This window comes from Seriola dumerili, unplaced genomic scaffold, assembly GCF_002260705.1.
Source record: "Seriola dumerili isolate Sdu_G_001 unplaced genomic scaffold, Sdu_1.0 BDQW01000149.1, whole genome shotgun sequence".
Lineage (NCBI taxonomy): Eukaryota > Metazoa > Chordata > Actinopteri > Carangiformes > Carangidae > Seriola > Seriola dumerili.
In genome coordinates, this window is record NW_019174404.1 from 20481598 (window position 1) to 20544709 (window position 63112).

At 41.2% G+C, this 63112-nt stretch overlaps 3 protein-coding genes across 8 annotated transcripts; 2 read left to right on the forward strand and 1 right to left on the reverse strand.

Annotated features, from left to right (window-relative positions):
* The first annotated feature begins 9071 nt into the window (after positions 1-9071).
* kcnk5 (potassium two pore domain channel subfamily K member 5) lies at positions 9072-19569 on the forward strand. Its single transcript, XM_022751332.1, has 5 exons — positions 9072-9534; positions 16744-16855; positions 17219-17385; positions 17510-17678; positions 17783-19569. Exons 1-5 carry the CDS (start codon positions 9349-9351, stop codon positions 18730-18732), a joined length of 1584 nt encoding a protein of 527 aa, XP_022607053.1. The 5' UTR covers positions 9072-9348; the 3' UTR covers positions 18733-19569.
* Positions 19570-27423: 7854 nt separating this feature from the next.
* Positions 27424-45523, forward strand: rab3gap2 (RAB3 GTPase activating non-catalytic protein subunit 2). 5 transcript variants are annotated; one of them, XM_022750090.1, is made up of 35 exons: positions 27424-27802; positions 29075-29166; positions 29556-29673; positions 29763-29844; positions 30135-30182; positions 30305-30380; positions 30558-30659; positions 31082-31181; positions 31825-31923; positions 32286-32434; positions 32572-32651; positions 33137-33229; positions 33311-33450; positions 33728-33923; positions 34037-34180; positions 34842-34924; positions 35003-35067; positions 35165-35255; positions 36170-36291; positions 36488-36701; positions 37553-37650; positions 38856-38964; positions 39105-39265; positions 39451-39625; positions 40705-40884; positions 41001-41107; positions 41402-41468; positions 41732-41802; positions 41908-41943; positions 42123-42197; positions 42908-43123; positions 43420-43509; positions 43606-43830; positions 43970-44134; positions 44526-45523. In XM_022750090.1, exons 1-35 carry the CDS (start codon positions 27694-27696, stop codon positions 44682-44684), a joined length of 4137 nt encoding a protein of 1378 aa, XP_022605811.1. In that variant the 5' UTR covers positions 27424-27693; the 3' UTR covers positions 44685-45523. The 5 variants fall into 5 exon arrangements, with proteins under 5 accessions (XP_022605811.1, XP_022605815.1, XP_022605812.1 ...); XM_022750094.1 differs by having other exon boundaries at positions 44532-45523; XM_022750091.1 differs by having other exon boundaries at positions 36491-36701.
* Positions 45523-60623, reverse strand: iars2 (isoleucyl-tRNA synthetase 2, mitochondrial). 2 transcript variants are annotated; one of them, XM_022750096.1, is made up of 24 exons: positions 60220-60623; positions 59832-59954; positions 59476-59629; positions 59245-59393; positions 59005-59054; positions 58805-58914; positions 58625-58715; positions 57490-57605; positions 57219-57388; positions 56626-56716; positions 55859-56010; positions 55498-55658; positions 55214-55316; positions 54214-54307; positions 51775-51855; positions 50817-50925; positions 49622-49724; positions 49286-49408; positions 49063-49194; positions 48839-48945; positions 48614-48759; positions 48310-48500; positions 47550-47694; positions 45523-46245 (listed from the first exon to the last, which is right to left on the reverse strand). In XM_022750096.1, exons 1-24 carry the CDS (start codon positions 60484-60486, stop codon positions 46100-46102), a joined length of 3114 nt encoding a protein of 1037 aa, XP_022605817.1. In that variant the 5' UTR covers positions 60487-60623; the 3' UTR covers positions 45523-46099. The 2 variants fall into 2 exon arrangements, with proteins under 2 accessions (XP_022605817.1, XP_022605818.1); XM_022750097.1 differs by lacking the exon at positions 51775-51855 and having other exon boundaries at positions 57490-57602; positions 58622-58715.
* Positions 60624-63112: the final 2489 nt, after the last annotated feature.

Consider the following 63112-nt stretch of genomic DNA (forward strand, 5'->3'; position numbering starts at 1 on the left):
GATGTGTGTGAAATTCTAATTTTATCTTATTTATATGTTAGCACTAATTGTTGTGTCGGTGCTCACCAAAACTGTCTGTTAGATTTGGTCGGTAACTAGCTCATTAGCAAATGAATTAGCCTTAGATTAGTCTTCAAGCAAGACGCCCCGTTGTGCTAACACGAGCATATGCTTGCAACAGTTATTAAACCAGCACACACCAAGGTCTTGGCTCCACACACGCCCCACCTCTTTTAACTATTACCACTTGCCTTTCATAGAGTAGCTAACAAAAGACAAAACAAGCAGAGGCTTGTCTGTTTGATGAGCAGAGTTGGAGCTGTAGGCGACCGGCTGAGAGGTGATTGAGACAGGGCCAATTTGCATATTCATAGTTCTGAAAATATTAAATATAGCATAGGTGTAGAGTAACAAAATCACCATTTTAAGGCCATGAAGGGGTTTTTTTTATGGAAAAACTTGTGATTAAAAATCACATGGATGTGTCTGAAGTCAGATCTTAATTGCTACTACATTTAATAGACGTGAAAATTAGTTGTGCAACACTTCACCCAATTTACTGCTCACTATCGAGTAAATTGAGAGTAAGTGAATAAGTGAACATTGGATTGATTTTAGACAAAGCAATGGTCTCATCAAGTGATATCAAAACTGCAATGAATACTTATGTATTTCTTCATTTCTTAATCAGTTATCTACATGCTTGCTATTATTGTCATTCAGGTTAATGGGTCTTGCATTGATTTAGTGTTGCCATTACATAAAGTTTGGGGTCTCTAAAGAGACAGATTCAAAAATAAAGAATGATCAAAATGGCTGTAGCTGAAGCCAAGAGTTTTAAACCATAGCATAGGTCAAGCAACAAAAACATTCAAAATCCCACACTTCCCATAATTCAACTCTAAAGTGGGTCTTGCTTAGATCTTCAGTGGCTGGTAAATGGCCATGTCTTTCAATCTCCACTCCCCCGGTTTGTACGGCAGGCGAGTCTATGAAGCAAAACTGAGATAAACCTGATGGGAACAATGAGATTACTCTCTCAGACAGAAGCTCCTCCAGAGCCACAAAAGACATTTGTTACAGGTTTGTCAGTACTCCTTTTGACAAGTAAATGAATATTGATGTGTTGGTGGAGTGCTCCTTTAAGATCTGCTAAACACCTATTATTTTTGGTAGACTGGGAGACCATGAATATCTATAGGCCTCAAGCATCCGTCTCCTCTCTTGTGCACCACCTAGTACTCTCATGCTGATTATCCAGTGTGATGCCAGAACACAGGTCTACAAAAAAAAAAACACAGCCCCATCTTAAAGTAAATGAGCTGCACGCTGAGACTCTACACTTCTCAGTCAGAATGAATTGGTCTCATACTATTATTAGCATTAACACAGTGAGCTTATAAAGTCTCATATTAAGTGTGGGATCTTTTACAGGATTCAGGATTTGCTACCTGAATCCAGGTTCTGTGGTTTTATCCTCAACAGTGCAATAACTCACAGAAACCGAGCATCAACAGTACAATCAGTACAGCACCTTCCCCTGAGGCTGTCTATTAATCAGGTTTTACTTAATACTTGCTAAAAGCTAAAATATGCCTATTTAGCTGGTAACACAGGTTTTTAAAAGCAATTGTTAGTTCTGCACTGGAGTATGCGCAGGAGTGAGTAAGAAGTAGGGAAAAACAATCATCTTCAAATGTCAATGTCAATGGATAACATGCTTGAATGAGAAACACAATGCACATAAAAGATATATATATTTCCCGTTGAACCATAAAAATCAGGTACGTGTGTGCTTAAATAAACCCAGGCCATCAGATTTTTGAAAATACATTTTTGACAAAGAGTAAAAAACAATAAAAGCATTTATTATCAACCTGATTCTCTCGTCATGTCCTCTGATTTTAATGTTTGGGAACACATACAGATTCAAAGAAACACACACTGACCAGAAGCACATTAGTTGGGCTGATTGTGCAGGTTTCCTTCCCCCAGAAAGGCTCGGAAAAAAAACACAACACAAACATAAAACAATGGGACTAGGAAGCAGTTCTTCAGTCGTTCCACATGGTCAAATCACTGTACACATTAAAATGTGCTAAAAATAACCTTTACAAAGGGATGGCATACAGTATTACTTAACAAACAGGAAGAGCAGTGTATAAACACTCAGATGTTTCAGTGATTGGCAGAAAAATCAATGGCTATTTAAACTGCATTATCATTGAAATCAGAGGCTTCTTTTTTTTATTCCAACTTACTATACCATCAATTATTGACAATAATGATGATGCGAATGTGAAACTGCACTGCTACCTGCGGTAAGGTCAGAGGTCAGTGCCTCAGCACTACCTCAGCTGTCTTGCATGAGGACGCTTCAGCAGGGCAGATGCTTGCCAACGTGATGAAGGTCAATCACCTGGTTGAGTAATAGTCTGTTAGACAAACAGAAATGTTGTAGATAAACTGATGCAAACAACAACTGCAAGAGTCTGATTTAGTTTCTCCACTCACCAAACCACCTCTATATCAACATCACTGTGTAATCTAACCAAATAATATGGACTGTTCAATTTTTCTGCATTGTGAACTAGATATTATTGTTTATTTATTGTTGTTTATGTGGAAATAAACTTTGTAGACTAAAGAACGGCCAGCTCGTACAGCATGTCTATAGCTTTTTCCTGTTATTTCGTAGCTACTTTCATTTCCTCTATTCAGAGAATGTTCCGTACAAACAAATATCATGCAGTACCAAGAAAAAAGGTACGTGAACCCCTTTGGAATGACCTGGCGTTCTGCATTAATTGGTCATAAAATGTGATCTGATCCGATCTTCATCTAAGTCACAGCTATAGACAAACACAATGTGCTTAAGCTGATATCATACAGGCAATTATAATTTTCCCTGCCTTTATTGAACACAGTCATTAAACATTCACAGTGCCGGTGGAAAAAGTGAGTGAATCCTTGGGTTTAATAACCTGTTGAACCTCTTTTGGCACCAATACCCTCAAACAAGCTCTTCTAGTTGCTGCTGAGCAGACCTGCACAGCGTTCAGGAGGAATTTTGGATGATTCTTCCTCGTAGAGCTGCTTCAGCTCAGTCATATTGTCAGGATCTTGAGGTCCAGCCACAGTATCTCTACTGGATTAATGTCTGGGCTCTGACTGGGCCACTCCAACAGGTGGATTTTCTTTGTTTGAAGTTCTTCTGTAGTAGATGTACTTTGATGTTTATGGTCATTATCCTGCTGCATCGCCCAACTTTTACTGAGCTTCAGCAGGTGGACAGCCTCCCCCACGTTTCCCCCTTGGTGATGTTGAGCTATCCGGAGGCAGCAAAGCCCCAAATCATGATGCTCCCACCACCATACTTCACCTTTAGCATGTTTTCATGTTGGGGATGCAGTTCACTTTTACACCACACATAAGAGCTGCATGTTCCTCCCAAACAATTCAACCTTAGTTTGATCAGTCCACAAAACATTTTCCTCGTTGTAGAGTGTCAGTGTGCTCTTTGGCAAACTTCAGGCACGTTTGTGATGTTTTTTTGGAGAGCAGCAGCTTCCTCTGTAATGTCTTGCCAAGTACACCATGCTCCATGATTTACATATGGTAGACTCAACAGAGATCCAATTATTCCTTTAAGCCTACCGCTGTAACTCTGAGGTTCTTTGTGACATTACTGATCATCTGTGTTGTGCCTTTGGAGTCAGCTGGGCGCCGACTTCTAGTGAGCGTAGCCACAGAGCTAATGTCTGACTGTGGACTGATCAAGATCTAAACTCTTTGAGACGGCTTTGTAACCCTTTCAGCTTTATACAACTCATTAATTCTTGGTTGTAAATCTTCTGAAATGGTTCACATCAGCAGATGTTTCTTGTGAATAGCAAACTCTAAATTTTTAAGTGTTTTTTATAAGTCAAAGCAGCTCTAACCTACTGTCAGTCAATGAAACATCTTGTGTCACTGACTGACTCCTGATAACCTGATAACTTTGATAACTCCTGACGCCAATTAGTTTGTGTTCATGCCATTAGGGTTCGTATACCTTTTCCAATTTACACTGTGAATATTTGATTGATGTTTTCAATATGGACAATAACAACACAGTGATTTCTGTGTTACTAGTTAAATTAGATTGTGTTTGTTCATTATTGTAATTTAGATGAAGATATGGCTGTATTTAATTAATGCATAAATCAAGATCATTCTAAAGGGTTCACTAACCTTTTCTTGTCACTGTACATCCAAAGTAGGTTTGACCACTTGTTGTTTGAGGTCAGTCTTTAAAAGTATCTTATAACTTGCTCTCCTACATCCTGACTTTTACATGTTTTGCTTCCGCAGCAGAAGCAGCAGTGTATCAATGCTTATAATCTTGTCTACTATGACTGTTGTGTGTGTGATAACTGAGAAATATGATACTAACTCAAATGAATGAGTCACACCTTCCTGCTGAAAATCTACATGTGACAGAAGACTGTGATAACCCTGAAAGACACTGAAAATGAGCAAAGTATTTTTCTGGATATTTATAAAAAATTGTACAACTGCAACATTTTCCTGTTCGAATCACTTCTGTCTGTAAATGCAGTATTTTAAGGTTAAAGTGGCAGAAACTGAGGTTTTCCAAAATCTCTAAAAAAGTTTCTGTCCTCATTTGAGACTTTTGGTCACCAATTAAAACATGTGTTAATGCATCCAAAGAGAATAGTGAGTTATCTGATGTGGCTCTTCCAGTTGTCTTATCTGGCCTGCCTGAAACTCCGGAAGTCCCCTTGTATCCCTAAGGGCCTTTCACCAGACCACCATGATGGCCTTCACCAGCTCTACAGTACAATATATAGTACCTTTGAACATTTTCTGATGTTTTGCCTTAGATTGCATATACTGACCACCCAAAGGACAAATGGGACAACAAAACATTCATCTCCTCAGTTTTTATGGAAAAATACTGATGTCAAAATCTGTGGGCTGCTCTTTCACTTCACTTTTATTGCAACATATGAAAACACCAAACTTACTACATCTGATTCATAGGGCAAAAACTTCGGAACAGAAGTTTGATGTTTTAAAAAACATGATGAAATGATTTTAAATTGACCCAAACTTGGACAATGGGATTTTTTTCATTATTTCCAGTGATTTCTGGTATGCATTCTGGTGTGAATTTATCCCATACGGAAGGTAAGAAGGTCAAGTTTTCCATTGGGTGTTGATGCAACAAAGGAAGAATGAATGTTATGTAAGAACTTTTGTATGTCAGGACATTAAAATGTTGAGCCGTCTCAGTTCATCTCTGATCTCTGTCTCTACCACAAACATACCAGCAGACCAGGCTGCCAGCGCTCCTGAGACCAGCACACAGCTGAGCTAGCTGATTTAAAAAGTGCATGATTTTGCATTTCTCTGGAAGAGATTCATTTTATCTGTTTATGCATATTGGTGTTGAAAAAGCCACGGTCATTTGTTAAATTTTAAAGGAATAGTTGGTCATTTTGGGAAATACCCTCATTTGCTTTCTTGCCAGTAGTGAGATGATCAGATCAATGCTGTTTTGTTTGGTTTCTCTGAGTGTTTTACCTGAAATCAACTATTTTTACTGGATCACTCAGAAAACAGTCAGCCAATCAGAAGAGAGGCTCAGAGCCTCCTCTCTTCTGAGTGGCTCACCGACCTGTTGTTACTAAAGCTCCAGAGAGAAGCCTGAGAGAGGAGATGTAAAACTACACTGAGATGGTTTTTGGCTCTTAAAACTACAAATATATCTTCTTATGGATATCAAAAATTCAAATAAAACACGGGACAAGTGTAAAATATGGGCCCTTTAAAGTTTACTAATTAATCTAATTAAATTTAGTCTAATTTAATTAATCTCTTGCCTGTAAGCTGGTCCCAGCCAGGAAATACTCCGCCACATATCCCCATGTACAATGGCAAATTGTCATCCTCACGATTTTTTAGACATGTTTATCATGCAGATTATTGGAGCGCTAAGGTTGAAATGAACTTTATAAAACTTTAGAGTAAATAGGCAGAAATACACATCAAGGACCTGGAGTCAAAAAAATAAAAATCCACAAAGCAAAAGGGATCTCAGTGAGGTAGGGTAAGGCATCTTCTTTGTGCTTATAAAGTGTGTTACAAAATGCTTAGTTTCCATCCAAGTCTTTTCTGATGAACCTGTGTGTCAAACTAGATTATGACAGATGAAGTCATTGATCTTTGCTTAGGGAGATGTCCAGGAGTTGAACAGTCAGAACAGTCAGGAGAGCCAGTGCAAGGAGGTTCTAGTCAGCTGTGCTGGTATGTTAAAGTAGGCTACCCCAGACTCCTAAAAAAAAATAACATGTCAACGGTGTTCTTTGACAAAATGATTGTGTTTCCTTTGCTTTGAGATATCCAATAAAACGTGAGATACTCTTTCATGATAATGCTTTTACATCTTTAACTCCACTGGCCTGTTCATAGAACAGGTTAATACTTGCACTAACAAAACTTGCACAGAGCTGTAAGTGTACTCTGTGTCATGCATCATGTAATTCTGTGAATGAGATCCTGGCTTTTGTGCCCTTCCACATACATTTTAAACAATAGCACACAGTGATTTGCCTTTGATGTAATGCCATTGTGTGAAAGAAAAGGCATCATTATGTCAGCAATTTATTGTGACAGCGAGTACATTAAAATAATTTTCTTTTTTTTACTGAGGGAAGCAAAGCACTGCAGAAATATGTGGGAGTGTAACTGTTTCAAAACAAACCACTTGATCACCAAACATAATGTGTGCGCATGCGCATGCGCACGCACACACACACACACACACACACACACACACACACACACACACACACACACACACACACACACACACACACACACACACACTGAAGAGAAAAAGGCCTAGGGCAAATAGTGCTCATGATGCAGTATTTTATTGCCTTACATGCCATGAATTCTCACACAGCCACAAACTCACACTGTTAGACCACAGAGCATTAATTCTGTGACAGCGTTGATTTTGGAAGTGTAAAACAGTATGATTTTTTCCTCTCTTCACACCTTTAATGCAAACTAATGCAAATTACGGGCAGCGTCCACCCCTGTACTTTGATTGACCATAATGCTAAATGTAATGTCTGTCTGAGGATCTGCAGCTCTACTTAAACAATAATCAATATATTTGTTCCTTTGTTTGATCTTTGCTCCTTGCAGGCAGCTTCGACAAAGAAAACACAGCGCATCACTTGAGCAAACATTTGAGCAGTTTGATATCTTCTGGATGTTGACACAGGTTTACTGTAGGTGCATCATGTCCTTCTACAAACTGATCACCACCTTTCAGCTCCGCTTCTTCATTTGCAAGATTGCTGCATATTGATGAGCGCTATCTTTCCAAACACCCCGGAGAGATACTTAGGCCACACCTGGTTCTTGACATGTCAAACAGGTTCATGTGTGGCATGAATTTCTTTAAAAAACTGCTGTGATGTTTGCAGCACATCACAGTCTTTTACTTTCTGTTGTGGCAATTCTTCGAAGTAATGAGCGTAAAAAAATCTCATCATGTCTTTGCAGGCAGGTTGATTCATATGAACATATGAAGACACAGACACAGATGCACTCAAATGTACAAGTCAGCGTTTTTCAAGTCTTTCCTGTTGTAAACAATAAACCACATTAAGAAAAATCTATTAAAAGTCAATCAGGCTGGAGTTTCAAGGCTGGAATCCAATGGATTAATCAATGGAGTTTGTGCCACAAAAACCTGATATCTGCTCTCTACTGAATATGGGACTTTAATGCATGAGTCCAGATCATCAACTGCTGAAGTTACAGCTGGCCTTATAGATGCTTTAGAGAGTAATAGAAGCTATTTCTAAATGTGCAGCCAGTAGGAGAGGATAATTGCAATGGTCTCCTCACTATTTATCAGATAAGACCATTAGATAGCTATGACTTATTCAGATGCTGCTGCTCAGGTTCTTACTAAAAATAAGAAAAGAGAGCATATTACTCCAGTTCTCAGGTCTTTGCTCTGGCTTCCAGTCAGATACAGAGTTCAATTCAAAGTTTTACTTATTGTGTTTTCATCACTAGATGGACTGGGCCCTGAATATATTTCAGAAATGTTTGATGTATATGAGCCCGATATAGGTCTCTAAGATCTGCAGGAGCTGGTCAGTTTGTGGAGCCTGGAGTTAAAACTAAACAGGGTGAAGTGAGTTTCAGCAATTATGCTGCCCACTGCTGGAACCAGCTCCCACTGAAGATCAAATATGCTCGAACTGTAACTGGGTTTAATAAGCTTGAAAACTGATCTATTCTCTGCCGTCTTCATTTAATCTTTTAACCTTGCACTTAATAAGTTATTATCTATTTTAAAATCTGTGTTTTATACTGTTTTTTATTATACTTTATACTTCCATTTTTAAGCTTCTTTTATTTCTCTTAAGCACATTGAATGACCTCTGTGTACGATAATGTGCAATACAAATAACCTGAAGACAAATTTTAAAAAGAAAACTCACCAGTGAAAAAGAATATTATAGTAACAGCCTTAAATTTAATGGTTTACTCTGTATAGCCTAAATATATATATATATATTCATAACATTGTTTTGCATGTCTTCACTTCACTTGTCTCTAATATAAATGTACTCATTATGATTCATGAATTTCCTTGGGGTCATTTCATTAGCTAGGCTATATATTTATTTAGTTTAATTAAACCACTTTCGTCTGTAGCAAATTCCTGAAAGTGAACATTATATCAGCTTTGATGAAATATATTCAGTTTGTCTTAGGCTATATTTTCAGAAAAGAAAAAAAAGTGGAACTTTTGAAGCCATGATAGTTTATTGAGACTCTGTTAAACTTAGTGCTGAATGTCACTGTATGTCGGCAGCTGCTCACCTGTGGAGAAACAAACAAAAAACGGTCAAACTGAAGAGGTGGGACCATCCTTGCTGTATTTTTTTTTCTGGGCGGATCTTCGCTGCTCCTCTCCACTCCCCTGCTCAGAGTTCACTACTTCAGCAGCCACTATTTCTCCGGCTGTGCACGTGGAGAGAGTACTAAGCTGCAGTAGCACGCGCGCTCAGCTCGCGCTTTATGACTTAACTTTTCGTGCTGTTATGTCTCGAGCCCGATGCCATCAGCAACGGCACGTTTCTGTCATTTCTCTGAGCCCATCGTGCGGAAGAAGAAACATTTTTGTTTAAGCCAAAAGACCTGCTGAGAATGAGTCCCGCATAACTTCGGGTATTGTTATCTACCCCCTCCTTCTCTCATTCTCCCCCTATCCCGCGCTCTCTCCAAGTTGAGTCATTGTACATAAGTATGGTAGATAAAGGCCCCTTGTTGACTTCTGCCATTATTTTTTACCTGTCCATTGGGGCAGCAATTTTTCAAGTCCTGGAGGAGCCCAATTGGAAGCTGGCTGCAAAGCAGTATAGTGCCAAGAAGGATAAAATACTTGAGGACCATCCCTGTCTGACGCAAGATGATTTGGACAGAATATTAGAGGTATGGACATGTTCTTAAATTTAACATTTTTCCTTTTTGAATTTCTGAAACAAGCTACTCTAAACCACGTCGAGTGCAGCAGGCATATTTGAGTCCACATGAAGATGATTTCAAAGTGAATCACCTCCTCCGTGTTGAATACTGGCTGTAGCTTTCTCTAACTTGAAAGGGGTGACACATGAGGGCTTAATGAGCCTCAGCTGGTGTGTTAGCTTTCACCAAACACTAACAAAACTCCTGAGGAATGACAAGTTGTCAGTCCATGGTTCAGCCTTCTGGCTCAACACACCCACACTTGAAGGCCTGAACTTTAATTTTCCATAATGGCACCAAACGTCATGAATTGTCATTAAATTCGCTGACTTATCACAATTTTTTTTAAGTATCTATCACAGATATTATCGTTATATTATCATTATCTTTGGTGGGTGCATTGTATCCATATTTAATGAGGATAATTATTTTATTACCCTGTGCATATATGTTTCTCCTGTAAACTGGGCAGGCTATCAGTCTGGGACAATGATAATGGTAATAGATGTGGAGGGCCAATCTATAAGCTCAGCTGCAGTACATAGTGTTCTATTGCCGGCTTCTTGCCAGAATTGCAGTTTTTTAACCAGTAGTAAAGCTGGTGCCATTGACCCCTGTGCTTTTACTGTGAGCACTGACTGAGCACAGTAAGTCAACACTCGTGATTTCACAGGTGTTTGTCCACAAGTGTGGAGCCTTTATGACCTTGGATTTTTTTTTTTTTTTTTTTTATATTTGTCTGAGTGTGACAAGAAGATGTGAGTATAGGTCTAATGTGTAAGACTTGATTTGCAGTGGTAAATGCAACATACCAGTAAGGTAAATTTATGAAAAGACACAGATACAAATATGTTTTTCTGCTTGGTTAGTTGGTTGTTTTTTGCACTTGCAAGTGTTACCAGAAACATGTCTCAACCTGTTTCCCTTTTTGGGCCCACATTAGTATTGGGGGAGATTTACTACTCCCCCCTTGTTCCCCCCTTCTGCTTCCCTCTGCGTCTCCTTTTTGTGTTGAGAGGGCTGAAAGGGATATGCCCCTGAACCTCCCCCCACTCATGGCACCTCCTTAACAGCCAAAATCCCTGCAATGGCCAACTCTGCTTCAGGAATATTATGGTTGAGAGATTTTGGAACAACAGCTGAAAGACTTCAGCTTTCAAGACTTTGCTTGAAATCTTAGAGGCCACTGAACTGAAACTGAAAGACAACTTAATACCACGTGTGGGATTTTAAGGCATGGTCGAAATATAATATTAAATCATGTTTGACGTCTTAACCCCAACCCCACTTACAGTTCATTTCTAGACACGCAGTCTACCAGTATCTTTCCTCTGTTGGTGTTTGCCAAGACACCTGCTGCAGCAGCTCTGGAGTCAGTAAATTAAACAGAGAAACGTGCAGTGTGTCACCTCAGCCTCATTTGTTTCAGAAGCCGAGATTCTATTAGGTTTCCATTGTGGAAACTATGCTCAGCTTGTTAACAATTAAAATATATTAGCAGGCTTAACGTGAGACGGCGACACTCCTGTAAAAGTTAGTCTCCTCTGTTTTTATTAACAAGGAGTTTACTATTAACTTTAGGTCTCTTGAAGTGGTCACAGTTTATAGATTGGATTTTATGGCCCATCAATGTTGGCTCTTGAGAAGCGGTAAAAGCGGTGATAAAAGCTTGCAGGGGAGGAGGGGAGGGTGGGTGTGTGTAGATTTGGGGGGGGGGGCATCAGTTCTTGTTGCAACTGTGTTAGATGTGTTGACTCAGCTGGATGATCATTTTGGAGGCTGCAGTGCGTCTGTTATTCAGCCTATCCTCATTGATTTGAATGGGGTGGGCAAAATAATAGGAACACCTGTTGATATAACACAGTTTCTGTTCAACAGCACCACAACTGATCATAACTATGAGAGGATGTAGAGGATTTATTGCAGGATTGTTGGACACTATTAGTGTATAAGCAAAAGTAATTTAATACTAACATTGAAGGTGAGCAATTTCCTTTATCAGTGTTATAATGTATTATAGAACCTTGAACTTTTACTGAAGGCATTAGTTGTACACACCTTACACCTTGAGTAGATATTCAGGTCAAATTCTGTAAAGAACACAACGGCCATGTGTCCTAGTTTTCTGCTGAAGGAGTAGCCCAGAATATTGGTGTAAAAAGTTACGTGTAAAGAGTTGAACTGTAACCAGTGATGTAACATTTGAGTTTCCTTAGTGCAGCTTCTCTTTGCACTTGTTGGCTTGTGGCTTTTCTGAGGAGTGTTATTTTGATTTCACTTGCGTGACTGCAAAAAAGTTTCTCCTGTTAGTCCCGCTGCATATGACCTAAAGATCACGTTTGTGTGGTCAAATAAGACGTTTGCAAACATGTATCAACACCCTGCTGTCACATGCTTAAAGTGAAACAAGGCCTCTGGTTAGAATGAAAGCACAAATGAATGAAGCAGCACACTGTTTGGGGATAGCTAACTTTGTCATGTGCTTATATTTCTGTGTAGAGGCTTTTACTCTGACATAGCTGGGTCTGTCTTCCTCTTTCAGAAAGTGTTAAAAAAAAAAACAATGAAATAATTGAAGGTAGCAGTTAAATTTAATGTCATGAGTTTAGGTTTAGGCAATTACCTGGCAAGACAGCAATGCCTTTATTACCTTGTGTGCCTAATGTGACTTTACTGCAGACCCTGATTGACTGTACAATGTTAGTACAGTTTTAGAATGTCAGCATCCCAATAGCAACCACTGTACACTGTTCACCAATCAATCAATGAACAACAATAATCCCAAAGAAGTTTTAAATTGGATTAAATGTTAATCAACTTGGCAAAGAAATTTGAGAATTAAGAGAAAAAAAACATGGGTGATATTAATGAAGCAAGTTTCACAATTTCATGCAATATCATCAGCAAACATGAAAGCAGCACACAAATCAGTTAATGGTATAATATGCTCTGTTAACCAGATGTAAGATAACAATTCTTTTGCTGTCTAGGGACTTCACAGCTTGGCCCCTTATGTCTTTACCAAATTCCAGAAAAAGCTGCAGCTTTGGAATAAGTCACGCGAACAGTATCCCACACCTTTCCAGATTTTCCATCTCTTGCGAAGTTCCTTTCCCCCCACGCTCTGTGTTGGATTTTTGACTTGGTGCACACAGTGAAATCTCAGCATTGTTTCCTGGAGGCATTGTTTGCAAGTCATCCACCTCTGTATCAGAAATCAATACATAATGACATGGAAGAAAGAGCTTGAGTGACTTCATTGTTTGTGTGTCGGTCAATCCTGCCCACCAGCAGCTGTTGCTTGTATGCTGGAAGTGGAAAACTACCTAGGAGCTTGAGCGGTAAGCTGGATCGCCAGCTGTCCTGATAACAGTTGGAGTTTGTCATTGTGGTTTTTACTGTTGTTCGGTTATCAGAGTGTGGCAGTGGCAAAGTGCTAAGCCTGCAGTTTGGAAATAGTTTCAGTTCTATAAAAGTAAAGGAATCCTTTACTTGACTGTGGCACAGACTATGTTTTGGTCATGGGCTTAGTTTCGGTTTGGCATCTTTTTTTTTTTTCTTGTTGTTGTTGTTGTTGTTGTTGTTGTTTTCAGCCTGAATGGAAGTCAATATAATGGATTTCATATCATGCCTTTTCACATCTTTGTGCGATCCTTTTTATTATAGATGTCTAGCTTAAAACTGTTCAGTTGATTTCTGTTTCAACAAAACCATATCCCAGAATATGTATATCCAGTCAGTTAATTATTATTGTTGTAATTATCTGTTTCAGAAAATATTGCAAACATCCAATTGAAAAATTCCAAATGTCTTTAGAGGTCTTACAGAAATTCAACAGTTTTTGTTTCCATCTTGTTGTGTCTCTGCGAAGTCTTCCTCCGTTCACAGCAACTTGCAACTCACATTATCAAATGTTTAGCATAAAATGTGTTTTTAAAGCACTGGTAGCATTCTGTTGTGCCTTAACTGATACTTTTGGACATGTTTTGTGTCAATTTTTGTCAACTTATTTTTATAGTTTGCTCTAGTGGTGAACGTCTGGAGACTATGATTTGTAGGTCGGGGGATCTCTGTAGCACCACAATGCTTCATTTATGTTGGTTTGTTGTGACATATTTTACCTTTTTATCAAATAAATTGCAGCCCCTGTAACTCGTAATGTACAGTGTAATAATCCTGACACAAAATGAGTCATATTTGAGGCTGCAGCTGTAAGACAGAGACAGTTTTTATGCACGAAAGCATTGCTAAGCATAGCTAAAACACCTTAACCTTAACCATTTGTGTGACATTTTCCCTAAAAGGCAGCAGGCCTTCTACAAAATTATTTCATTATCAATTAATGTGCAGACTTTTGTTTTTTGATTAATGAATAATAGTGAAAAAATGTCCATTGGAACTCCTAAACTCTTAAGTGACGTCTTCAGATGTAGAATGAGTCAACCACAAATGGCTGCTGTTGTTTAATACTAATAAGAGGTTAACTTTTGTAAAAGCAAGGATATCTTGTTACCATTACTGTTCTACTACTTCAGTAATGAGTCTCAGTATGAGGTTCATCATAAATAAAGCTTTCTTTTTTCATGTCTGTGGTTTCCTCTTATTTAGCACACTTTCAGATATTTTGCCTCTTTGTTCCATTTGTCAGACACTGGTTACGCCATTTTGCACAATTCAGTTTTATAACTGCAAAATTTATTTACCAAGACTGCTCTTTATTTTATGTTTTTCCTTTTTATTTATATTCTGTAACTAACTTGGACGTTAACAGAAGAAAAACGCGTCTGATGAAAATGTTTTTTTTTCCTAAGGTCATGTTAGTTTTTTCCAGTGCTGTGTTTGAGGCTAGTGGCTCTTCTTTAACACTTTACTTCATCTAGCCTTTCTAATGAATTGTCAGCAGAAGTATGTCTGTGTTGGCAGCTGTGGTTTGACATCCAGTTGTCCAGAGGTCAGACTTGTGAAGAAGCCAGTGTAACAACTTCCTCCTAAGCTGCTTCGGGCTCACTCTGACACAAAAGTGTCTTATCTTCCTCCCCCAGTGCTTGTGCTTTTTGCCTTGTTCTCAGGATCATTTGTGCCCTGAGGCGACCATTAGTTGACCAGTCAGTGACCCTTTTATATTTAAAGACCTTGTGCATTGCCAAGCCTGTTAGGTCAGTTACTGCTTTGTGGCTGGTTAATACCTCTTCTTCCTGGTAGGTGAAAGTCAAGATAGTTCAACTGTAGCAACACAGGATATTTAAAGATTTGCATTAACACGTGAACATGTGAACCTCTATCGTCAGCCTTCGTTTTAAAGGTCATATTCCTTTGTCCTCCACTGACATACATTGAGGGGATGGTGTTCGCTCCCATGATTTTAGCTTGCACTCTGCTCTTATTCCTGTGAATCAGCAGTTTGCATGTCTCAGACTTCAGCACTTTTTATCAGGCAGACAGACTGAACATGTGCAAATCACCCTCATTAGGCGGGGGTAAGGTGCAGAGCTGAACACACACACACACAAACACACACACACCGCAGACATGACACACATAGCACTGTCACTTTTTCTGTTTCACACATAGCAAACAAACCTCAAACACCTTTTTAAATTGTGTGTGGGTTAGAATTTTCAAATATGTGGTTTCATTTCATAAAACTGGTGCAGCTGTGTCATTGTAAATGCCTTCATGCTTAACCACACCTAATTCTACAGGGCAAAAGAAAAAATGTACCATTTTGGTGGCTAGATGTAAGAGGTGAACACATGTTCTGTTCTTTAGAAGTGTCTCGCTTTTGATTTGATACAGTCTGCTGTGGTGTATCTCTGTGTTTCCACTATTTGTGCATCAAAGGAACATTTTTATGCCAAAAAATACATTGCACAGTTTACTCGGCACAGAGATGTATTTCCTGTGTATATGAGATGTAGTGAACTCTACACAGTTGGAGGGTAAATGGAGGCTGTTTATATCTTTGTGACTGCAGTGTTAATTGGCTCATCAGGTCAGCAAGTGATATGCAGCTGCTGCGTACAAAGGTTCCTGTAATCAGTTTAAGCCAAACAAGATTTTATCCTGAGCATGGCCAATAACTAGTTTACCCCATGCATATAAATGTATGCAGTCATTACAGATGCTGTGAGCTGTCAGGAGGACTCACTCCAGTGAGGTTTTTCCTCTTTAATTTCTAGTCATAGATTGAACACAAACTCGGTGGTTACTGCTGTCATCCTAAAGCCCAACGGAAGAGCTGTGTTGTTTCAGCAGACAAAAGAACGGCCTCCACTTGTGCCGGTAATTACACTGCAGAGCTGTCACAGACCTGTTATTATTAAACAACGAAGCATCTTCTAGTACTTTAGGGCTTATGCGAATTTTGCCAACCCCTGCACATTTCCCCTCCTGCCAGCACATTTGGAGAAAGAAGAACTTTAGTGTGTGTGTGTGTGTGTGTGTGTGTGTGTGTGTGTGTGTGTGTGTGTGTGTGTGTGTGTGTGTGTGTGTGTGTGTGTGTGTGTGTGTGTGTGTGTGTGGGCAGTGGGAATGCATTGTCCCGGCACACATGGCCGAGTGTTTGTGGATACCCAAGAGGGGCAGTTCAAGTTACTGTTGTGGCTGTTGGAGCACACATTTGGTTGGGAATGATTTTCTGTCTCCTTTTTGGATTTCAACACTAAAACCTCCTCACAAGAGTGAGCTGACGTATGCCATGCTAAAAGTAGTTAGACCTTTTTCTTTGTATTGTACATATTCAGTACAACTGTGTATCTTGGAAAAAGAAAAACAAACATAAGAGAGCAGCCACTGAATAAGCACCTGGTGCATTTTAATCCACATATCATGTGATTACGAAATGACTGTTTAGGGATGTAGCACTTGCCTTCCTGTTTCCTTACCAAAGTAAGCAGTGGTTGGAACTACTGAGCCCTCGGGTTAGAGGCGACTCTCCTGGGTGCCTGAGTGTCGTTTCAGCTCATCAGTACTACTCAAGATACCATCAACGTATCGCAGGAAGGATGTGGTGGAAGAAATGGAGCTTGCACACAACAAACTTCCTTCAGCTTAGCCAGGCTGGACTCTTCTATAACAGCCAATTGATAAAAGTCAAAAGTTCTTTATTAATTCCTCTTTTAAATTGAATTCCCTCTTTGTCTCAGTTGTGGTCTTTTTATTTTTTGGTGGTTTCAGGTGGTGTCTGATGCTGCAGGCCAAGGGGTCACCATAACTGGCAGTAAGACCTTCAACAACTGGAACTGGCCAAATGCTGTTATCTTTGCAGCCACGGTTATCACTACTATCGGTAAGTGCTTTTGGAGTTCTGTTGGGAAAAGAAACTTTTTTTTCCACTTGTTTTTGTCAAACTTTTTTCCAAAATGTTCAAGGGAAAATGAGATTTAGTAATGCTGCTGTAGTCAGCAAAAACATGCTCTGGGCTGACACGCAGCCTTAACACTGTCTTACAGTGACAGTCAAATGTTTTGCTTTTTACTTTGTGTAAATCAAATGTACAGGACATTACAGATGATTTGGATTAAGAAAATCCATATTACTGGCGTGGTTTTGTAATTTCCTGCCATTTTGTTTGCATGAAAGTGTTGTTTCATCTGTACATAGATGCAACAAAATAACCTTAACCATTTTTTTTTTTTTTTTTTTTTTTAAGGATATGGTAACATTGCCCCCAAAACATCAGCAGGCCGTGTATTTTGCATCTTCTATGGGCTGTTTGGTGTGCCGTTGTGTCTCACCTGGATCAGTGAGCTTGGAAAGTTCTTCGGTGGCAGAGCCAAGCACCTGGGCCAGTATCTAACCAAGAAAGGCTTTTCACTGGTAATCTGATATGGGCTTTTTTTTTCCCATCCATTTTTGGCAAACATTCATTTTCATCTCTCTGTGGTATTGCAAATTCTTCACCTGAACTAATAGTTCCTTTTTTCTCTTTTTTCTTTTCCAGAGAAAGGCTCAGTTCACCTGCACAGCTATTTTTCTCCTCTGGGGTGTGCTGATCCATTTAGTACTCCCACCTTTTGTGTTTATGTCCCAGGAGGGTTGGACATACATCGAAGGCTTGTACTTCTCATTTGTCACCTTGACCACAATTGGCTTTGGGGACTTGGTAGCAGGTGAGATGAGACTGGCAATTCTTGAATCATTGAAGCTGTACACAGATAACCATTCTTTTGATTGAGCAAATGAGATGACACCATGCCCTTTCTTTGCCCTGCAGGTGTTGAACCAAACAAAGAATACCCGACTCTGTACCGTTACTTTGTGGAGGTGTGGATTTATCTGGGGTTGGCCTGGCTTTCTTTGTTCTTCAACTGGAAAGTGCGGATGGTGATAGAAGCTCACAAGGCCTTGAAGAAACGCCGTAAGCTGCGCAAGCTATCTCTGGATGAGCTCCGGCACTACAAAGAGTCTCACAAGGCTGCCCTCCGTCTGCCACCCACTCCCAATGATGTCAACATCTTCAGCTTCCTGTCCAAGAAGCAGGAAGGCTACAATGACTTGATAAAGCAGATTGGCACCAAAAAAGATGACAGGACCAGTGGAAGCGCTGGCGGCAACATCAATAAATCCAAAGACATTGGTCGTTCAAAGAGCTGCAATGATGCTCCCATGTTTAATGCGCACACAATCCTCAGTCTGGACCGCTCGCCACGCCAGAAGAGACGCTACAGTTTCAGTGACCGCGTCACTGTTGCTTTTTCAAAGTCCAAGAACTACCTCCTGGGCTCAGACAATGGTTTGCTGCTGACAGAAGATCACATAGAGGGCGACCTAGACCTAAACCAGGACCAAATGTATGAGAACCAACTTGACAAGGACGTGGACCTCGAGAGCCGAGGAGTGGGAGACTGTGGACCAGGTGGTCGCAGGACATGGGACTCTAAAGAGTACCATCCCCTAACCTTCCAAAATGCAAACATTACTTTTATTGACGAGGAAAACTTTCTCAGCAACAACTTGGAGGAAGATGACGATGATGACGATGATGATGATTCTAAAGCAAAAATATCTATTACCACATGTGATGAAAACATTGAAACAAACTCCAAGGAGGAGCCGAGCTCTGAATCTGAAGGCTCCGTGTTCACGAGTGACGGTTCAGAACACAGCCACTCGTATGAGAAACTGGTAGAGGAATATGCAAAGGAAGAAAACACCGAATCTTGAGATACTAGAGTCTGTAACTGTGTTAAGTCAATACATCTTCCTGGTCACCTGTTGTTGACTTGGTTGGCATTGAAGTATATGTATTCTAATGTGAACCATTTGAAAGGATATCAGATGTCCCGCTGCACATTCGGAGTCTGATAATGAGACTGCAAAGATCAAATGTAAAATCGGCGTCTTCTTGATAATACACATCATGTTGACTGATTTCAAAAGTTCTTGAACGCTGTCCAGAATCTTAATGACTATGGACCACAGAGCATAACTTGTAACCCCATGAGTATCAAACATCTGCTCTACTTCTGTCTTTTACACGGTTTCAGAAACTATTGTAATGTCCAAACCAAGAACTATTTTCCATGGTTGCATGGAAATGTAATTGATTTTTCCCATAGTTTCTTCTATGCATATTCACCATATTGGTGTTTTATTAGTATTTATTAAAATGAAGGACGTAGTAGCTTTTTATTTAAAAAAAACAAAAACTACATGGGTTTATATGTCTCTCATTGCACAATTCCACCAAATGAGGACAGATCAAAGTCCACTCCATTGCAGATTGTCTTTTTAAAACCTGAGCCAAACATTTGTCCTTGAAGAAAAATGTTGTTAAAGAAAGGGTTACGGGCCAATTCTAACTCTTTCTTTCTTTTTTTTTCTTTGATATTTCATTTCTTTGTTTTGTGAAGTCGTTGATAACTTGTGTCTGAGATTGCTGTTTATTATGACTGTATGTGACAGAGTTGTGACTGCACAACAAGGTCATCAGTGATGCATAGGCAACATCTGAGTCCTGGAACCAACTGAGAGTGAACTTACAAAGGAAAATCTTTTTTTTTTTTTTTTTTTTTTTAAAAAAAAAAATTTTTTTTTTTTTTTTTTTTTTTTTTTTTTTATAAACAGAGAAACATTTATGACAAAATCTGAAAATCCAGCCAGAAACAGTTTAAACAGATTTTTTTTTTTTGGCAGCTGTAAAAAGTCAGCTTTGCCAATGATCTTCCCACTGTGACACAGCAGACGCCTCTCAGAGTGCACTGAAACTGGTTTTGTCAACACATACTTTTGCAGTTGTGTTTTGCTGATGACAGCATGACAAATGTCAAATCTGTGGCTTCTGGGCCCTCTACCATGGCAGCGCATAATGGGACTGAAACCTTCACAGCAGCAATATTCTCACTCTGTGTTTCTTTAGCACCCTTTCATTTCATTGTATTTGCCATGTAAATGTTGGCTGAAGGCCCATCAGTAGCCACAAACACAGCTCTGCTCAGGACACGGCCTTGCTACTTGTGTTTGCCTATTGGTGGGGGGGGGGGGCTTACGCTGGAATGAATGACTGAAGTGCCGCTTATGACAGGCAACCGAGGTTAATCTGTAACAGATCAATAATCTCTTGATGTGAGTTTTCGTCATGAGACAAAGTCAGCAGTATTGGTGCGCTCCATTATTGTACAGTATTTCCATTTCATTTCATGTGAATCCAACTGGACTCGAGGGACCAAAATATAATGTCCATTGTTTTGCAGTCTTTTGTAATAACCATTAGCTATCCTGCTAACCCACTGCCTTTTGCACATGTTAACTTGCACACAAAAACTTTAACCAGTGTTACTTTGAATGGTAAAATGGCAGCGATGCAGAGTCACACAGGGATACCTTGTATTTCAAACCAGTCATTCATGCCAGATTCAGTTAAACTGAACAAAGTACTTGTAGTTTTTTGTGAATAAGTGGGCCTGACCATCCTAACTCTGCCTTACTGCTTGAATGCCGTTAAGTGAAAGTGTCTTAAATCCACTGTTGTACAATGTGACATCTATTGAATGTACTTTTCAGTGACTCAAAAGGTGTACTCTTACACACTGGGTGTTTCCTCCTTTGTATTTCCCGACAGGGCCGTACTTTTGCGTATTCTGTTCCTCTTTCTCTCACTTTTCACTGGTTGTCCTGGACTGTCTCAGTGCAGCATTGTTATGCAGCCATGGTACTTGTCAGGACTGAATTTCAAGCATGTCTCTAGATCATTAACTAAAAACACGTTAGGCTGGTTTAACCCATTGTCCTTAGTTTTCTTCTTTTTGTTGCTCCACTGTGTAAAAACTCCAGTATAGTTGTGTTGTGTTGTGCAGTTGTCTGTTTTTTTTTATCATTAAATTATTCATGTTTGTATATAAATTCCAAACAAAACTGTATATTTCATGTAAAATAAACATTTATTAAAACCAGATTTTTTTTTTTTTTTGTGATCATTTACTGGTATTCCATACTAGCAGTAATATCAGCTGGTCGGTCCACCACAATAATCCCGTTACAAACATCTCAAATTGAAGGATTCTCTGACATTTCCTCTTGTGTCATCATGTCAGAAATTCAATTTGTCTAAATCTATTCCATGAACAAATGCTTGTGACATTACCATCAGCCTCAGCCATTTTCCAAGGTTTGTCTCAGGGGAGGCCCACAGTCTGAGACTTTGAAAACCCCTGAATTAACGTGATCATGGTGAAGAATCAAACCAGCTAACATCTGCATCTTAGCATTGTCTGTCATTGTCTGCATAGGGATGTTAGCATTTAGCTCAAAACACCAATGGGTCTGTGTCTGAGGTCATCAATTAGATTTTTCGAATGCTTTCATATGCGTTGTCCCACTGCGTCCTACAGCTGATGAAATTCTACAACAACGGCTACCGGATCATATTCTGTGGTAATTACTTGCTTTCCTTTGTCAGATGCAGTTCTCCTGTGTCCTATCATGTCCACAAAGTGAATGTTTCATAGGCTGAGATACCAGAATAACCATTTACCTGGGGGAAAAAAAGACAGTTCAGTCCTTTTAAATAAGTGTTTTTTTTCCCCAAATACTCTAATTAGATGAGTTTTTTTGTTGTTGTTGTAAAATTTGGGTTTATTGTTTAGTATTAAATATGTATTCTTGGATATTGTTGCACACTCAGTCAAGCTCTTCTGTGTTGAATTAAACTTAATGAATAGAATAACATCTAAACTCTAAATTTAACTGAGATTGCAAATGTACCATAATAAATACACCTGCTGTTTTCCTGTAGATAAACTGTAGTCCTCTTTCAATGTCAACAAGTTCATGTGTAAAATTTGCACGGTGTATTAACTTGTTATCATAGTGACACCTGGCATTGCTCATTATGCGCACACACTTCAAGGTCATGCCGTCAGCCGAGTGAACCGACACTGCAAAAGGAGCAGAAAGCCGACATGCAAGCGGAGCCATAATAACAACACTGAAGACTGAACCAGGAGAAGTGTCCTGTACATGCACAGGGTGAATTCCTGCACATTATCTGAGCTTGAAATTTCGCTCAGCAGTTTACGTAAGATTGTCAGTTGACTGGAATGTGGGTGAATTTTAATAAGCATGGAGCCAATAGAGCCAGGCTGTTGACATTTCCTGATCTGCCAAAAAAGACATGAGATTAGCATGTGCACAACAGTCAGTTGTTGTTGGCACAGGCTGGTTCAGCAGAAGCATTCCCTCCGGAGACCTGTGCATGTGAAGATTTAACATGCGTTTGGGGGGAAAAGGGCAACACATTGATATCTTTATTACTTTCTGTAATACCTATATGGTGTTATTGCGTCTCAAGTCTGATGGCGTGTGATTCACAGTTTATCTGTCACAGAGACATTTTACGTAGCATTTCTACCATCTATGCTTCACTGGGATGGGTGGCATTATAGAACTTTGCCCTTATAAATGTTCAACGCTGACATCTTAACTGATGATGGTTACTGAACCAAACCAAAGACAGGGCTCACTTCGAAAATCTGCTGAGCCTGGTGGAAACCACACTGTGTCCTGTTTCTGTGGGATTCCAGGCGCAACATAAATCCATCCTCTTTATGTCTCCAAGTTCCTCATTCTGAACTTTGAGATGGTTTACTATTGACGCTGAAGCCACTGTTGTTTAATTCTATCATTCTTGTATGGATATTATGAATCGTGGTGGGCTTCTTAACCCCTGCGCTACAGGGGCACCTCCCAAAATAAACATCCAAACTGGAAATTTCAGTTTAACTGTATCAGGAGGGGACTTAAACTTTTATTGTCATGAGCAAAACAAAAGAAGAAAAGTGAGATGTGGCGATTAGACCCCATTGTGATGTCATCACATGTGAAAAGGGGGTGAGGCTGTGCAAAGTATAGGAAACCCCGGTGATTAGATCAGGGCAAATTCAAGTCCACACTTAAAGCTCCTGAAAACTTGATTTCACGTTTCTTAATAAAATTTGAAATCCACAACAACATAAAAAGCAGAAATCAAAGTTAAAGTAAAAAAAAAAAAAAACATAGTGTTAAACAAAGTAAGTGTGGTTCGATCAGACTTCATTGACAAGAGACTACAGAAGCAAATTACCTACCAACTGTTATCAGCTCTGATTGGTCCTTGGGAATACATGACATCACCTTTTCCAAGAGAAGCCCACCCTCTTCAAACCAGTGAGAAGGGCACAGACAAAAACACATAATTCTTTCAGTTGAACCAATCATGACCACTTGAACTCTGGCAGATAATTTTGTGTTCATGTACGAGCCCATAACTCATAATAAGAATCTGATTGAGAAAATTGCTTTTCATGACCATTGAATTATGAGGACAGTAAAATATTCTGCTCCTTTTTGGACTGTTACTGTAGCTTTACTTACACAGCGAGTTTGATTTGAAACATATTATGATATTCCTTTGAAAGTTTTAATTAACCGTAAAATGTGTCTGAAATAACAGCTTCACTGAGAGCTGGTCAAAAAAATAAGAAATCAGAGTACAACTCAACTGCACTGTGAACTTTGAAGCGATCATAAAGTGGCATCTATGTAAGGAACAGTTTATATCCTGCTTGTCCTGTAAGTCTCATCATCAAAGACAAATTACTATATGAATGTCTCTTTTTATCATCAAAATAATTGCAATTTGAGAGACGCCTCAGGACAGTGAATTTGGCGTTTGGTCTTTGACTAGTCTCCCTCTGTGATGAGCATCAAAGGGATGATTCAGAGTGTTGTCTGGTGGTCAGCTCAAACAGGGAGCTACAGTATATATAATGTTACATGGTCCTGAATGCCCTCATACACATTTTGTGATAACTGTAGGTAAAAGAGGATCAGAGAGTCTCATGTGTTTAGTGGTGATGATTTTGTGTGGTCGGGTGATTTTAAGAGCAAGATTAGATGAGGATAGGGGATCAGGAGATGTTTGCCCTACTGAGATAACATGCCTCCTCTGAGTTTGTTGACATCTACCCTACTGATAAGATCCGGTAACTTGCACCAAAACTGCACTAAATGCTGGAAACTATAGAGCTGAATTTAATGGTTACGTCTTATTGTTGACCCAGAAACTTGTTTTGCAGAGTTCAGAGAACAGATTTTATTTGTCATAAAAGAGTTAAGACTGTTTGACCTTTGGAGCTGTTTTAAAGCTATTTATAAAGTTTATAGAAGTTCAAAAATGCACTTATGCAGGTTGCAAAAGATAAAAAATAGAGAAGAAAACTAACTTCATGTTTATACATGTTCATGCAAGCCTTTCACGTTCAAAGAATCACAACATGAATTCCAGGGAAGTTCTCTTCAGAACTTGATTCTATTTTATGGTATGCAACAATGAACAGCAGAACTGATGATTACCTAACCCCATTTATAGAGAATTTCAGAATAAATTAACAATGTAAAAATGCAGTAGGTCAATGATTTCCACTACATCTAAAAGGCAGATTGGAAAATGAACCCTTGGTGTGATGAGCTGCTGAAATTTTTACACAGATATGTTGAATGACATAACACAACAAGCCATCATGGGCTTCCATCTTGCCTTTTGAAGTGAGAAAAGTCAAAAACATCTTTTTTGTCCATATGAAATATAATTTCTCACACTTGAGCATCTAATCTCCTCCTTCCTTCCTCTAATCTTTACATAAGTTTAAGACAAGAATCTTAATATGTACTCCAGGTGACCTGCAGGGTTTTCAGTCTGCGTGGGCGTGTGTCTGAACACTTTTCATCTGGAGATTATGCAAGGAGTCCTGAAAGCAACCTACCTACCTCTTTCACACTGCACTACTTCCTTCAAAGTTTGTGTTTCCCAGACGTAGAGTGTACTTGTGAAGAGATTACAGCAGGGCAGTGTTTGAGACTGGTTGGCAAATACACTTAAACTCAAAACAAAGAGCAACCGAATCACTTAAATATTGGTCTTCACTGTGCCTTACATGCCAATAAAAAATATTTTAAAGGTCCCATCTAGTATAAAGGTAGATGGCTCAGAGCCTCCTCTCTTCTGATTGGCTCACCGACCTGTTGTTACTAGAGCTCCAGAGGGAAGCCTGAGAGAGGAGAGGTAAAACTACATTGAGATGGTTTTTGGTTCTAATAACCACAAATATATCTTCTCATGGATCAACACTTCAAATAAAACACAGGAGAAGAGGAAAATATGGAACCTTTAAAAATTCTCTTCTTGATGTAATTTATTCTAGTTCTACCACATGTATCCCAGTGGTATCCTGTGGCACCACACATCACTGAATTGTTTTCTTGAATGGCTATCAAGATGAACATCTTTGTCCAAAAACCTGCAACACAAAACAATCCTCAAAATGCCCAAGGTCTTAAAACGGTGACTAACACTCGGTGTGTATGAATAAATCACTGCCATCTCCCTTTGTGTATCAACAACACTTCTATCCTGGGACAGAATGATGCCAGTTCACTTCCTTGTCAACAAAGGAAGAGGGGGAACCAGATGGAGAGTTGTTTCTGTGGCCTGTAAAACAGCCGACGCAACAACAGCTCAATAAGCAATGGCCCAGGATGGGGAAATGTGACTGAGACTGGCCCAAGGACCTCTCTGACACCCAATTGTTTCCTGAGTTTCTGTGTCCGGCCTTCCGGACCGGAAACTTTTGGGCACCCCCTAAAGGTGAATTTGTATTTGTGTGTCTATGTGTGCACGCACTGTACTGTAAGTCTCAGTGTGTGTGTGTGTTTTGGATGTGAGAGCGAGGTGGGATTGTTAGTGAAGACGCAGGAAGTACACTGGCAGAATGCCCATTGCTTTTTAAAGAGCATGTAGGAAGGGATGGGAACGAAAGACACTGAGCTCTGCTGAACAATGCTGCTAACAGCTGGTCAAGTTTGTTCACAGAGGAAAGAAAGTGGTAACCCTGACCTTTGACCTCACAAGACTCCACCCATACGATACTTTCTTTGGGGTCGAGAGAGTTGAGGAATCACTAAATACTTAGAAAGAGCTGTTATTTTGGCCCTGGGAACATTCAGACTGAAGTTTCTATTTATTATTTGTTTAATGTAGCCAGTTATCCAGAGGGTAAGATCACATCATTTAAAGGAAAAATCACCCTAAATACCTTCTGTTGGTAATATAGCTGTGGTTTTACTATATAATGGCATATGTTTTGTTTTTGATGTGGATAACTGACCAAACATGACAATACATTCAGATAGGTCTGACACTAACAATATCATTCATGCACCCATTTACTTGAATATGAAAGTGGTCTCAGGCCCTTTGGACCCCACTGAAGTATCATAGTATCAGTGTCATATATCAACGTTAATCCTTAGAAAACAGAAGGTGAAAATGCAAAAAAAGCCACAAGACTCAAAACACAACAAGGACCAAACTCCAGGGCAAATACCACAAACTAGTTTACAGTAAACTGTTGAACTTCCACGAAAGGAAGATATGTAGGGTCATTATGTAACCCTCTTTTAGTTTACATGTGTGAGAAGTGCTGGCATATGTAGTGTATTTGTGTAATGAGTACATGAAATCAGCTGTTAAAAAATAATCCCAACCTACATCAACATACCCAACATGCCCAGTTGTCTTATAGCAATACATAAAGAAACAACAACAAACATGCCATAATGTTCTGGTATGAGTACATTATACATGAACTGAAGGTGAGCAGTTTTGTAAAAATAAAACATATATGTTAGAGCTGGGAGGAACAACAGTTCACCTGAAAAATGTTCCTCTACCCCCCTCTGGTGGAAAATCACTCAAATACACTTTTGCAAATACCTCTTCTAGGGCCAAACGACAAGTCAGTATAAAGTATTAAATTGTATAAAGTCATAGGACTCAACCGAAGTAATATGTCTGATTTTTTTTTTTTTACACCAAGATCCATACATTATTTAGTGTCGAAGATGCCCTATCTCGTAATGTTAAGGAAAGTGATAAAACAAAATTCATGGATCCGGCCCTTTAACCGTATCAGCGCCAAAACTTAAAGCGATAAACAAACAAACAAACAGGTGAAAACATAAACTCTTTGAAGAAGTTAGTTAAAAAATGCACGTTTCACATTTGGAATTTATATAATGATTACATGTCTACTATATTTTTCTGTATTATATATTATCGTGTCATAGAATTATTATTTGTAAAATAGCATAGAGCGCAAACCTCTGCCTTGGTCAAACAATAATCTAATGTTACAGTACAGTAACATTACAGTTACAGTAATGTTAAAAAACTTTTTTTTTTTTTGCGTAATCCTGCTCACAAACAAACAAACAAACAATCAAACAGTGTACTTAGCGGATGTAACAAATGCATCTCACGCTTTTATTTTGAAAATGTATAAGTCAGCTTTAACCCGGAAGCAGACAAGTGTTATTATGCTAACGATGTGTCATCAGCACATCAGATCCAGGGTGGGAACTGCAAATATTGGGAAAAATAAGAGTAACAGAGTTGTATTATTATTTCTGTAGAGGACCGTTTGAGACGAGTAAGTGATATTGTGTTTGTAAATAAGCTGTCACAAAGTTAACACGATAGCGGGACTTGCAAACAGACTCGCTACGCTGATCTTCCACAACTGCACCATTAGCAAAGAGGCTAACTGGCTGATTCCCAGTACGCTCGGGTGCTGACGGGACGGGAGAGAGATGTCCTGCAGCTTATTGGAGTTTTGTCGGCTCCAAGAGCTCAGAACGGTCCGGGACTACTTGTTCCACAACCAGAAAACCGAGCCAGCGGAGGAGAAGGATCAAACAGGTACCAAGGCTTGATGAACAAAACAAATGCATATCAGAATCATGCTATAGCATACTGTATAACTTAACTAAAGTCACTGCACGTCAGTTAGCTACCTCTGGATCTACTTAGCTTTAGCACTAATAAAATAAAATAAAAAGAAAAGCCATTGCTAACTTACTTAAGGACTATGCATTATATTACATTATACCAAGGGTGGCTAATGGTAGCAAGAATTGGATTAGGGTGGGGGGTCGCTCGTCGGGAACTAATCTTAAATAACTAGTTACAGGTTATAGTAAATTAACCGTCCGTTAAATTAATAGCAGTTATTTTTTCAGTGCGATACAAAGTAAATTCATGTATACCTAAAATGCATCTTATGATTACATAATATATGATATACAATATATAATGTAAAATCGGTTTTTGGTGATGTAATAAAGGTAAATAATTTAATAGTAAGGGTTTGTAAAGTGGATGAAGGAGCTGCAGCTGTGCTCTCCAACACCAGCAAGGCACAGAAAGGGTGAAGGGAATAATCTGCCTGCCCTTTATGCTATGAGTCATCCCACATGAGGCGCATGAACCAGTCACTCTCCTGAACACATTACTGCAGGATGCTCAACTGAGGAGAACAGACATGCACAGAAAGGACACTTGAACTTGAACACATCATTTAATACTGATGCCTGTAGATAAACAGAATGTGTCATCACCTCAGTCTTTTAGCACAGTGACATTGACCGAGGCATTGTGGTTAATGCGTTATAAATGTCCATGGCAACAGGATTTTGTCCTGGATTTTGCTACTTGTTCTGTCACTCAGTCTTCCACCCACTCTTGAATATTTTTAGGTTATCTCCCTGTAGCGCAACCTTCGTCAGTGTTTCCCTTCTAGTCCTATCTCATTTTGTTTTTATGGCTTGCATCTACAGTATCTGTTCAGGTAATATTTTTAGCAGCTGGTTTTAGCACTTCCATCTCCTCAACTGCTGTGACTTTAATTTCACTCTCCTCTGTAACAATTAAATCTGTAACTTTGGTCTCATCTTGGAATTTATTGTCACTGAAGTCTACTGTAGTCTGACACTGTAGCCTCACCGAAGACTTAACCTAGAGTTTTCACAATGATTGACTTCATGCAGTGACACAATCCCTAGGAAACCAAGACTTGAGCAAAGGGAGATGGACCACCACCAAGACCTAACCACTGCACAAGCACTGTCAGCATGGCTTCACAAACTAAAACCAATTTAAATTGGACCTCCTGTTTGTTCACTTTGTCTTCAGCAGATAATCAGCTGTCTTGGGACACATCTGACTGGGAGTCAGCATGGGATAGTGGTGACAACAAAGAGGAGGAAGCCACTTCTTCCTCAACGGTCTGTGTTGTTTTTTTTTCTGTATTTCATTCTGTGTTGTCTTATTCTCATCTTCGACTACAATATTCAGTAGCAATCATTTAGTTTTACAAAGTTGTCTTGGTTGCTAGGAAAGACAAGTATTTAATTATTGTTTGCTTAAACTATAGAAATATTGGACAGTTATCCCATTATAACCCTGTATTTTGTAAGCAATTGCATTTGTTTAATCCACTATAACTTGCTTAATTAATGAAATCATACTGAATAAATTGACAAAAACAAAAACCACAAGTTACTTTCTCCAATATTTGATACTTACCTGACATTTTGTAAAGGGCTCATCACCAACATTTTCCCAGATTTAAAGCAAAGACCCTTTCCCACTGACCTAGCTCTTTGCTCCGCAGGTGGAGGAAGAGGCCGTGGGGCAGAGTGCACCCTGGCTGCAGGACTGTGTTGTGTCCCTGTCGCCCTGCTCTGATCTGTTAGTGGTGGCCCGTGAACACAAGGCAGTCTTTCTTTCAGGTCAGATACTCAGACACACACACACACACACACACACACAGTACACAGTGGTGTCAAATATTGCTGTTAATGCTTATTGATCTTTACAGCTAAATGGCGTACAGATGACAGTGGCAGAGAGGAGATGACTCTGGCTGTGTCTTGGACTGGAACCCTCAGTACTGAAGAAGGGTGAGAGAAAATTCAGTTAATATGAGAGGGGATGAGAATGGTAAAAAAAAAACACAACAGAAGAGTTGATGATGGTAAGACCTGTACCTAAGCTAGATGACAACTCATGGGAAGAGAAAATAAAAAGAATCATAGAGACAGGAATGAGGATGAAGTTTAGGATGAAAATGAAAACAAACAGTTGTTTGACAGTGGGGAAACAATGAAAGCATTCTTCACCAATATACAGAATTGAGCTCAGTCACGCACACATTACACCTTGCTTTGTTTGTGCTTCCCTCTCCCTCCAGAGAGTGTGTAAGCAGCTCCGTCTGTATCCCCCTGGCAAGCCAAAAGAGGTAAGAAACACTCGTTTGGGTGATGCATGAGATGTGTGTGGAAGTGCTAAATGTGTGCATGTATATAAAACACGTGATTTTATTCATTTTAACAGTGTATGTGTGTGTGTGTGCATTCCTAGGAGCTCCACAGGGCGGCCTGACTGGACCTGTGTAGTAGTGGGTTTCACCTCTGGCTATGTCCGTTTCTACACAGAGGTACAGTCTATAGTCAAATCTTATCTCTCCGTCTTTGTTCTTCACTGGTACTGTAGCCTGTGTAACGAGTGTCTTATTCAGTTGGTCAGCAGTAAAAGGAAACAGGAAGCCATTCAGTACAGTCTTGAAATAGTAACTGAAAAAGTATCAAATGTTAAACCGATTGTGTCTCGTCAGAATGGGGTTCTGCTCCTGGCCCAGCTGCTACATGAGGACCCTGTATTGAGACTCAAGTGTCGCACATATGAGATTCCTCGTCATCCTGGAGTAACAGAGCAGGTGATGTACACACTGGACACTGTGTATGAGAAAATAGGCCGCCCACTGATCAACTGTGCGATTACAAATACATTTTTGCTACAATAAATCCTCTAAACCACAGAGAGGCTCTAACAATGCAGCAGCCTTCTTGGTGAACAGTTTCAGTCCAGTCCCAGGCAGTAACAGCAGTGTCTGCTGTCAAAATGTTCCAAACTTTCAACTATAATTTGTGTTGTGTTGGCATCTAATGCATCAGGCAAGTTCAGTTAAACTTGAACTTTTGCATTCTCTTTGCTCTCCTCTGTTGTTTTGCCTCTTTTTGTCACTAAAAAATGCAGTGATGTAGCTTTGTGAGAGATGTCAGAATTAACCAAATTATGTGACAGCAAAAGTGTATTTCCCATAATGTCAAACTGACATTGATCTTTATCCTGCCACAGCATGAGGAGTTGAGCATCCTCTACCCTGCTGCTATGGTCACCATCGACGGCTTCAGCCTCTTTCAGTCTCTGCGTGCCTGTAGGAACCAGGTGGCACGAGGTATGTGTGTGTGTATGTGTGCGTGTGTGTGTGTGTGCGCATGTGTGTGTGCACCAGGGTGTATTCATGCTTATGTGTGTTCATTATAGGATGAGAGTTACAGGGTTTTAGTTTTAAGTGTTACAGGATTGTTGCAGTGTGTTAACAGAAACTTTCTTTTACTTGCTGACTGGGTGAATAGAGTTTGCCACAAGGCACTCAGGTACTGAGGAGACATGCACTTCCCCACACTGCACTACTACCATCACACACACAGGCACACATAGACCTTATGCATATGTATATATGCGGCCTCTAGAGGGTTAGAAGCCGAGCTTCTACAGGGTTTCTTTGAGCCTCCAGTAGTAGTGTGTGTGTGTGTGTGTGTGTGTGTGTGTGTGTGTGTGTGTGTGTGTGTGTGGATGTGTGTGTGTGTGTATGTGCGCGCACGCCTATCCTACCTGTGAAATGCTGAATAGTCTTTGCTACTGTTGAAGGACAGTGCTACAGTTTTAAATTGAGCTTAATGTAAGCCATGGCTACTAGATGAAAGCAAATAATAGATAATGGAATCTCTTATTAGAAAATAAAAAATGCTCTATTTTATTGAAGTTGTTGCTTTTCATGTCATCAGCTGCTCTTTGCATCTCTGTTCAATAATCAGCCGCAGCAGCAGGTAGTGACGTGATCCAGCCTCCTCCCCTGGCCTATAAGAAGTGGGGTCTGCAGGACATGGACACCATTGTGGATCACAGTAGTGTGGGTAAGATGGATTGACTGGTGGTCATAGCCTATTCCCCTTTTGGTGTGTGACTCCATCACAGAGTTGCATTGATTTGAGGTGATTCTGAAATGGTATTACAGCATTTTCCAATGCAGATATAACTTCCTGGAGACGCAGCAAACAAGATTTATTTTTATTCTTTTTGGATTTTCATGAAGAAAAAGTAAAAAATCACTGTAGATTTGTCATATACTGTTAAGATTCTGTCACTTCAAATTTAAACTTGAAGGAGTGATTGACTTTCACAGGAAAATATTGTATTGTTTTGTCAATAATATCATTTCCTATTAATCTCTGTTCAACTCACTCTGTCTCTGTCTGTCCGCTCTTCCTCCTGTTAGGCGTCATGACGCTGTGTGTGTTTGACCAGATGAAGAACGCATCTATCCTGGGGGGGTTTAACGCTTCCGTAAAGGGCAGCCCCCCTGCCATGAGCCAGTACGTCACTGTGGGAGGAGGGCCTTACACAGGCTTTTACTATGCTGTAGAGGTGTGTGTGTGTGTGTCACACTGATGTTCACATTACATTACGTATGTGCAACACAGACTCTAAGAGTGTGTGTGAAAGAATGAATTTGAGACTTTGAATAAACATGGCTGTTCCTCTGGTCTCTTGTGTGTTTGCAGGGAAGCTCCCAGCCTCTTCTCTCTCATGTGGCTCTGGCTGTGGCTAGTAAACTCACCTCAGCCCTCTTCAGTGCTGCCAGGTATGTCTGAGTGTGTGTGCGGTTCCATGTGTGTATAAGCAAGCATAACACATTTCTAAGACATAGTCCCGAAGCCATTAAGACCAGTGATAATCACAGCAACAAGGTTAAGTGAATGAGTGATCTCTGTAGCATATTGTTCCAAAGACAAATAGGGTTGTCCAGTGTTTGTGTGTGCACTTCATTCCTGTCAGGCACACACACACGTACACACACACACTTGGGGGACTGAATGCTGCATTGTTCAGTCTTCTACCGCTGTAACAGCACAAAGCAGTCCAATCAATAATCTGAATTATAGCCTGTACTCTTGTCGCTGCCAGCTTAATCCATACAGGGAGGTTGGATGCTTTCATTCTCCCTTTCGCCCTCTTTCTAGTTTATCCTTTCTCTCACCCACCACGTTTATGACTTTTCATGTATTCTAGCCTCCCTTAATCTTTTCTTTGTACTCGGACTCATCGTCTTATTTGTCTTCCTCTCAGTGGGTGGCTCGGGTGGAACAAGAACAAGAATGAAGAGGAGGCTGTTCAGAAACAGAAGCCTAAGGTGGAGCCTGCGACGCCCTTAGGAATCAGGTACCAGTCATGATATCTATCACACTGGCACTGTAAAGCTTGTCCTTGTCCTTTCTCTTAAACCTGACCTCTCCCTTCCAGATTTGGTCTCCCAGACTCTCGTCGCCACGGAGAGTCCATCTGTCTGTCCCCCTGCAACACGCTGGCTGGGGTGACGGATGACTTTGGTCGAGTGACATTGTTGGACCTGGCCAGGGGCATTGCCATCCGCATGTGGAAAGGTGAGCGGAGCGTACAGCAAGAAGAACAAAGACTAACAAATGAATAATGTAGGGGTTTTGTAAACTGCTTGAGCTGTGCTAAAAAGGTAGAGCTTTTACATCGCTTTTATCTTCCCTTAGTCTTGCCTCTAACTTTATTTGCTGACGGCACAAAACTTTGAACCCACCTAGCATCTATACCTTCTTGAAAAGGATGCCAAGCCATGCATTCAGATTAAACGTTTTTTTTACTGTGTCCGTGTCATGTAAAGATAACTATTCATTAAATCAACTGCAGGTTACCGTGACGCTCAGCTGGGTTGGCTGCAGGTTCCAGAGGAGCGAGGTGATCGGGAGTTCTCCCCCTCTGCCTCCCTCCCCAGACGGCACGCTCTGTTCCTGGTCATCTACGCCCCCCGCAGGGGAATCCTGGAGGTGTGGGGGATGCAGCAGGGGCCTCGAGTTGGAGCTTTCACTGTGGGTAAACACTGCAGGTATGCACAAATGAAACCTTTTTTCACCACAAACATATCATGTGTAAATATGATATAATCTACAATATAATGTGTATAATTTACTCTGTGTATGTGTGTGCATGCACCTGCAGGTTGCTGTATGCTGGCTACCGTCTGATGGGGGTGAACAGTGTGACCAGTCAGGGCTGGCAGCTCCACACCCAGCAGGTGTGTCTGCTGGATCCCATCACAGGAGCACTGAGGACAGTGAACATCCCCTTTCACCTGGCCCTCAGGTTGGTGCACAGACAGACGGACAAACACACACACACACATACATTCATCTTAAAGATGTAGTAGATTAGCTGTTGAGAGCAAAATGAGAAGATCGATAATCCTTTTGTACATTATATACAAGGCTTTACCCAGCAGCCCCTTAGCTTAGCTTAGCATAAAGACTTGAAAAAAGGGGAAACAGCTAGCCTGGCTCTGTCAAAAAGTTACAAGATCCACCTACCAGCATGTAAAGCTCATTAATTAACACATTGTATCTCTCTTGGTTAAACCATATAAAAAACAAAATGTAAAACAGTTGACAGGTTTAAAGGGGGGGGGGGGTCATGTCCCAGACTGCGCTCGTAGTGACAACAAGACAAAATATACTATATTCTATATACATATATATATATTTATACAGAGACTTAGATTGGTTCATTAACTATTTAGGTCCTGGTTTGGGAAGGAAATTTATGGCAAATGGACAGTTATTTACTTTCACAGAAAAGGTTTTCAACCACAGCTTGAAGAATCTTCATATTCTCAACATATTCTCCCCCAAGCACAAAATGTAGGCTGCAGGACTTTGTTCCCAGTCTACAAGTTGTTAAAGACATCTTTTTATCAAGGGTTGCCAACAACCCATCCAAACCTCATCTTTCTGTGTCCTGTCCATTTCAGTGACAAGAAGAGCGAGCGAGCCAAAGATATGCACCTGTTAAAGAGATTGACTACCATACTAAAGAGCAGAGACCTGGAGCCTGGTAAGAGATACAAGATCTTACTGGAGATATAGAGGTTTACATTTTTCTTCTATGCGTTTACCCGTCTTTTCTTTATAGATATTTTGGAGAGCGAAGCCAAAAGTGCGCTGCTGGACATTAAACACCCTGCCATTAAGAAGCAGGTATGACTGAAGATCAGTACAAAGGCCCCCGCACACTATTGCGCACAGTGTGTTCAGTGGTCAAGACTCTAACTGCAGTCTTTGCTTTTCCCTTCAGGCTCTGGAGTCTCTGCTTTCCAATAAGAACGCTCCTGTGTCTTGTCTGACTAACATCACATGCACCTTGTACGACGCTCTAAAGCAACAAGGTTTGTACCAGTTCACCGGTGAGAGAAAACATTCTTGACATAATATTAAAACTGAACTGTCATGAACTGTTTGCCGAAGTATTTTCTCAGCTGCATGCCTGAAATGTTCAATTTAAATCATTCTGTAGTCTTTGCTTTAAGCTAGATGTCCGTGAAGATTCTCAGTCATCCAGGTCATGTTTATACAAGAGGAGGGTAACTGGTCTCGGTTGTAGTTGAAGTTTATTGAATGTAATATCTTTCACAATGCTTGTATTGTGTATGATGTTGTATTTAAACAAAATGACAGACTCTGTGATCTTATTCCTATTTTATAAAGGGTAAAAAACATAAACTTAAGTGTACTAGTTTCAGTGTGGTTTGATGTAAGAGTTCACAGGTGTGAATGAGCTTGATAAAACTATAAAAAAATATCACTATCTGTGCCTGTTCTTAAAAATAAACTTAAAGCAGCAGCTGCTACTAAAATATATGTAGAACTTGTATAGTACCCTGAAAGGCTGGGCTCTTCAGAACTGGTTACTCTACTGTGCTTATTATTTTTTATTTACCATTTATTTCTGATTGTGTATCTTGCCTATTGGATTAGTGTCTGGACTGATGGGATAGCTGTTTTGGGACCATTTAGTTATTAGGTATTTTGTGGTTGTAATTGTATTTGTACATGCTGTGACTGGGCCCCTATTCACAAGCTTAGCTTATCATGTTCTGGATGCTTTGACTTGTATTTTTTTCTGATTTGTGTGAATTAATTGTAGTGACTGAAATCTTTGATGAGAGGTACATCTTCAAGTATCTGCAAGCAAGTCCAGTTGCCCTCGATTGAACTCTTTTTGGATTGCTTTATACTAGATATATATATATTTCAACAGGTTTTCTCTCTTTATTTATGGTGCTTTGTTTCTGCATCACAGACCCTGAGGAAGTGGATACAGCTTTACTGCAGCTGTGCTTTTCACAGCTCAAGCTGCTTCAGCTCTACACTGACATCCAGCAGCTGCACTCTGCTGCAGACGTAGAGGCCTCCTCTGAAAATGTGGGCACACACACACTTTGTTAATGGTTCTTACATAAACTGTTGTAATACAATATAACGTAGGCTAACTCAAGGTTTGTTGTCACTTTAGGTCAGTGTTGTTATTGGTGTTCACCTCAAAATTCATTATTATTCCTCCTAATTCTATGATGAGCACATGTAGTTCTCCTCCAGTTTATATTTTCTCCCCTCCCAGCAGGATTCCCTGGAAGGCTTGAGGGATGAATTGTCCCGTGTCGGCCCCACCCTGCAACGCTACGCTCAGCTCACCTCGAGACCCAGTGTTTCTTTTGCCCAGGACTCACCTGACTCACCCCTGCCTGCCCAAGCCTTTCTCTCCCAGATGGAGTGCACCGAGGAAGGGGAACTGAAGGTGATCCGAGGGGCTGAAACTGAATGGAACCAGCTAGGTATGGCAACATTAATGTGTACATTCAATGCCTATACTTTTACCAAGTTCCCCTGATAGATACACCTACCAAGCACTTTATTAGGAACATCTGTACACCTGCTAATTCATGCAATTACCCAGTCAGCAGTGCAATTGATGAAATCAGGAAGATACAGGTCAGGAGCTTCAGTTCATGTTCACATCAAACATCAGAATGAGGAAAAAATGTGATCTCGGGAGTTTTGCCTTTTGGTTTGATTGTTGGTGTCAGACGGGCTGGTTTGAGTATTTCTGAAACTGCTGATCTCCTGGGATTTTCACACACAACAGTCTCTAGAGCAGAGGTCACTAACAGGTGGACCGTGGTCAGAATCCAGACCCAGACACTGTCCCATCTGGACCTGGATGTATAACCTGTAAATTATCTAGAGTTATTCAATTTTGACAGAGCGTTTCTGTTCTAATCGGCGCAGCTTTTTTTTTTTTTAGCCTTTATGGCACTGGTCACATGATGCTTCTCCGCCAATCACTGTGAGTGAGGTACGTACACAGGGGTGAAGCGATGGACAGCGTCAGGGAAATTAGTGCAGAAAGTGTGAGTGAAAGAAAGAGAAAAGAGGAGGTGTTAAAGCTGTAAAAAGGAGGTGTTAAAGCTGTTCAAGATGTTAAATGGAGTTAAGAAAAAAGAAGAAAAGGAAAATGTCTAGCTACACCTTTTAGGCCTATTTCATTTTTGTAATATTATGCTCGTTTTCAAAAGCTCTGTTGTGTATTTATTACAATCTTTATTTTCCTTGAAATGAGAAAAGAACCTCTAATGATTAGTAGAGAAGTTCCTTATCATCACTTGGCGCTTATGTGTCTTTGCAGGGAACTTTCTGTTCTGGGGTTGTCTGTGTGGAAAAAGCCCAATCCATAAAGTGTGTGACACGCTACAGCAGGCTGGCATCAGTCCACAGCAGCTACTGGTAAGATGGAGCAAAAGCCTGATTGATGGGTTTAGAGGTAGAAAGTCCTGTAGTGTTGCTTTATGAAATAATCAGTCAAAACAAGAATTAGAATAATCAAAATCCTGATCCTGTCACTTAAAAGAAAAGACGTAATTCATTTATAGTGGTAACCCATATAGTTTATTACCCTTGCTACAGAAATATACGACTATACGAATCCATCAATTCTCCCTCATCAATTCCAATGCCAACGAAATAAGAATTAAAGTAATTTTAAACCAATCAAATAAAGCTTATAGAAACTCATACTCACAACCTTTCAGTCAATTTTACCCAGTTAATAGATGAGGCCATTGAAGGATACTGCATGGACATTTAAATGCAATAACCACATTTAAATTCAGAGCTCCGCTGCAAACACAGAAATGTCTCTTCAATAATTTCAGTTAGTGAGATTGTTGTGAGTTGTGTGTGTGTGAATGAGTGTGTGTGGTCAGGTTCAGTGGATGGCTGTGCAGGGTAAAAGGCAGTGTAACGGGTTGAATTTGGTAGAAGGGGTAGAGGGTTGAAGAGGGGAGAGTCTGAGAAGTCAGGAGAGTTAGAGGCAGGGGAGACTCATCCACCTCCACCTCTTCCGTCCAAACACGTGCTCAGCACTTGGTTGATCAGGGAGGTCAAGGAGAAATCCAGCCATTCTTATTAAATGTATGTGCAACACTACTTTTATTTTAGCCAGGTTAGAATTCCAGAAACTGGATTGAGACTTTTAGTAATCTCCTCCTAGTCCTTTTTTCTCCTCTATGCTGCTTTTGTCAGTTTTTCCCTGAGCCCGGCTCACGAGTGTGTCTCATTTATCTCCTCACCTTCCCCACCTTCTTTTCCCTCTTGGTTGTAAAGGACTATGCTGCTCTTTTCCTTTCCCTCCCTCTGTCACAGTGTGGTCAAGGTTAATAGATGAAAATGAGAGTAGACATATATCGTAATGTAATGTAATGTCGTTTTTGTTATTTGTTATATCTCATAATTAGAAATCTGTGTGGATTATGCATGTAAGTGTTGCCCTAATAAAAACATACATGTAAAAGAATGGGCGTGGCAGCAACCCAGAGCATATTTCATGATTTGTTTTGTTTAGCAGCGCCATTTTCTAAATTAATGTATTTTTCTTGTTTTGTTTTCTTTCTCTATTTCATCTTTACACTCCCTGTTTCTCTGTCTGTCAGTCTTTGCTGTTGAACGTGTGGTTGCAAAGGGAGAAGGAGGTGCTGCAGAAATCAGAGGAAATTGTTAGAAACCTACACACACTGCTCATCGCCCTTAGCAACATGAAAGGTAAGTGTTCTTCTTCTCTTTGATGGAGGACACATCAAGGCTTTGATTGGTTTTGGTTACAATCAATTGCAACCAATGAAAGTCAATTAAAAAAAAAAAAGGATGAGAAGAGAGGTACCACTTCTTTTTCTTCTCCTCAGGTGCAGTTGAGGAGTCATGGGACCCCCAGTCTATCTCCCCCTGGTGGCAGCAAGTTCGCTCCACATGTATCCAGTCCCACAACGCTGCCGCTGCTCTGCTGGCGGCCTTCGTCGCTCACCGTGCCGTGAAGGCTAGCATCACCAGCCAGGCTGACAGCAAGGTAGAGAGGTCTCATAAACACACATACACGTACATGAGCCTTCTCGTCAGGCAAAAATATGAAACACACCCCCCTTTAAAATAATTCAGCACCACAACAACACGTGTTTCCTTCTACTAGGCTCAGCCATTAAAGCCGCACTCACAGCCTGGTCTGTTTTATGTGTTTCTGTGTGTGTGTGACAGTTGCAGTCAGAATGGGAGGCGGTGTCCCTGGAGCTGGAGCAGTGGGTGGTTTGTGTTCACCAGCTGGAGGATGTGCTGGTGCTGCAGACTCTGCTGTTGGTGCCTCCTCCTCAGGGGGCAGCAGGGGGTGCTGCGGCACAGTGCTCCATCAAGACGCTGTTGGAGGGAGGCACTGGTAAGCTGTGAACAAGAATGTCCTCAGGAATATTTCATGATGTCTTACTTTCTGGCCTGTCTGCGTCTTGGGCCCACTGACAAGGGGTGTTGGGGTACAACGCCCACCCATGGTGCATTCAGTGCCCCCTACTCCTCCATTATGCACCGTATACACTACCCAAAATTAGTTTTCAAGTCTAAGAAAAAAAACTAGACTGAGAAACAATTTCTGTGTCCACTGTAACGTGTGAAAAGCCATTAAGGGTAATGAGGAAAGTTAATGTGAATGATCCATGCATGACAGACAATGAGACACCACTCAGCCGGGGTCGTGGGAAGTATGGCTGGTGAGGTTTCTGCAGCAATCTATCATTATTATTATTATTATTATTGTACTGTGGCATGACACCCCACTCCCCTGGTCTCTGTCGCTGACAGCCGGCCTGTTCTCATTTATATTACCGCGAGCAGAGGAACTATTCCTGCTGGTTTCCTATAGTCTGTTCAGCTTCCTGTTGATCTGTTGCGGCAGAACACTTGGATCAGATGCAGACAGCGTCTCCAGCATTAACAAAATAAATCTCAAATCCAGCTTTGAACCCGTAGCAGCACTTCAAATGTGTGTGACAGCTCCATGCCATCAATGAAGTTATCTTGATTTCTTCCTAACTAGGGTGTTTTTATTCTGTCATTGTTTTGCTCATGTAACATCATGATGCTGTCAAGATGTTATTTACTATGTTGGAAGAGCATTATGAAAGTTTGTTTTGTTTTTTTTTGTAACTGACTACAACTAATGCTGTGGTTTTACTGGCTAAATTCCAGATACACTGCATTCAGTGGTTTAGCAGGAAGACCACATACAACAGGTGCAGTAGCCTCTTACAACAAAAACAAAAACAAAAAAAAAACCACATCAGTCAGAAAGAAAGGGGAGGGTGGCAGATGCCCTTCCAAGAAGTTTTCCCAGGCGACACTGCTGCTGCTTATTGTCTTATTTTTGTCTTTTATTTTCTGCTGGTTTCTTTCTAGATGAGCTCAATATTCTGGTTGTGGCTACATGAGACACATTCTCTTATATTTTTATTGTCTGTAAAGGTGGCATTGCTGACAGTGTCTCCAAGTGGGTGTTCAGGCACAACATGGCCCCTGAGCGACTGAAGGAAATCCTCCAAAAGAGAGAAGACAAAGATGCAGAGGACAAACTAGAGCAGAAGGCAGGAGAAGAAGGGACTGATGAGAAGGAGCAGAGCCGAGACGACACAGACAGGACAGCAGGTCAGGACGCTGGATGTCGACCTTTGACGTTTAGATATTACACGACACATTGGCAGTCATGTAAAACAACTTTAACTGTGCTCTAACTGTTAATCTTGTTAATCTTGTTTCTCCAGAGCTGTTGGTGGCCGTGTGCCAGCGGTTCCCACACTCCCTCTCACCTGACCTGCTGTTCGCCCACTGCTGCTGGGAATATGTAGTGCAGTGGAACAAAGACCCAGAGGTGTGCGCACACACACACACACACACACACACACCCACACACACACACACACACACAAACATACAAATATTGTACTATATATATATATATATATATATATATCATGTGGATACGTTAAATAGTTCAAAAGAAGTACAACAGCCATCCAATGTTTAAAAAATCTATTTTATCTTACGGATTCTGTTCATTATGTTAAGGAGAAAAGCATGTTTTCATAAGTCCAATAAACAGGGATGACGACAAACCAGCCACCTTTGTTCTTAAATGTGGACTCACACCTGCTTCTCTTCCTAGGAGGGTCGATGCTTGTGCTGCGCTGTGGAGCATTTGAGACAGGTCTCCAGTCCACATATCCAGCTAGGTTAGTGGCTTTTTTTTTTTTTTACATGTTTGCAAATGCTTTTTATTGAACAATATGATTAATATGCGTCTTATATTATGTTTTTATCTACAATTGTGAAGGAATTAATGTGATGTTCTTCAGTTATGCTTAAACTAACAGCTCAAACTTGAAGTACTATGTAACCAGTAGTTACATCAATGCCCCCACTTTGTAAATAATGAAAACTACTTAAAGTGATTGTTATTAGTTTGTCATTGGACGTTACTGAATCTTCCTCACAGGTATTTCTGCAATGATGTGGAGTACGTTCATTGTGAAACGGTTCTCAGCAGCAGCTTACCTCATGGAGAAGGTGAGTCATGCAGTATCCAGTTAATCTGTGTATCTGTGGGAAGATGCTGCTGAGTCTGTCAATGAGTCAAGCAATATATAAAATGTTTACACTTGTTTTTTCCAGGTGGGGAAAGCACCCAAAGATCGTTTATGTCGACGGGTAAGTCTGTGTTTCAGTACAGATTAAAATATATGATGCCAGTTTTGGTATTTGTTAGATTTGCTGATTCCTTGATTAGATGATTAGATTATTTCAGATCTGAAGTACTGCAGTAACTGTATAAAGCTCCATACCAGTGCATTAAGGGTGTGTGTGTGTGTATGTATATGTGTGTGCAGGATGTCGGGATGGGAGACAAAGCCGTGACATGTTTCCTGGGCTGCTGTGTGCAGCTGCTGCAGATCCTCATGGAGGTGACTGGAGTATTGGTTAAGAATCAGTCCCCTTTGTCTTTTATAAATTACTATGTAAGTAAAAAGATTCCAGGAAAAAGCATGGAGAATGAGCAGTCCAGCACAAAGCATGATGGTCAGTGAAGCGTGGCCAACACAGTCTTTTTGAATAAGATTTGAAGCTTTTCATTGAGAATGCATTACAGAGTGTGTCGGCTTTTTCAACATGCAATAAAAGGAGGTGAGATTTATTAATAATATATAAGTCAGGCTTTAAAGTGAAGATTTTAGTTGACACATAAGATGTAATCATCATTAACATCTGTCATCAATGCAGTTTTTTTTTTTTTAAAAGTACTATTGCTGCTACAACTATTGCTAATAATGTACTGCTACTAATTAACATCATATTTAACATCAGCACTTAATTTATTAGCTAGCTAGCTTACTTGAAAATCCTCTCCAGACATTTTTTGAGATATTAAAAAAATGATTGGTGTCAGAATAATATCATAATATCTGAGAATAACAAATATTGTTCATTTAAAAGATTTGACTGCTGGACACAAGATGTCTCCGGTTCACTGGAGGGGACTTTGAAATTTGTGCATGTGCTCTATTGACTGTGTGAACTACAAACTAAACAGAGTTGATTACGTTAATGAGCCACTGGTTGTTCACGAGTCCACGACCCTCTCTTCTCACCAGCTCTCCTGTTCTTTCTGATGCAGGCGGACTCTGCGGTGGAGGAGGTATCCGCTCCGGAGCTGTCTGTGGAGGAGGCGTGGTGCGGAGCAGAGGGCCCCGCCTCCATAGCTGAGCTGGCCCTGGAGCAGAGAGGCGTTCACTACCCCCTGGTCCAACACCACTGCCTGTTTGCCTCTCTGCTACATGCTACCATGACCTTCAGTCTGAAGGTGAAACCACTCAGCCTGTACGACAGCAAGGTGAGGAAACGGCACGCACGCACACACACTCTTGTTGTCTGTGAAGGTGCGCCTGAGTCTGGGCTTGTTTTCTCACACAGACACAGGATTGATACTGATTGCTCCTTTAAAACACAACACAATTAAGGCAGCCTTCACAAAAACATTATACATTTTCTTTGTTCTTCTGTCTAAACATCTTGTCATGTGTCTACCTCTACTTTGAATCAATACTTCAATGAATACATCATCCATGATTCATGTGGAAATAAACTGTGTTCCTGATTCAGATCTGAACCAATACACATTTGTTCCAGGGTAAGAATGCTTTCTTCAGAGATCTGACGACCATCCAGCTGATGCCCAGTGGAGACATGGACCCAGGCCTGGTGTCATTACGACAGGAGGTGAGAGGTCAAACTCAAACGCAGGGGATGAGAAGAAAGTGATTCTCCATACCGCTGGTCTCATGTGTTTTTCCTCATCCCCCGTCTCTGTCTCAGTTCCTCCTGCGGGTGCTGACTGGCTGGGTGCAGGCTATAGATGATCCTTCCAGCTCCGCCTCTGGCGGCGGGTGCCCCCCTCTACCCTCAGGTGGCCCCAAGGCTGACTGGTGGCCCTCGCTGTGCCTGGAGCTGGGCTCCCTGCTGCAGGTCAACCCCGACATCCTGCGACGGCACCTCGTCTGTGAGCTCTACAACCAAGGCCTGGACCTCCGGGCAGAAGAGGTGAGGGGAAACGTGGTTTGTTCTGAAGCTAAAATTAGGATGATACTACTTATGTTCTAATGTATTAAAATGTATTAAATCCTACAGTGTTGTACTCTGTTCTGACTCCACCGGTTTGGTTTTGCATCCTGTCCTTCAGGTGATGTTAGAAGTGGAAGATAAGGACGTGCTGGGCTCCCAGCTGTTGGTGCTGACCGGACAGAGGCTGAGCTACTCGCTGCTCCACAGCCAGAGCCAGACGCAGGCCGCTATGGAGCTGCTGGCCCGCCTGCCCCCCACCCTCTGCACATGGCTCAAAGCTATGGTGAGACACCCAGCACCATACTGACCTCTGCCATCTAATACACTAAAGATATTTCAGTTGCAGATTCTCAGAGACAAATAAAAGTATTTACATACCCAGCATTTTCCATTATTTCCAAACCTTGGCTCACAGTATTTACTGAGGTGCCCTGAACCACATATTCTCAAATTCACATCACTAACTCTATACATTTCTTTACATTTAAATTTTTTAAAATAATAACCACACAGGAACACGGTGCAGGTTAGAGTGTGAAAAAAAAAAAACTACCAAAACCCAAATTAATTTCAAATAAAGAAACCCTGAAACTCATTTTCATAAAATTAAATATTGATATCACTCGATTCATAATGTTGTTTAATAATGTATGGAATATGATTACTATTTTGAGCTGCAGGACCCAAGTGAGCTGCGGTGCCCCCTGGTCCCCCTGTCCCAGACCAGCCGACTGGTCAGCCGTCTCATTGAAATCCTGCCAGAGAACCACGCACAGTACAGCCTGGCCCTGCACCTTCTGGAGGCTGTGGAGGCCCTCACCACTGAGGACTGACCCTGAGAGGGAAAACGGGATACCCCCCACCTCCACCACCATCCCCATCCCCAACCCTCCTTGTACCACTTCAGAATGTGGATTGTGGTGAAGCCTGCTCATATGCAGCAAATGAGAGACTGTCAACGAAGAGAAAGATGACAAACGGCCTTCTCACCCTTTTCCCCTCATCGTGGAGGAGGTTTTGTGTTTTGTCATTCAGCTCATGATAATATGATAGAATCAACCTGGCAACTTACTTGTAGAAGGCAGTGACACACAGTGGGTATGTTAGGCCTTTAATTTTTTAATCCATAATTTTTGAGCATTTAACAAATTGAATACTTGTGTTATTGAGAAATATTGTTTAGAGTCTAACTATATGAGATGTTGTTAAGCAGTGGGGCATGTCTTTTCTTTGTCACTTTAAACTCATCTTCAGTCCGTTTGATTTTAAAATCAGATGTCAGTGTGTGGGTGTCCCGTGTGCCATATCAGAGTTCTGTTTGATCTTTCTCCTTCTTTCTTCCCTCTCACGGACAAGAGATGTATCATAAAGAAATATGGACCTTTATTTTTTATTTATATATGCAGACAGTACTGTACTAGCTGTGCCTGTACACCTCCTTTTCTGTAGTCCCACGTCCAGCTGCTCCCACTGGGCTGATCCAACACAGAATAAAGAGGTTTCTGAAAAGCTTAGATGTTTTCATTGTATTGACTTTCACTGAAAACAAGTTCCAGATAAAACTTAATTTTTTTATAACTCAGACACATTTCTTCCATACACCATCGATTGTATGGGAAAGTTTACAAGGAACAGGATTTATCATACAAAGATAGGCGTTCACCAAAATCCCCCCCCCCCCCCATCCTCTCTGTGCTATAAATCCTATACTGTTGTCACACAGTGACACTCTGTAATGAAGTGCTTCTCTATACATTTACACATTGAAAAAAACAGCAAGTCCTCTGAACGGTGTCTCTTTTCAACTGGAAATCAGGTCAATATTTTCAGTGACGTGTGATATTGACAGTAAACAATCTTTCCCATGCTGTATCGGATCGCTTGGTGGTACGAGATCGAATGTATAACCAGCACATTCATGCCACAGCCAAGCAGCTGGGACCAACTCGGACATTTTGGTTTTAAGAGTTCGCTGACAGGCTGCTCCAACAAACTCTGTGGGCGGATCAAAAGCTGTTATTGGGTCGTTCACTCCCAACGCCAACCCTGTGCTAAGCTGCAGTGTCTCTTCACTGGCATCATCAACAATGAGCAAAAATGTGACTGAGGCAGCAGCTGATTTTTCTGATGGTGACAGGGAGAGTGAAACCTGGTCTCTATTCAGCCTTCAGGGGCAACATAAAACACGTGCAGCGAATCGAAAGAGCCTTGGTGATAGCTGGTCGTCATGGTCAGAATGTCAGGCCCGTCATTGGGCCCGTGAGACCACGGTCTGGCAGCGCGGGCACAGGCAGTCTGCCGACTCAGCAGTGTAGCGCCGGCACCTTGGGCACCGGGCACTGGAAGTGGGCACCACCGCTATATCGTAGGCGCTGTCCTCACGGATGACACCACCTGATGAACAGATACACACAGACTGAGCATGTGCATCGCTCACTCATGTTTTTCCACAATGGTGCAGACATTTCTTTTTTTTTTTTATCCAGCACGAGAGCCTGTGTCAGGTTCAGCTAACTCATTCTAATAACCGCTGTCATATTATCATCTGGCTCAGAACACTAGGTTGTCAGTCATTGTTTTCAAGCGATAGAGGAGTTCTTACTTACAAGCAACATCATCAGAACCAGGAGTGGAGCACTGATATGTCATTTGATGAAATGGTGATACATTCGTTTGGTTATTACAGCAGAAAAAAAGGTGATGTTCGGCAGGTGAAATGTTTACAGTAAAAAAAAAAAACCCAAACAACTATAATTGAGTATGAGGGTGTTGAAAAAGAAGGAATAATATGCTAATATTAAAAATAAGACTGAATAAGTGTAATTATTATTATGTAGACTGTTTAAAATCTGGCTGGTATTTTCAATTTGCTCAGTTGTCTGGGATAGTGACATTTAGCACTTTCTTGTGTTGTGAACAAACTTATGAACGTGAATGAACACTGCAGACATTTTAAGTCTGCCAAGGCAGAAAAGAAAAGAACAAGAAAAACAGCCTGAAGAAAAGAAAAAAGGCCTGATGTGGTTTCTCTAACCAAAATGTTGCATTAAGAATTTACTAAACTAATTAACGATGCGTGCAACAGTATGCATAATTCATTTGTAACTGTGGTCACCATTCACTGGTGTGTTAGTGTGCTACATTTTAATGTCTCTGTTAGAAGAAGGTTTTAACTTGGAGCAAATACGTTCATGTAAAACAAACATTTCCTCCATTTCTGACATAATTATCATAGAAATCAAAGGAACTCTCCTGATATATATTAAAATGTGTAAACTATGATTCTGTTTATTTATTTATTTACTTTATTGTAAACTCAGCTCTTAAGTCCTAAGTCAGAATTCCAGTGATCCGATTGGTCAATAGTCTGACGGTTAGGTTCGGATCTAATTCTGCTCTGGGGTAGGTTAACCCTGCAGCACAGGTTACCATGGTGATCTACCATGGTTAAACGTGAGCCACCTTCATGATAGCAGAAAAAGTTCAGCCTAAACAAAACTGGACAACCCACTAATGATGCTTTGTGGTGCAGACCAATAGTACACCAGTAAACTAGCAGGCACAGTCCCAGACCACTGACACTGTTATCAGGTGAGAAAAGGTCTATAATGACATCACACAAACTCCACTATTTCCCCAATTCTGGCTGATTGATGTTACTGTCATTGTATTACTAGCTTGGTGTAGATGTTCCTTACCCTCCAGGTTGATGAGGAAGGTGCCGTGGTTCAGCAGGGCGTCTGAGGGCAGGTCGCGGGGCAGCGCACTGGTCAGGTTGACCCGCGCCGCCATCATCAGCTCAGCCAGCTGGGAGGAGGTGGATGTAGGCTCCTCTTGGAGAGACTGCAAGTGAAGTCAGGAGGGAATTAGCTTGGATTTGTTGAATTGTCCATTCAAATGGATTTACATAATAATAATAATATGTACAGTTAAGACTAGATAAGATAAGATTGCAGTGTCACAGCAGCAAAGTGGACAGTACAAAAGAAAAAGCAAAGCAAAATGAAAATATCAAATACAAAAAATTGTACAAAATATAAATAATATAGTCTAGCAATATAGTGTGTACAAATAGATATTTAAATATGTTAAAATATATCAAAAACAGCAGCAGATAAAGAATATCACACAGTGGGTGTTTGTCAGGTTTTGGTGTGTGTGGTCTACTCGGTGCAGTATTTGTTATTCAGTCTGACAGCAGCAGGAAAGAAAGAGCCTCGGTATCTCTCCATCACAGTCTGCAGGTGCAGCAGCAGTTATATGGTACATGTACCATAATATTACACTACTCTGGAACTGATCACGTCTGATGTGTGGAAATCTATACTACCGCCATTTTTATTCTCAAAAGGATTTAAACAGCTGGAAATGCAATAACTATACTCACATTTGGTCATTTGTTAAAGGGCACAGTCCGCTGACCTGAGGTTTAGAGCAGTTTATAGAGATTGAACTTACCTCCATGAGTTCAAACAGCAGACCAGGTTCAAGGGCAATAGTGAGGTCGTACTGAGCGGCATTTTTGCCTGGGATGGACGACAGGAAGGAGTCCCTAATGGCACACGCTCCCTCCACTGCCTCCTCCAGCCCTGGTTGTCTCCACACAGAGCTGCTTTTTATCCAGCCACTCTTGAACAATGTCTCCGCCTCTACACAAACACACAGTTTTTGTTAGAAAGCAAATGCAACCTATCTGCAGTCATGCGTAGACCTAAGGAGTAACTGCAGAAGTCGCACAACTACAAAAGCGACAGGCACATACTGTCATGTCCTGGCGCGTGTAGATAGACCTCCTCAGCTAGATGTGGCAGGATGGGAGCGATGGATCTGGTAACTCCATCCAGAACTTCCTCTAAAACAGTCTGGCATGATCTTCTGCCCAGTGAGTCCTCTGGGTCACAGTACAGCCTGATTTGAACATATGTCCGAGGTTAAAAGGTCATTTAAACACAAGCGTGCCTCTGATGTTGCTGCGGCAAACGTTTACCTGTCTTTGATGATACTGAAGTAAAAACTGGAGAGGTCTCTGGCGATGAAGGCCTGGAGGACACGGATGACCCTGCCGGCATCAAACTCACTGTAGGCGTCTGTAACCTGCAAACACAGACACAGACACACACACACACACACACACACACTAGCTCTTCAGTCACCAGCTCAAACTGTCTGGACGCAGAATAAGAAGTCATCACACCCCACAGTTACACACACCTTCATGCTGTATTCGCGGAGCAGGTGCAGCATGTACTGATCGATGTAGTGCATCTCTTTGGAGTCCACAGCCTGAGTGAGAGGGTCGAAGCCATGCAGGTTTCCCAGCAGGAACTTCAGAGTGTTCCTCAGCTGGGAGAGAAATCCAGAGGGAGAGAGAGGTCGTGAAGAAATGTGAAGAAACAGTGAAAACGCTACATTTTACTCCCTATTGCACTGTTACCTTGGCGATGCTGTCTCTGGCTGAGTTGAGTGCGGTGGGTCCAATCTGGACCTCAGAGAAGATGTTTGACTCTGCCACCCACCAACGCAGCACATCTGCCCCGTAGGCCGGTAAACCATTGTCCTGAGAAAGATAGAAGACATGAGAAGAAAGAAAGATGGAGGGGCGGTGTAGGAGAGACAAAAGCTAAAGCTGCAAAATTCGGAAAAAGCTGCTTTTTTTTTTTTTTTTGAATAACTGCCGAGACTAGACAAGGAATAAAACCAAAATTCCTTGAAACAATAAGAGACTTTCTCAAAGTCTCATTTCATTTCACCGCCTCTTCCATGATCTCACCTTCCCTCCATTAATGACTGTGTCGGGATCCACAACATTGCCCAGAGACTTGGACATCTTCTCTCCCTGCTCACTGATAGCAAAGCCATGGACCACCAGAGACCTACATACATGATTTATAGTTCATTATTTCAATTATGACAAATAAATTTAAAAAGTGGTTTAATTAGTATTTGTATGTATCGTTCGGTTATTGCCACATGCAACAGAATCCCCAACTTATGTGTGTGACTTTATTTGTGTTGTTCTTGGCGATTAGGCAGAAGCATCTTCAGCTTTTTAATCAAATAAACTTTAGTTAAATGAAGTTAAAATGTTGCTAAAACTATCTCAGTAAGTCTGAACTGATATACTTGTGGATAATAAGTGTGACTACATTACACCCTTTGTAGGCTTGTGATAGCAATGTTTACCAGATGCTTTTCTCCTTCAAAAATCATTGATTTCATTCATGCGTTTCCACTAAATTGCAATCTTTTATGTATTATAAATAAAGAATTATGTAATTTTCATAGAAAACAGGCCTTTTTCAGGGACTAAGAAATTAGTAAACCTCAATCTTTCCTGCAGCAATACATTTCTGAGCATTCAGAAATTATTCTGACCATTCACTATTTCACATTTTGTTATGTTGCCGCCTCACGCTAGAGACAGACTGGTTGGTCAGAGCTTCATCCGACATCGAGATAATGACCCAACACATTAGAGGAACAGAACCAGATGGAGGCTTCACATGATGAAGAGCAGCACACTCTCCAGACTTCGTTACAATCTGTAACTTTCCCACATTAAAATTAAATATTTTTGCGAATTTCACATTTTTAAAGTGAAACTGCTTTATTAGTTTATCTTTTTTAAGCCTGTGGTCCATTTGTTATGGGGAGGAGGACACCTGTGTGGATGAATGCTGAATGATCAGATCAAATTTTGTTCAAAGTGAAGATTCCATGATTCCTTTTTAAAATCTCCAGTTTTTATTTATTCTGTTCTTGAATTTCTGAAATAATGAGACGCTGAATCCTGTACATTCAAATAACAAAAGGAAAAATGGAGGTGTGCTTCAATCTTTGACCACTAGTCTGTATTGTCATGTTGGGGTCAATGTATTTGACACACACATTCAAAGCACATATACACAGTCATTTACAATCATCTGGTCGTCGTGCACACCGCAGCAAACGGATGGGTCACTCACTTGTAAGGTGCCTTGTTCCTCACAGCGACACTGGTGAGCAGCGACGACTGAAACCAGCCTCCAATCTGGTCCTTTCCCTCCACATAAGCATCCGCCCTGGGGTCTGACTCTGGAGGAGGGGTGGAGGGGTGGAGGAGGGAAGGTGGCGGAGACATGAGGGGCAAAAGAAAATCAATCAGTTCTACACTCACACCACAGGAAAAACTGGTGAAACAAAGGATTAGGATTTGTGAGGAATGTCTAGAAAAGACAGGAGAGATGAGCCGATGTTAGTGAGCCCACTGAGAGGTGACTCAATCAACATGCCTTGTCTCAATAGCCAAAAACAGCCAAACAGATGGTTATACATGTCGTACAGACAGCCGTTTAACAGACAGACGTTTCAGTCATAAACAGCTTTCAACCTCGTCCATCTCCAACCTGAATCTATTGACAGAGAAAACAAACAGCAGGGAGGAAGCACAGAGTTTGGGCCATCCCTGGGAAAAGAAACAAACTGCCAGTGTTCTCCCAAGAAAGATGCTGTGTCTAAATCCTGCATGCATGAGGAGAGGGGAGGAAGAGGGTGGGTTGAGATTCATGCTGTATCGATTTGAGGAGTTCTTTTTAATCTCCTTCTTCCACGTTTGGTTTTTCTTAAATACTCCTTAAAGCACATGCAAATGCTTTTGGATTTCATTTTCTGAATTGGAACAGAATGCCTGTTTTAAGTGACCAGACACCGGAGAGGTGCGGTGTTGTTCAGCGGTGGAGTGAAGATGAGAGATGCTCATCTGGCATCTAACTGACATCTTAGCCAACACTGTAAAACTTAATTAAAACATATCCAAGAGCATTTGAGAGCAAAAGGAGGAAGAAGAGGCCGAGTGAGACACAACAGGAGTAAGAGTCTGAGAATCAAAGACAGAGAGGGTCGAAGGCTGCTGTGCAGGCCACAGCAGGTGGATGGTCAAATAACCTGCGACCAGAGGTTTGCGGAGCGGAGCGGGGAGCCAGCTGAGACGTGACTCAGGCTCTTGAGAATCTCCCTCCATCTCCTCTGGAAATGAAAACACAAGCAAACACAGACAATGCAAAACACGTCCGCTGTGGCAAGTTATTTAATAACACATTCTGTCTCATGTCTTAAAACAGTAACGGCAACAATACAGCTCGAGGTTCCTGCAACATCCTGACTTGTTATAAGAAGACCGCTCCACTCGACAGCTACTGTATGCTAGCAGCTGTGTGTGAGGCTGTACTTTGGCACAGCTGTGCTGTGAGCTAAATGCTGTTAGCAGGTAAGCTGTTCACCTTGTCTGCCATCTTGGTGTAGCCTGTTAGCATTATTTAGCACTTGGCTTACATTAATTAGCACAAAGTGCAGAGGCAGATTGGAATATGATTTGTTTTGCAGGTTTTTTGTATTGGACAAATTAAAGGTAAAACAGTTAAGGGGGGTTCTGTAGTTTGCACTGTCGCCTCACAACAAGAAGTTTCTGAAGTTTCTAGGTTAGAACCCCGGTTTGGCCGGAAACGCAGTGATTCTCTTTGGAAATGTTCCTACACTGTGTGTAGGATGTTATGATCTGCACAGCTGCAGCTAGACTTGGTTATTTGAATATCTCTGCAGGTATATCTGCCATAAGAATTCCAGTTGTACTGTGTGTCAAGGAGAAAACACGTAGCACTGTGACCTGCTGAGACTGCACTGCCCTCTAATCCAGCTCTGTGGTCAACAAGCCTCTGCTTTTGCTTACATTACACTTTGCAAAGCAACTTAACTGGTGTGGGTGACTATGAGGTAGGTCTAAGTAGCTTTCTCTACAATAAACTAATTAAGGCAGACCTGATTAAAGGCATTTTGAAAGCTGGTGGTGATTGAAGTGAGGCGGAGACTTAACGGCTGCTACTCTTAGAACATGAGTGTCAGTGGAGAGAAACAGGTGTAGAGGAGCGGCATCACTGCATCACTGTACAGTATAAATACACAATCTGGGGCCGGTTTCACAGTTTGTACTTGGTCCGATCTGCATCACAGAACAGACTGAAGAAATCTGAGATGTACCTTCTAGTACAGCGGCCCATGATGCTCCGCTGTCAAACCAGATGTCCAGCACATCCTCTCCACGAATGTAGTCAGTCACTGGACCTGCTTTACTCTGAAAGGAATACACAGGTGAACAGTAATTAATTCATCAAACCGGATGAGTTTTAATAACTGATTGCTTAAAGCTACATTAATTCATTTTTGGCCACTGGAGGCAGGATAATTAAAACAGATTAACGGCCCTGACAGTATAGCACATTATCAAACACAAAGGTTGTTCAATTCCATTAAAGTATAAAAAATACAAGTAAAAAGCATAAAAAGAAAAGAGTATAAAAACACAAAGCATAAAATAAGTAATATCTAATTTAAGTGCAAGATGAACATTTGAGAGATATACTGTATCTAGGGCCCGGGCCATTTAATNAACTTAACTGGTGTGGGTGACTATGAGGTAGGTCTAAGTAGCTTTCTCTACAATAAACTAATTAAGGCAGACCTGATTAAAGGCATTTTGAAAGCTGGTGGTGATTGAAGTGAGGCGGAGACTTAACGGCTGCTACTCTTAGAACATGAGTGTCAGTGGAGAGAAACAGGTGTAGAGGAGCAGCATCACTGCATCACTGTACAGTATAAATACACAATCTGGGGCCGGTTTCACTAAGATATCTCAGACTGGTCTGTTGTGTTGGTCCAGTCTTCATGTTGCTCACAGATTTGTCTAATGCAAGTCAGACCGTTTCACAAAAAAAAAGACTGACTCATTTTAAGCCAGAAAACACACATCCTACCCCCCCCCCAGGTTAACTCAGGTCACAGACCAATGTCACCATGGTAACAATTAATGACACCTACACTGAGCAGTAGCACCCAAAAACAAAAAACAGGAAAACATGGCTCATAATTTGAGGTTTGCTACGATTGCTATGGAGAGAGAAATGATAAGGGAAATAGTTTTTAGACACTGCAGCCATTTCTTTCCAAATCTGATTTTTTTCTTTTCTTTTTTTTTTTTCTTTTGAAAAAAGTCTTAATTTACCCAGCATTCAGTGCACCACAGTCTGGCTTAAGATAAATCAAGAACTGAACTGCTTTGTGCAACGGATGAATTCAGACGTCTATCTGAAGTCTGACTGTTTGTTCGATCTGAGACGTTTGTGAAACTTGCCCCTGATATCAGAGGCGTCACTTTCTTTGCAGCTGTGGACAGTTTTCACATTTTCTTTACTGAGCAGGATCGTTACTAATGAAAGGCGTGTAACTTGTATTAGGATTCACAATACATCACAGATGCTGATTCAGTTTCAGATCAGTTTGTACTTGGTCCGATCTGCATCACAGAACAGACTGAAGAAATCTGAGATGTACCTTCTAGTACAGCGGCCCATGATGCTCCGCTGTCAAACCAGATGTCCAGCACATCCTCTCCACGAATGTAGTCAGTCACTGGACCTGCTTTACTCTGAAAGGAATACACAGGTGAACAGTAATTAATTCATCAAACCGGATGAGTTTTAATAACTGATTGCTTAAAGCTACATTAATTCATTTTTGGCCACTGGAGGCAGGATAATTAAAACAGATTAACGGCCCTGACAGTATAGCACATTATCAAACACAAAGGTTGTTCAATTCCATTAAAGTATAAAAAATACAAGTAAAAAGCATAAAAAGAAAAGAGTATAAAAACACAAAGCATAAAATAAGTAATATCTAATTTAAGTGCAAGATGAACATTTGAGAGATATACTGTATCTAGGGCCCGGGCCATTTAATGACTTGCAGGCAACAAGTAAAACTCTAAATTAAAATCTGACTGGAAGCCTAACATCCAGCCTGACTGGAGGAGTCATGTTAACTCTTTTCTTCGTGTTAGTAAGAACCTGAGCAGCAGCATCTGAATAAGCTGTAGCTGCCTAATGGTCTTATATGGTGAACCAGTGAGGAGAATATTGCAATAGTCAACTCTGGAGGATATAAAAAGGCATGAACGAGTTTCTCCAAGTCTTGTTTAGACACAAAGTCTCTGACCCTAGCTAAGTTTTAACATGCCAAAATGCAAATTTTCTGTCAAAATACAAGATCGCCCTCCATGATTACACCCAGATTTTTAACATGGGTTGAAGTCTTTAGTGCCTTAGACTCCAGGTAGGCACTACGTTGAAACCTTCCTTCTTTGTTCCCAAATAGAACTATCTCTGAAAAGCCTCTGAAATCACATCCATCAAATTAAAAAGGGATTACACCGCCCGTAGCCCTCATTTATATCATGGCCCAGTTTCATCGGATGTATCACTGACACATGTCCAAACCCTCACCTTGATCCTAACTCACCATCACATACAAACACTAACACACATATTCTCACCTTCTTGAGGACCTCTGCTGGCAGCAAGGTCTCAATGGGAAGCTCCCACCAACAGTCGCTGCCCTTTTCTTTGAAGAGTGTTGCTATGTGGGACACTGTGTGTCTGCAGAGGCCGGAGACAGGGAAGAATGTTTAGTGAGGAACAGATATTGTGTGTGTGTGTGTGTGTTTGTGTGTGTGTGTGAGATTTTCTTGTTGATCTGTAATATCTCTGATAAAAGTGAGCGTGTGTGAAAATATGTGTAAAAGCCTGTTTGTCTGCATGTGTGTGTTGCGTGTCTTACTTGTTGACGAGAGCCTCTCCAGTCTCTTTGTGGTAGAAGACTGGGATCGGGACGCCCCAGCTTCGCTGTCTGGAGATGCACCAGTACGTCCGTCTGTCCAGCATGGCCAGCAGGCTGCCCTTCGCCGACTCTGGCAAAACACGCACCTTCTGCAGCACCTCCTGGACAACCGCACACACGCACACACACACACACACACACACACACACAGGAAACAAACTGTAAATGTGAAGCAAGTACCTTCCTGGAAACATTCCCCTCTTGAAAAAAAATTTACAAAGCATCGCTTTCAGTGTACCAGGAACAGCAAACAGGAACTCAATAAAAAGGAGTGTGACGGTAACATGGCTGTCCAGCTCACCTTGGCTTTGTCTTTGAGTGATGCTGTGTTGATGAACCACTGCTTACTGGGCCTGATGATAACGGGCTGCTTTGTCCTCCAGTCATACGGGTAGCTGTGGACACACTTCTCCTCTTTCACCAGAGCGCCACACTCCTTCAGCATGGAGATCACTACCACAGGCAAACAGACAGAAAAACAGACACAGATACAAGACAATATTTAACTAGAATCACCTCCTCGTGGTCGTCTGCCTCCGTCACTCAGACTCGTTCCATGTCACATCCCTGTTTATCCAGAGTCATAGAGAATATCAACCATTTGTGTGAAATTATGTGTGAATTATGTGTGAAGTTTGGAGTAATGGCTAAGAAGTGTTTTCTGAGGTCACCGTGACCTTGACCTTTGACCTTTGACCACCAAAGCCTGATGAGTTGTTTCCTTGAGTTGACATTTGTGCAAAATTTGAAGGGATTCCCTTGAAGAGCTATAGAGATATCACGTTCACAAGGCCAAACGAGGTCACCGTGACCTTTGACCTGAAAATCTAATCAGTTCGTCCTTAAGTGAACATTTGTGGCAAATTTGAAGACGTTCCGTCAAGGCGTTAATGAGATATCGTGACCACAAGAACGGGATGAACGGACGTATGGACGACCCCGAAAACAATATGCCTCCGGCTCTGACTGTCGTCGGGGCGGAGGCAGAAAAAATATGAAACACTAAAAGCCCTCGCACATGAGCTACAGGAGAGCGTTATGTCCTGTTCTCACACAGTCATGCTGCACCTTTGTCAGTGCCTTCTCTCATCACGGACAGATTGTGTAGATCTGGTCCAGCTGACTCGGTGAACTTGCCGTCCTCGTCCACTATACACTCCTGAGGCGGAAGCGAAACATACACACAGTTACAAAGAGTTGCAGGCACGTTTCACCAGGTTCATTCAGGATGTCAGCAACATAATGATACCAAAATAATCATAACTAAAAGCAAGTCCATATTACTGTTAGAGATTTGTATTCATTAACCTGAATTTATCATAATATTTGAACCTTGTGTCATGTAAATTTTTAAATACATATATGGCTTGTAACATCATCTCTTATATTAAAAAAAACCTCTATTACAGCTCCAATTTCATCTATAAAATGTAAAGAAATGAACAGAGAAATGCAGAAAATCCTTACACTTAAATAACACAAAAAATAACTGAAACAATTATTTGATTGACATTTTTTTTTTCTTCTATTGACCAACTAATCATTTCAGCACTAAATCTTATGGCCACTCAACACAACATATCTGTGTGGAATACACTGTGAACTATAAGGGACAATGGTGTGAAAGGTCCAACAGGTCCTCTTAATAAAACAGAACATACCACAGACAGTTTATACTGAGAAGCCACACTGTAATCCTCCATGCCGTGAGCCGGCGCCGTGTGGACCAACCCTGTTCCTTTTGCCATAGTCACGTGATTAGCCGGCAACAGCGGCACTTCCTTGTCAGGAATTGTGGGGTGTTTGCAGACCCCGCCCTCAAGCTGGGAGCCTTGGAGGAGAAAGACAGCGGACGTTTGCATTGTTGTTTCTGTAACTGACAAGACAAGACCTCCAGGCTGTTGTGTGTCAGTGTGTGAATGAGTGCGTTACCTGTGAAGGTGCCCACACTCTCCAGCTCTGTGCCCAGCAGTGCTGCCACGCTGGCTGTGCGCTCCGTGGCCACCAGGAGCAACTGAGAGTTATCCGCCCTCTTCACAACCGAGAACAGAGCGCCGATGTTCCACTGCAATTAAAGATTACGCTTTTATTTCTTTTCTTTTTTTTTTTTTAATTAGAAAACATCACTTCACTGTTTCTCAGCTCCCATTAATCCTCAAAACAAATTCACTGCAGCAACAACTAAAAGAGCAAGAGGCAACGTTGCAACGTCCTCTTTGGGACAGAACTAGAATCTCCTCCTCGTGGTGGTTTCCTCCAGCCAAGCTGTAGGACACATGCTCACAATCTCTCCTTCTGTTCCTGAGTCACAACACTGAATAATGACCAGAAGTGTTTTTGCAGAACATTATGATGTCACAGTGAAGTTGACCTTTGACCATTTGGATATAAAAAGTCATCACTTCATTTTATCCTTATAGACATTTGAGTTAAATTGTGTCATGTCAGTGAATGAATTTGTGAGGTCACAGTGAGACAGAAGTGATGAAGTTCCCTCTGGGCGTTCCTGATATATTGTAATCACAAGAACATGAGGTCACAGTGACCTTGACCTTTGACCATCAAAATATAATCAGTTCACCTTTGAGTCCTAGTGAATGTTTGTACCAAATCTAAAAAAAATTGTGCCAAATATGAAGAGTTTGAAGTTCCTTCAAGGCGTTACTGAGATATCACCTTCACGAGAATGGGACGTACGGATGTGTGGCCGTGCCCAAAACCCAAAAACATACTGCCTCCGACTCTGGCTGTCGCTAGCGTGGCGGCATAAAAACAACCCAGGGTGGATGGGAAATATGGTTTGGGTTTCTGGAAAATGGCACATCAGTAAATGTAATGCAGCTGTTCAGATAATTGATTAACTGTTTAAATTTTTAAGGAAAATGCCAAAAAAAAACAAAAAAAAAAACGCAGCTTCTCAACTGTGAATATTTGCTGGTTTACTTGGTCTTCTATCATAATTAATTGAAGATTAATTGTAATTACTATTTTTCATTATTTTCTGATGTTTTGTAATGTAAACAGTTTCAGTTTCAGTGTAACCTTTTTTGGTGGCGGGGGTACTCACTGGGCATTGGGCATGTAGCATATGGCCTGGTTTGCAGGAATGGTCCAAGGCTGGGTGGTCCACACCAACACAGAGACACTTTCCAGACCTGCTGAGGCACACGTGCACCCACACACAATGAAGAGCTTGGACAATGTGTCAAAAAGCTCTGAATTGAATGTGTGTGTGTGTTTGTTTTACCTTTCTCTGAAGCTATCTCCGCTGGCAGTGTGATCAGGGGAAATGTGGCGTAAATGGCTCTGCTCACATGTTCGGGGTTGTACTCCAACTCTGCCTCTGCTAGGGCCGTTCTACAGACGCAGATCAAAGTTTACAAGAGGTTATTAAATGGTGATGGAGACTAGAAAAATTAAAATGTAACGAGCATATCAACTCAGTACTTTGATGAAGGAGACCAGAAGATCGGCTTGTAGTCCTGATAGATGAGTCCCTGCAGAAAAATACAGTGGAAAAAACTGTCAGTCTCGATTCCATTTCTTTGCTCACAGTTGTTTCCCTGTTGGTTTTATATTGTTACAACAACTGCTAATGTTACTAATTAGTGAACAGATACTAAGCATTTTAAATGTGTTTATGAATCATGGCAAAAAACACTGAGTGAATAGCAAATGGTTGTTCACCTTGCTGTGCATTTCTTGGAAGACTTTCAGCTGAGCAGCCTCATAGGCCCCATCATAGGTGTAGTAGCACTGGTCCCAGTCAGCCATCACCCCCCAGCGCTGGAAAGCAGCCTTCTGACGAGCTATGGCCCTCTCTGCAAACTCCCGCGCTGGATGAGACAGAAAGAAAACATTAGAGCGGCTGCTAATCTGATAGTGCTCATGTTCAGGCAGTTATCCGTTCTTTCTAACCTTTCTGTCTGATCTGTAGCGGACTCAGGCCGCTGGTCCCCAGCTCTCCGAGAGCCTTCAGCTCGATGGGCAGGCCGTGGCAGTCCCAGCCTGGGATATAGTGGACCTGCCGCCCCCTCAGCATCTCAAAGCGGTTACGGATGTCCTTTAGGATCTGTGTAAAGAAAGATACAATTAACTTAATAACTACTTTGCAGTGTTTGAGCTGTCAGCGCTGCCAGAAAGCTTTTACTTTTAAACTACATCATGCTGCAGTTGTCAGCAGAAGTTAAATTACAATTCAATCATTATTATTTGCTATACCATAACAGTATGAAATTAACTTAAATATAAAAAGAACACTGTAAATAAAATACCTTATTGAGTGCGTGTCCAACATGAGGGTCTCCATTTGCATACGGGGGTCCATCATGAAGGCAGAACTCCTTCTTGGCCTTCCTCTCTCTCTGCCAGGAGTACAAATCTGCAAATCCACACTCCTGCAACACACGGAAGAGGAGAGTTTTTATACTGTCAACATGACAAAAAACAAAACAAACAAAGCATCATAATGAAGGAGTTGTCTGTATCAGGTTAGGATTTGTGTTATTAAAATATAAGTGTGCACACACACAAACTAGAAGTGATACGTCAGAAAAGTGACACACAGTATTTGTAGTCTGCATAATCCAGATTCATGTCTGTTGAGGGACATTTCTTGGAGATAGGATAAAGCAGAAGAGAGGAGAGTGATCCCTACTGTACCTTCTGTATCTCGAGTTCTCGGTCCAGCAGCTTCTGCCCGGTCAGTTTCATTGGGAACTTAGTCCGGGGAAGCAGCACTGTATCTCGGTACACTCCCTGAGCAGAACCCGTCTCTGCTGGCTGAGCGCTGCCTTCTCCTGAACTCACACCATGACAGCGGCTGGAGCTGAAGGGGAGAGCCTGGTGGAGGAGGCCGCCTCTCCGATGTGACCTCCGTCCCCATCTCGCTAGCGCGTGGCTCACTGCCGAAATGCGGCACAGCAGCATGGGGAGGTGAGGCAGCTCTGTGGCCACACAACTGAAGAAAAACCACAAATAAACTGAAAGGTGTGTGGTTGTTTTTGTTGTAACAGTATACAGGTATCGTGCCGCTGTGTTCCGCCCTTCTTGGAGAGCTGTGTTTCTTCCGGAAGGAATTACAGAGAGGACAACTACGGAAACACAGCGGGGTCTTTAGTAATCGCGCTTTTAATTGTAATGTCGCGAAAGCGGTCACTGGAGGGCGCTATTCATCCGTCTTGAAGGGCACCAGTAATGAGCTTTTTTCTGCAGGCGTGCACACATTAACAGCGATATCAACAAGAATATTATTTTTATTGTATTTTTCTCATAGATACGGACATCAAATATACGATTATACATTTTAATATAGTAATACTTCTTTATATGTAAATATTATAGTGTTTTTTTTATGTTTGTTTTAGTTTTTTTGTTTTTTCTTCTGTGGTTTTTTTTATAAGCAAGCCTGACCGAGATAGTGTCAGAGCATAACACTAGCACGTTAATGTACCACTAGACACACAATGACTATTGTGGTGGACAGTTCAGTGCCCATTTTAATGATTAATGCAATTCCTAAATCAAAGACATGGGGGAATAACTCGATTTTGTAAATTAGAGTCGTTCTCATGCTCTAAACTTTCAATAAATACAGGCTTTTCCCGACAGCACCCGAATGTATCATGGTATGTCCTGCAGCAGGTGATATTGAGTTTAGTTGATGATGTCACAGGCGCATAAAGAGCGCAGCTGCACCTCGTTTCATGTACTTATTCTCAGGACCTGAGCGGAGCAGCGAGTGCAGCCCTTCTTCACGCGCCACGCCAAGATGAATAAAATGTGTATAACTTACATTGGAGTTCTCCTGCTGACTCTCCATCTCTCATCACAGGTTAGTTTGTACTATTGGTTTGTGTTGAACTTGAAAAGGGAATAACTGTAATTTGTAGGAGTAAACCAGTTTTTGTGCCTAAAAGGGGACAAAATGTTCAAGTTTAGGGCAACGCAGGGTTTTTTGTTTTTTTTCCTTCCTAACAAGCCTTCCTAACAAGGTCTAACGTGGCCTTCACTTCCAATTAAATAATATCACTAGCTATAAACTAGTGGTGTTAAATGTTTTTTTTTTTTTTTTTTTTTTTTTTTTTTCTTATTAGGTATTTAGAAGAACACCTCGGCACATAAAAAACACATTGTAACATAATGCAGTGTTATTTAACACAAGTTTCTTAAAATCTTTTTATTGGTAAAATTTCAAGAACTAAGATTCTGAACTTATTCCATAAAGTAACAAACTGAACTTAATACTTATAGCACAAATCCTGTCATGTGAAACACGTATCACTTCTCTTAAACGGTTCACGAAGAGCTCCAACAACTTAGAACCCGTTGGATGTCTTGGATTTAAAATGTATTTGACATAAAAGCTAAAACAAGGCCGTCTTAAGTCTCAAGCATTGTTTTCATGTGGCTGTATTTGAAGATGATTGATGCGTTTTTAGGGTGAAATGAAGTAGTTTAACCTGCTGGTGAATGCGCCTCTGTGGCATCCTGTCTGCGCCCATAGGAACGCCCAAGTTGCTTATAGAGTTAAGTGAGTTTTCTACAGTCCTGCCTGAACTTCTATAATGAACTGGAAACGATGTCATCTTTTTATTACAGGTGGTCCGAACCCAGAACAATAACGGGACCACGACCATGCCCAATATCACCATGATGACCCCCAGGAGCACGACGGCCAAAGACAAAAACGGCTGCGAAAACATCGCCGGCCTCACGCTCCTGGTGCCGCTGGCGCTGACGGTCTCTGTCCTCCAAGGTTGGTCCCCGTAACCGGACTGATGGCTCTCCGTACTGGACACCACCATCAAGGCTGGACCTGGGGGGGGGCGCGATGTTTTTTCACGAGTACTTCCCCCTCTCAACCCCCTGTCAAACATGTGGATTTAAAAGGTGGGACGCACCTTGGTGTCGCACCTAGGCTTGTCCCAAGGGCTTCTTGGTTTAAGGGGTTCTTGGGAATGAAAATTTTCCTTTGTCCGGCAAGACGCTGGTCTCTTGAGGCTTTCTACTGGTGGTAGTTTGGAGGCGTTAACTAATGGCCCTTTGAGGCACTAAAAAAAATCATGTAACTTGATATTTTTAAAAGTCATTTGTAAACACATTTAGAAGATTTTGTATTACAAATACTGGAAATAAGTGACTACTGTAAATGTTGTGCTTTTTAGATCTTGAATTTTGTAAGCTCAATAAAGCTCTAAATTGTAAGTGACATGATGGAACTGGTGACTAGTTTATTTGCAAATGTGTAACAAGAGGAAGGGGTTGCAGTATTTTGTTTCTAAGGCAAAACTTGGGCTACATGTAAATTTCATGCCTACATTTTAAAATTTCCAACTCAACTAATTAACAAGGCCTCACACAACTTCAGTGTGTAGACTGACGGTTTATAAAATTGAGTGTCGGTGTGTATAAATCCCCCTCGGCTTATCCAGATCCCCTTTTTTCTGTTCTCCTAATCTGTTTTGGTAAATGTGTCAATGCTGGCACGCTTGAGAAACCATACTGTGGTTGACTGGAAACCTCAGAATTTGTCAATCTAATGCAGCCTGTAGGA

Excerpts from the sequence above, each read along its gene's own strand:
- kcnk5 (XM_022751332.1), top strand. The coding sequence starts at position 9,349 with ATGGTAGATAAAGGCCCCTTGTTGACTTCTGCCATTATTTTTTACCTG. Across the intron at positions 17,386-17,509 it reads CCAAGAAAGGCTTTTCACTG|AGAAAGGCTCAGTTCACCTG; the intron begins GTAATCTGATAT and ends TTTCTTTTCCAG. Across the intron at positions 17,679-17,782 it reads CTTTGGGGACTTGGTAGCAG|GTGTTGAACCAAACAAAGAA; the intron begins GTGAGATGAGAC and ends TTTGCCCTGCAG.
- rab3gap2 (XM_022750090.1), top strand. The coding sequence starts at position 27,694 with ATGTCCTGCAGCTTATTGGAGTTTTGTCGGCTCCAAGAGCTCAGAACG. Across the intron at positions 27,803-29,074 it reads GGAGGAGAAGGATCAAACAG|CAGATAATCAGCTGTCTTGG; the intron begins GTACCAAGGCTT and ends CTTTGTCTTCAG. Across the intron at positions 30,381-30,557 it reads ATGTCCGTTTCTACACAGAG|AATGGGGTTCTGCTCCTGGC; the intron begins GTACAGTCTATA and ends GTGTCTCGTCAG.
- iars2 (XM_022750096.1), bottom strand. The coding sequence starts at position 60,486 with ATGCTGCTGTGCCGCATTTCGGCAGTGAGCCACGCGCTAGCGAGATGG. Across the intron at positions 59,055-59,244 it reads TCCAAGAAATGCACAGCAAG|GGACTCATCTATCAGGACTA; the intron begins GTGAACAACCAT and ends ATTTTTCTGCAG. Across the intron at positions 49,409-49,621 it reads CAGTCATTAATGGAGGGAAG|GACAATGGTTTACCGGCCTA; the intron begins GTGAGATCATGG and ends TATCTTTCTCAG.